Source organism: Leptodactylus fuscus, chromosome 3, assembly GCF_031893055.1.
Source record: "Leptodactylus fuscus isolate aLepFus1 chromosome 3, aLepFus1.hap2, whole genome shotgun sequence".
In the NCBI taxonomy this organism is placed as follows: Eukaryota; Metazoa; Chordata; class Amphibia; order Anura; family Leptodactylidae; genus Leptodactylus; species Leptodactylus fuscus.
The window spans coordinates 146,530,672-146,602,760 of NC_134267.1; the positions used below are offsets into that span (position 1 = coordinate 146,530,672).

A 72,089-nucleotide genomic window follows, 5' to 3' on the forward strand; every position below is an offset into this window, starting at 1 on the left:
TTTTTTATACCACACAACAGTTTAGCCACTGGCTATTTGGGGTGGCTAACCAACTCCAAGTACTGCCTATGTGCCCCCAGCCTTAGCACAATGTCACACAGTAGAATTTCCCAGGGGAAATTCATGTTCCTCTGCAAACTGCCTCTGCAAAAAAACACTTAGAATGCCTAGATTGTAGCCTGTTGTTTCTTTGGTTTTGTATTGCTAGCATGTATTTCAGGAAATGTTTTTTTTAAAAAGCCCCCCACCCCCAAAAAAACAAAACACAGTGAATGTTAGGATATTTATTGTTTCAACAAAGCATGTATTTTCAAAATTATTGGGTAGCATCCATGATCCAGTAGTACAATACCATAAGCAAAGGACCGTTAATGAATAAAACTTAACTTTTAATATAAATTATACTAAAGTAGACAGTTATGGTAAGACAGCATCAAACATAGTGCACATGGTCTTACTGGAACCTAAGGAGTGGTCATGGGGACCCAACCAGACTTGAAAGTGGAGATTTATGTCTTACACCCTAACTTTCACCTATTATCCCATTGACTTCTATTCTGACAAAGACAGTCCCCAAAGCTCTCTCTGAAATTTCCCTATCAAATCAAATCAATTAATTTTTTTCCCGACGAATTTCATGATGCACATAAGTAGAGAGGAAATCCTCAGGGCATTAGTAGCATGTGCCCAGTGGAGGTTAATGCCCAGTCAGCTGCTTAATATTCCTCTTTAGTAGGAATATTACTAGCACAGGCTTCGGGCCTATATGGTACTGCTAGCACAGACTTTGGGCCTATATGGTAATATCCCAGACCACGTGATATCTGGGCATTACCACATAGGTCCAAAGCCTTCTAGGAGTAACATCGGATCCCGAAGAGGTAAGTAACACTGTTTATTATGTTCCCTCACCTCCCCTGGAGCTCTGAAAAGACACCCAAGTATAATAATAGTGGGAGTGGTATCGCGGCTGAGCCCGGGCCTGTTCACAGTTGCTCCCATGGCCTAAAGTACAAGGAGAAGCCGGGGCGGCAGTGAACAGGTCTGAGGAGGTTGGTAAATAGGCCGCTACCTGCTGGGAATACTTCAGAAGGTATTGGCCTATTATAAAAAAAAAAAAGTAGTTCTACTTACCAACATGAGCGCTGCTCCCGCTGCCATCGCATCCTCTTCTCCCGGTCGTCTGTCATCTGCGTATCAGCGTAGGGACACATGATGCCGCCCCCCTCCAGAGCACCTCACCTCGCCTCAGTAGAGGTGCGTCGCTGAGAAAAAACTGCAAAATTTGTAACCAAAAAAGCTGCGTTTCCACAAAGTGGGGCCTCAAACTTAATTTGCTACTATTTATAACTATTGCGACAAGGTGACAGGCAGAGTGCTGGAATCTCGCTATATCTCCTCCAGGTTTTTAACTTATGTGTGGTCTTGAGTAGGCCTCAGCTCCAGGTGTGAGCCCTTAGCCAGAAAAAGGCTGCAGATCCTGCACTCCAGTGCAGATCCAGGGAGAGAGAGGAAGCGTCTGGGTCTGTCCTGTAATCCTGAGTCCAGTTAGACAATATTGCTCCTGTTTTGTTCATGTAGCTGATAGTAAGTCACATGTATAATTAGGTTATCATTTCTGTTTATTTAGTCGCTCAGACAAGCAGGATTTTGTGTGGTTTTTGCCTGAAGTTAAGGCTGTATTTTATTTTGCTCATTTTGTGCCTGAAGTCAAGGTTTATTTATTTTCCTGTTTTTTCTAAATAAACTGGTTTGCTGCATATTTTTTGTGTCCCTGTCTTTGACTGTTTGGGTCTGCACCTGTGCTGTTACTAAGTTACCTCTCCACACTATTTATAGATGTCTTGGAAAATACTAGTTGCATATACTCTAAATGAATGATCATGGAGTTCAACTGTTAAAACCCACCTCAATTACTAGAAAGAAGAGGCCATGGATGCAGAAATGTGTGCTGTTTCGCACCATAAGCTACTTGCTGTTTGGTTACTACAGTTTCAAGCAAATGATCTGCCTGTTTTAGTGCTTGCTCCAGGTGAGTCTATCGGGATGGACTTCTATAGGTGACTTCTATAACAATCCTGGCCCCTCCTGAATAATAGTACATAGGTTGATGGACTTTTGTGCTGCTTATTAACAGCTATTTTTTGATTGATGTGAGCAGCTGTCAGATATAATTGTGTTATATTTATCTCAGGAGTTACATTGTGCTAACATCGCCTTTCATACATTGCCAGAGAGTATTTTGCCCTTTTACCCAGCCTGCCTATGTTCCTGTCCTTATTTGTTATCCACCCTACATTTTTAGCTATCTGTTTTTATTTTTTGTTTCAGAAGCTCCAGCTTGTGGACCAAAGAGATCTGAACCGACATCATTTCACTGGAAAGGATGAAAGCGTGAAAATGATCAAGAGAAGCGGCTCTCTTCTGATCAGTAGGACACAGCTTTGATAGAGCCGCCCGCTCTGCTCCCGACTACAATGCTCCCATTCAGACAACGCTGGCACTCATGACCCCCTTCCCGAATTTCCTTCAGTCTCTTCCTCTTTCCTTTCACTAGCTCAGCTAGTTGCGGCCAGGTCTTCTCTAGGAGCATCCTATTTGTCTTTTCTGATGTCACGTAATTAACCTTGTTTTTCCAATAATTAATACGGGCTTGCAAGGGCAGAAAGATGTTCTAAAATGTACAGATTGTAGACCTTTATATCATTTTGCCACATTGTCTCCTAAAGGATTCTTAAGGATGCATCTCATAGCCTTATTAGTATATTAGAATTAGTTTTTACTAAGAAGAGAATGACATCTGTTTCAGCAATATTCCTGTATCCCTAAAGAAGCTGTGAGGTTATCTGACATCAATTATTCATCTGTATGTATAGGTAGGTCCAGCTCCTGTACTGTGAACAGAATGTTACATTGCTTAGGTTCCAATCTTATTACTGAATTGGACTGTAGCATAGAGGGTCTCACAATGTGTCTTCCTGGTTTCTCTTAAGATATAAAGCTTTACAGTAGATCAGGTTTACATTGGGTGAAATAATACATGGTCGAGTGCATTTACAGTACTACCCAACCAAATGTTCATAATAGATGATGATGTAGCGAAGCTTAAGAACAACCCCGGTGCTAATGAACACAAACCCCTCTTTTCTCACCCCATCCACCCTTCACGCCCCCTCCCACCGCCTCCTCCTGTCCTGGCATCTGTGTCAAAGCATTAATGAATTGAGCAGTTTATCAGAACGCTTGGGAACTGTCCTTTCTGCCCCACAACCCCCTCCTGTGGTCCTGGACATATACAGCTCCACCAACCATGCTGTGTATTGTTTAACTGTCATCTTCAGAAGAGGCTGCAATGAGACAAAAGCAGCGGGGAGAGTGACAACACACAAACAGAACATTGCCTGCAGAGTGACAGAGAGGTAAAAAGAGAGAGTGAGTCAATGATGCAAGCAGTATATAAGGGAGGGACCAAAGAGCACACTGCAAGACGTGTACGGTAGAGTAATGCTGAGGAACACACAGAAGACTAGGAGAACCATCTGAAGGAAGACTTTGAGAAATAATAACTAGGCAGAGAGAATTATTTCATTTGTTCTCCTTCAAAGTGAGTTATGTAAAATGCAGCTCCTAAACTGGATAGTGCTCTGTGTTTCATGCCTGGCATCCCAGCTGATTTACTGTGCTCCAGTCAGTAAGGAGCAATACAGACTACCAGCCAGTGTCTTACAAGGTGAGTACTGTGCAACAGGTGGATCACATCAAAGGATGTAATCTCTGGATTCTTCATAATTCATGCATCTATTCTGTAGTCAGCATTTCCTAGAAAGAGCATCTACCAATCAGTAAAAGTGTAGAACAAGGCCAAGGAGGATCTACCACTTTGAAGACTATGTCACTGCTTACAGCGGTGTGACATCAACTCAGTACTGTTTCCTTGTATAAATGACTGATATCTGATACACTGATGCTTATGCACACCCTTCAACCATCAAAGAGCTGTTATACATTCATGTATCTTCGGAAATATTTTCTATTATTCTAAACCATAGTACTATACCATTAGCTACATTTCCTACTTTATAGTATGGTGACTTGCTTTTTATACCTATTATATTATGTCCATATGTTGATGTGTTCTTGACAGCTCTCTCTAACAGGGGGACATTAATTCTAGAAGCTGCACTTAAGACAGCACTACAGGCTTTAGAAGGAGCTGTTAAAGAACAAAGCCTCCGCCAACAGGAATGTGCAAGGTGCACCGCCTGCCTCTTCCCCGAATGTAGAAGCCTAACTACACAATGCAGAGGTCAGTAACATTTACCGTACTGTATGTAGTGTAAAGATGTATAGGATTCCAGCCAATACAAAAGCATTCATCCAGTAACAGTACTTATAATATGCCGACATCTTCATGCAACAGAAACAAATATTCCTGTGAATGCTACGTTTGTGGAAATATCGAGCCAGATTTACTAATACACAGTCCAGTCACATTAATGTGACCACCTGTCAAAATCCAGAATAACCACCTTTTGCAGAGCAGACCGCTGCGAGACATGCAGGAAGAGAGGGGATGTTGTGGTGATGTTCACTGGGATGTTGCGCCATGCTGACTCCAGTGAATGGAAGCAGCCGGCACGTGGGGGGTTAAGCGGCCGGCCGCCGGCAAAGTCTGCGTGCCAGGTGCTTCCATTCATTTCTATGGGAGCGTGCTGTTTGGATCAGCTGATCGGAACAGTGTTCGCTCATCTCTAGTTATATCATGTCATGCTTACTGTGGGAAACATGTATAAAATGTGTCCTTTTTGACAGTGTTGCCTGCAAAAGTAGCATAAAATTTAACAGTTGTGCTCAGGATTCATCAGATGAACATACTAATGTACTGTATATAAATTTGGTGTTACTAGTACTATACTTTGCAGACTGCTCAGGGACACCTAAAATCACCACAATATTGCATAACAAAACCAATGTGGTACCTGAGTACATATATGGAATATTAATCCATTAACGAGGATTTGAGCATTTGTTACTTACCTCTCCCTGGCACTCCCCACTACTTTCGGCCATCTACAATGTTGAACCAGATGTCACGTGAGCCAGTCCGGCGTCATAACGCATAATGACGCTGGCCTGGCCCACATGATGCCTGGGATGTCACCAAACAGGCCCACAGACTGCCGGAGCAAAGGAGAGGTGAGTAACAGTGTTTTTATGTTCCCTCACCTCCCCTGGCCCTTCAATCATTATACTTCGGCCTCTGAAAAGACCTCAGGGCATAGTGATAGTAGTGTTTGTGGGGTTTGCAGGCCTGTGGCCTTACTTACCAATCCCCGCAGGCAGCCATGAGCAGGAGCAAGGATCAGTAAGTAAATAGGTCCCATTATCAGCTACTGAAGTAAAATTAATATGGAATTGGTTGGTTGACGCACAATTTTACCTACTAAACTATGCGGAAATCAATAATTTTTTTCAAAATTGATGGCACAAGGACATGGTTTTTAACCACATTGCAGCCGCCTAATGTGTCTACTGTCAAGTTGTCCCTGAGAGCTGATTTGGTCCAACAAAATAAAGATTCAATGCAAATGAACAGTAACTGTATATGTTAAAAAGCTAATGATTTGCACTGGCAGAACCCAATATATCTATCTTAAACCCACAATGTTCTACTAGTGAATATTAGATCAATTTCAGTTTGGCAGATCAGTTAATAGTATTCAGTCTTTACCTAATATCAAAATATTGCTGTGGTATAGCCAGCTTTATAGGGTTGTGTAAAGCACTGGCATCGAGATAAATTGGCTACTCTGAGGATAATGGTAGAATGCATCATTTTCTGCCATATAGTTTGGTTAAATTGCATTTGTTACATATCGCACAGTGATATAGATTGTTTGAAGAGGACTATTTTCTGAGAAAGTTTATTTCAAGGACAACTGGCATTAAACAAAATTCAGGTTTTTATTGTCATGTGTCAGATAAAGAAGAAATATTTCTCAGTAACACTAAAGACAGCTACACTACAGGTTGCTGGATTAATGTTATAGTGCAGGAATAACAGAGAATAATTTCTAAGATAAATCATATTTCCTTTTTTAGCTATTTTTACAATTTTTTTTTTGTTGTTACAAAATAATTGGTATTTACAACATCAGGGTTATATAGACCCATAATATTCTTCTATCACAAGGCTATGGTTCTATAGGAAAATATCTTCATACAACATCACTTTATGAAGACTCCATTCAGCGGCACATGGAAACCTACATCTAGTTTCCATCTTGCATGCCTTTCCTTTGCTCCAGTGGTAGGTGGCCGGGAACCAAGAGGATACTCTAACTTAGCTATGGTACTAAGATACATTTCTGGGAAGCCATGTCCCATTTCCACAAGGAGCATAAAGTGTCAGAAACACATTGAGGTCAATACATCATCCATTTTCTGGCATACCAGGCATTTTGGCACATGGGATTGCTGCACATAAAAAATGTGACTACTTGCTGTTTTCCCCCATGCTTGCCAGGGTGAGACCAAACATATTTATTAAAACTTATAGCACTTATAACTATGACAGCCCCTGACTGGTATAGATTTAAGTTCTGGCACACTGGACATCCCCAGATACTCCACAATTATTAAAGGGACTCTATCAGCAAAATTTTGCTGTATGAGCCCCACATATGTGTGAATAGCCTTTAAAAAGGCTATTCAGGCATTGGTAATCTTATTTTAAACCCCCCGCCCGTTTTCAAATAAAACTATAAAAACAGATATGTAAATCATACCTTTGCATGCACAGGGGGCGGTCGTGCATGATCCGACGTCATCTTCGGTCCCACCTTCCTCTTCTTTCTTCTTCCAGCGAAGTCCTCCTGTCCTGGCTCTTCTCCACCTTCGTCTTCTGTTCTTCTGGTGGTTTGCGTTCAAATCCCACGCGTGCGCAGAAGCGCTCCCTCCAGAGCGCTACTGCGCACGCGCTGGTGCCATTTTTGTTGTAGTTCTAAGTATCCCTTAGAACTACACAAGCATGCGCAATATGCTCGCAAACTTCTTCACTCCGGAAGAAAAGAAGATGAAGGCGGAGAAAAGCCAGGACAGGAGGACTTCGCTGGAAGAAGAAAGAAGAGGAAGGCGGGACCGAAGATGACGCCGGATCGTGCACGACCGCCCAGGGTGCATGCAAAGGTATGATTTACATATACGTTTTTATAGTTTTATTTTAAAACGGGCGGGGGGTTTAAAATAAGACTAGCGGTGCCTGAATAGCCTTTTTAAAGGCTATTCACGCATATGTGGGGCTCATACAGCACAATTTTGCTGATAGAGCCCCTTTAAGAAGACAGAGGCATGGATTAAGGCTAGAGATCAGTGAGCCAAATCGTGCCAAACCAAGTTTGACCCAAATATTTTAAATTTTTGATTTTTTACAAAACCGGACAATTGGGGATTCTTCTCAGGGAATGTGACAAAAATAAAAAAAACATTCTTACTCACCTTTCATTACCTCTTTTTGGCATCCTTGTGGTGTTGGGTACACTCCTGGTGACGTATTGCGTCTGAGGTCATCACTCAGGCCTGTGATTTTGCCACCTGCGGTCACATGGATACGCAGAGCACCACAACATTACCAAGGAGGTGGAGAGAGAGTTCTGGACGCTACAAGGAACCCCAAAAGAGGCAATGGAAGATGAGTATGAATGTTTTTTTTCTTTACACCTCCCTTGTCTTAGAGCCCTAGAACTTAGGTGTCTAGTAGCCCTGAGTGAGTTCTAGACTATTTTTAAGCCATTTTAAGGTGTGGTTAATACTGAAATTGTTTGACTCAAAACGAATCATGGACTTGAACCACCCAAACCCTGAGAAGTTTGCCCATCTCTAATTTTGTATGGTGTATTTTTATTAATATATCTGTTCCACTGTATCTTTAAGATGTCTAGTTCTGAAAATGTAAATCCTCTATAAGAGGAATCTTTCAATAGGAAATTAGTCAGGAAGAGCATAAAATAGCTGCCAAGAGATTTCCTCTCTCTGGAGGACCCAGCACATCCATGCAATACAGGGACAACCAATTCAGCACATTTCCCTTGTAATGCTTAATTTCTCCTGGGGTGGCACTGCATAGGAATTTAACACTTGCTGTTATCTTTTATGTGATTCTTTTGGCCCTCACAACAGAACACACTGTGATATTTTTAGGGGAACACTTAATATATTGTTATATTTTATATTATATTATATAATTGTCAAAAGCGGAAATTTGTTTTATAGGCTAAGGCACAAAATTGCAAGTGTTTCCCTAAATAAATATTTAAAACGGGAAGAAAAAAAATACAGCAAAAACTCAACAGAAAAAAATTAAAATGCAATGCCCAGGTACATAGCTAATATTGCCTATAACTACCAAAGGCTCAGATATACTGTTACCATTGGACACTCTCTATATTAACAGACCACTCAGGTTTGAGTCCACCATTAGGGCTCTTCATTAAAAGTTCAATTGTAAAGCTTTATGTCATTGCATAACATCTCAGTGTCTATACTGATGATGGAGGGGCCTAGGTTTACACTGTCTACTTTATAGGTAGCATTCGTAAATGTGGCCCATTGACTTCGGTATGGAAAGCTAATTTGCACGGATCTATGTCAAGGTAAATGACTAAATCAGTTTTGGATTCATTCACGAGCTAAATCAGATTTTGTAGCCTCTGTGAGTCAGATATATAATTTTCTAGCCTATTGAAGGGGCACAGCTTTACAGATTAATCGCTGAACAGAAAGTTAATATGTTTATGTTGGTCTTTGGATGTATGAGGCTGATCTCAGCTGCATCTTCCTATTAACATTTGTTAGCTACAAATCATTGCCCTCTCTTACACATATTTACCCATCTCTCCTACTCTGTGATCTTCAGTAATATTTCTCATTTGCATTCTGTATAGCAGAAATGAATAGATGGCTGAAGAGTTGTTTGCACAGATGGTCACCTTGACAAGAGTTTATAATGGATGGTGTCCATGTTATTAATAAGAGGATAAATCCTTTTCACCACCCTACAGAATACTAATAAATAATATATTTAATGGGGATTATATATTCCAAAGATAAATAAGGATGTAACAAGTTTTGCACTTTTGTGTCCATCACATCAGGACAAATATTCAAATCCAGAAAGTAAGCAATGAAGGTTACGCTGAATGACATGCATATGTTTTCAAATCCACATCAAAATCTGCATGTAACACATAGATTTAATGCCGGGGCCCCACATGGCGTAAATGCTGTGGTATGGCCATGGTGGAAAATGCCGCAAAAAAACCTGCAGTGTTTTACAGTCACTGCAAATTGGATAGGATTCTAGCAAATCCCATCCACGCCTTGCAAGAAAAAAAACACAACAGACACCTTGCGATTTCCAAAACTGTTGAGGTTTTGGAAATCGCAGGATGTTAATTATACTTACAGGAACATCAGTGGTTTCCCTGTAGGTATAATTGAAGCAGAGAGTCCACCAAGGAAAACCCTATGGACTTTCTGTGAAAAGTGCTGCAGGAAAAAATGCAATGTGCTTGGTAGCTGCAGTTTTTCACGCATGGCTTTTTTGCTGCAGCCAGCTTTTGCATAACAGCAAATTCTCTGTGGTTAAATGTGTCAGAAATGCTGTATACACCACGTGTGAATTACCCTGAAGGAGGACAAGGATGATTTTCTTCATTTCTTCAGATTTTTCATGACTTAGTATGCTCATTCTCAGTATGTTAATGTCAGTATCCTGCCTGAGCTCTAAACTGTTCAGCCTTATTATTGGTTATCAGACCATCGGGGATTATCAGTTAGGGACAGTACATGCAGGAGAAAACAACTAAACCACAATAAGAAAATCATGGCTGGGTTTTTGACAAGTCTCATACAATAGAATGTTCTGGCATTCGTAGTCCTAACTATTTGCAACTTATCAAGACAAAAGACTGTCACCACTCAGGCTGGGCTCACATCTGTGCCAGAGTCTCCATTAGAGACTTATTCTCAGAGTTCACCGAAAATCTGCAGAGAAATAAGTCCTGCATAGAGGACTTTTTTCTCCAACACTTTCCATTTCAAAATGACTGACACCCAACAGATGCCTGATGGATCCCATTATATAATAATTGGCTCTGTGTCTAACTGGAAATCCATGTACACAATGGACAAGGTGACAGTTAATATTAAATGTTCATGACCTACAGGCCCTCAGGTGGCACTGTATTAAAAACAGGTATGAATCAGCAATGCAAATCACTGCATGAGTTCAGGTACCCTTCCCGAAATCACTGTCTGTGAGAACATTTCACCATGCAATCCACAAATGCAAGTTAAACCTGTATCATGTAAAGAAGAAACCATATATCAACACAATCCAGGAACGCCACAAAATGGAAATTTGTTCTGTGGTCATCTGAATCAAAATTTTAAATTCTTTATGGAAACCACAGTTTAAAAGCCTGCATCTCTGATGGTGTAGGGTTACATTAGTGACTATTGCGTCTACGTTTCTCATGGACTCTTGTGTCTCTACGTATAGCATATATAGCATTAATGTGTCCTTTTTGTCTTACAGAGAAAGACGTGAGTGCAGAATCCGAGCCAACTTGTGAAACTATCCTAACAGCAGAAAAAGAAACAGATCCTATAGAAAGAAGCTGGGCCCTGAGTGCAGTGTGTGGTTTCTACCAGAAGTTGTGTACACAAGGAAATTATACATCCGAAAATTGCATAAAAATCATGGCTGGACAATGTCATCTCAAGCTACAAGAATGCAGTAAGACTACAAATAAATAATGGGGATTAATAGCCTTACATTACATTACATTGTCATTACTTTACCAAGACTAAAGTTACATAAAATAACTTAGATTGCTTACTCAGAGCAGATAAGTACAGTACATATGAGTGCTGCAGATTTTCCTTTTAAAAAAAAAAACCATTAATAAGAATAAGTAGGTTCGATATACTTACTGGTCTAATCATAGTGGCAAAAAATGAAGTGTCCACGTGTTACATAAATATGAATGATATTTTTATGAATATGATTTTTTCATGCTGTTCCCCAATCATATACTCCACAGAGGCACTTCTAGAAAGTGTCCTTAGTACTTATCCAGTACTCTTGGCTTTCACTTTTTAAGTGAAATGATTGTAGCACATCACAAAGCAGAGTATAAATGTAGCATAGATTTAGCGGTCACTTGTAGCCTATGGCTATTACTTATTAAGGCTTATTACTCTGTGTGCAGCTGAAATGACTCCACCATAAAAGCCATGCTCATGACACAACCTTTCTTTGGATGAATGTTAAGTGTCTGTGTGCAGAAAAGCTTTACAGATATCTTCTATAGTAGTGGTCATATCTGTCCACTCCATCCTTTATGGACTCCTTCCATTATGTATGCCATCCGTCTGACCATATCCAATTATTCATTTTCTGTCTTTTCTTTTAGAGTTAGAAAGTGACATGGATTATCTAAACACTTCTCCTGACTGGGAAAGTCCATGTGAGTACATTGACTTTGTAATCATTTCTCTCTATAATGTTCAAGGTTGTCATGATAGAGTAGGATTCCCACGGTTAATATGTCTGTTTTATTCTGAACCATTCACGGGACAGCTTGTAGTACCACATTCAGTTCCTCACTAGGTTACTATTACAGAATAAGACACTACATTGCAGAAATGCAGCTTTTTTTGTTGCAGATTATGCTTTGTTTTTTTAGAGGCAAAGCCAAGAATGGCTACAAAAGGAATATGAAATATCTAGGAAGCTTATACTTCTTCCTTATGCTCAATCCTCTCCTAGCTTTGGCTGAACTGAGTTTATGAAAGGACACGGACCCCATAGACTATAAAGGGGTCCATGTGTTTTCTTCATGGACTTGGCACGAGTCATACGGAGAGAAAAGTACTTCAAGAACTACTTTCCTCTCCGCATGACTCGTGCGGGCAGCGCACAAAAAACACTCCATCATAGTCTATAGTGTCCGTATTCTTTCAGTGCTCACTACTTGTCAATGTGTTTGGTATTCCATTTGGGGGGTCCCCATGTGAACTCCCCGAATGAAATACCGAGCGCAGATGTGAACCAGGCCTAATGATTCATACTATGTTTATGACTAAAAGTAACAACAATAACAATAAAAAAATAACAGTTTTTGTCTGCAATTCTGCATCAGTATGACCTTTGTTTTTAATGTCTATTTAGAAGAAAGGTCTAACCCACTAAAAAAGGCACATGACTATGCAAATGCTATTTTCGGAGCATCTCCTGTTACTGGCCCATTAGAAATACATGGATGACATGTTTATAAATGACCCATTGTTATGTTTTGTCCAAAAAATGCTTCCCAAATTTTACTATGGAACCACAGTCCATGAACAGGATGGATATCTGAATAGACATATAGAAAACAATGGTTAAGGTGACAGTACTTGGCAAAAAATCTAGAGATGTGAATTAGCCTTCAGTTAGAAACCAACATTGCAATCCTAGCAAAGAATATTCATTCTGGTTTTGCCCATATAAACAGGACAGTAAATGTCACATTATTTACTGCATTTTATTTTTTACCATGTATGTAGTGCTTTATGGTAAATGTCAGGTCTGTAAAATGTACAGGACTACACTATATCTGGTAACGCTGGGAGAAAAAAAACATAATCTTTTGCATTGATGCCATTATTGTTAGAAAAAAGCAAGAATCCCAGCATTCCTAGCATTATATATTAGAATTCCTTGTATACAGAATATCTACAAAAAATTCATGGATTTCACTCTTATTTCCCCTTCATCAGTGGCGTGTGGACTTGCCATATCATCCACCATCAACAACACTATACCTAAAGGTCGCATAGTTGGAGGAAGCATTACTTCACCTGGGTCTTGGCCATGGCTGGTTAATATTCGATTTAATGGAGAGCTTATGTGTGGAGGAGTCCTTCTCGGAGATGTTTGGGTTCTTACAGCTGCACATTGCTTCAATGGGTATGAGACCAAGTGTCTGGATAACATCACTGGAAAAAATGTTTGTGTAGTCTGTGTTTGTAGTTTACTCGGTTAAAAACAGTCGGGAGCCCCACATTGCAAAAAATCTGTGTATTACAGTACCTGCAAAGTGGATGGGATTCTGGCTAATCCCATCTACACATTGCAGAAAAAAATCTGCTGCGGAAATGCTGCAATTTCAAAAACGCTTGTGTTCTTGTAAATTGCAGTATGTCAACTATACTTACGGAAATGCTAGTGTTTTCTGTATAGGTATAATAGGGGCAGAAGTCTGCATAGGAAAACTCTGTGGACTTTCTGTGAAAAAACACTAAGACCACTAATAGGTGGACAATATTTGTTATTCTTCACTCCCCAGATTATTTGATATGTCCTTTTTATGTTTTTGCAGAAATGTTAATGAGCTGCATTGGACGGTTGTGGTTGGGCAGTATAACCTGAAGAAAGAAGAGAATGGACAAAAAGTCTATCAAGTGAATAGGATTATTATCCACCCTAAGGTATTAAAACCACAGATTTCTGATTAAAGGGAGAGGTATCATCTAGAGTTGAGCGAGTACTGTTCGGATCAGCCGATCCGAACAGCACGCACGCATTGAAATGAATGGAAGCACCTGTTACTTCCGGTTTGACAGCAGCCGGCCGCTTAACCCCCCGCATGCCGGCTGCGTGCATTGATTTCAATGCGTGCGTGCTGTTCGGATCAGCTGATCTGAACAGTACTCGCTCAACTCTAGTATCATCTATAATATTTTTTATTTAGGACAGTACAGAGTAACAAAATCTTGGCTAACAGTCAAGGTAACAAGTTTTATAACATACTTTATATAAGAAAAGTGTCTGTTTCCTCAGTTACTTGCCTCCTTCTACCACTGATCACATCTGTACAGTAGAACTCTATGAAGATAGTAGAAGCAAAACTCTTCCAATTGAGAAATATCTGCAATATAGAAAGATGCTCTTTTTCACAAGACAGCTGGGCCATGAATTGATTCTTGATGTGCTGTGGATCATTTTTGACATTTTTATTTCTGAAATCTGTCCACTTGTTCAAAAGATATGGTCCCTGTAAGGTTATATATGAGCTAGCTCCAGTGGGCAGGAACCTTTTCTTTTTCTAATTAAAAAATAAAGGGTTCTCACCCACTTGGTGAATAAAAGCTCATTTAGATATAAGCTTCTAGGGGCCATGTCTTTTGAACGAGCAGATGGATTTTATTAATAAAAATACCAAATTTATCAGGGGCACAGTAACTTGGTGTTCATATCCATACAGCTTAGTAGCAAAAGTACTGTCTACAGCATGGTAACACTCAAAAGTGGCCTAATCAGGTCAAACAGGTTGTCGTCAAAAGTAGGTTGTCAGATTAATGGGGGTCCGACACTTCCCTACCAATCAGATGACATACACGAATTTTCAAATGTCACTTTGGAACAACAGAAACATGTACTTTTATTGTCCATAAGTGAGGTACCATACTCCCATTGTTACAAAGGTTGTACTATATCCAGCTCCCGACAGGCATACCTCTGCTGACCATAATAATGATGTCCTGGTGCAGACAGAGAACAGATCTGTTTTCCATCTTTGATAGTTCATTTAATGGTAAATAATTGTGATGTAATTCCTTGTATTTCCATACAGTTTAATCAGAAAACATTTAACAATGACCTTGCATTGGTGGAACTAACAAGCTCAGTAGTGGCATCTGCAAGAGCAATTCCAGTGTGTCTCCCTGCAGTACCTGCAGATCCCGCTCCTGGAACAAACTGCTACATTGCTGGTTGGGGTTCTCTTTATGAAGGTTAGTCTACTAATATATTCTCCAGCAATCTTATTTTAAGATGAAATCTTCTAAGAATGAGATTTTGGAAATCCTTGGTGGTCTGTGGCCACAGACTCGACCATGTGATCTTTTCACATGTATCCATGGTGTATTCTATTTGCTTATATTCTTCCGATAATAAAGTAATTTGTGATTTTAAGATCATCACAAATGAAGAAACTTACCATAACATGGCTGCCTGGAATGTGCCTGTCACTTTATATATACGCTGTCAAATCTGCAAGAAATATATCATGAAGCACAAGGAGCTGAGCAGATTGAACAATAGTTTTCTAGGAAAATGTATTGTTTATTGATCTAAATCTCTGCTCCTTCTTGTTAGAATCCTGTAGTCAGCGATTGACAATTCTATGTGTATGTATATAGAAATGCAGTAAGACCACCTACTGGACTCCACATCCCAGAATGAGCGGAGACATTTAGTGAAATACAACTTATACTGAATCTTTATTCACAAAACTATATATTAATCTTCTTAGCTCCTCCTTCTCTATAACTTGCTGCCTAAGAATCAGATAGAATTTTTTATTTAACAGGTTTCCACAGGCCCCTCTTCTTGTATCAATAATAATGACATGGGCTTAAAAGTTGCAAACAAAAATCTGTCAACCTCGGATTGAGTACACTGACCCTCATCTGTCTTCTTCTCATATTGTCGTGGCCTAATATATTAACTATACTTTCCTTCTCTTGTCCTTGATAGCTCACTCATAACACCAAACCCATCTACTCTACTTTATTTCTCTTATTTCTTATTTAATTTTTGCCTTTTTGCCTTTTTTTCTGTAATATTCCAGTTTTATCTATGTTATTTTTGTCCATTTGTTATTTTGTAGAGTTACCAGGCTTGTCATGACCAGTCCATAATGGCAGTCTCCAATATTATTGTCCTTTCACTGCTTTAACACCAGGTTATTGCCCATTTAATGCTGCCTTTCATTTTGTTCTTGGTTCAGATATATTTTTTCTTCCATAACACTTTGGTTTCCCCAGTGACTGTTGCTTTGTTAGCCAGGATGCATTTTGATGTGTCATAGTATAATAATGACACTACTATTTTGTATATTGTATTTTGAAATATTTGCAGCCATCCTATTAAAAGTTTGTGTGTAACTATAACCTTTTGTAGACTGGTTAATTTTCTAGCCTCATTGTTGGGACAACCAGGAATAACTCAGCACCATACCGGGCAATCTCCAGTAGTCAGTGTTTGGTCAGTGATTTTCATCAGTGATTGTGTTCCAAAACTAGGAGGGGATTAAAACCCCCATACAGGTACCAATATTTCTATTATACCTGATCTCTGAATAGTCTCCACTCCTAATTTTGGCTCACAATCAATGAACAAAATCACTGACCAAACACTGTGAAAGCATGCTTATAGTGATGAATAGAGTTGCTCTAACCAGTGACAGATGAAATATCGGCAGACCTTCTCATGATAACATCTAATGTACTGTATATTTGCATTTCACAGAAGACATATTATTTTAAGTCAGGCACAAAAAGACTGGTTTGAATACCAGGTCTCTATACCTCCATTTCTGCAGTGCCCCAGTAATAATAGTAGGTAAATGTCAATGCTACTGTACGCTCATATAATAGTGCAAACCAGTTGCACAGTAAGAGTAAAATCACAGCACACACTGTAGTAACTTGCAAATTCTGTTCATTTTGTTGAACAGTACATGTTTGTCCAAGAGTATTAATATTGCACAAGTATGTGTTTCCCCCGAGAGTAATGACATTTCGTGTTGCCACATGTATAGAGTTATCCACATTTAGTCATGATGGAGATCAGCCAGTGAATAAGACCTTCCTCAGGTCAGACCTGTGTAGGTAACCCATAATTACAACATAAGGAAGTGATATGGTAGCAGAAGATAATACAGGAGTACAATGTACATATATAATGCATAAGTGAGTGGACTGCAGATATTATACTTGGCTACACTTAGTCGGTACCCAGGTTCGAACAAATGTAAAACACACAATTTCCACTGTATGTAGTTTATTTTTTTCAGTGCTATCCTCCGTTTTCCCTCCTTCCCCTCTATATATAACATTTATGCTCTTTGCATTTGTTTGCGCTATAGAACTGTATAACTATTCTCAGTTCACTCAGTTATGTATATTTTTTTTACATTTTACTTACTCATGTATTATCTTGTGTGGCCATATCACATTATGTTATAACTCTATACAAATTGTCTCATGAAAAGATGTGCATTGTAATGCTTGTGGAGAAGCATGTACTTGTTCAATAATACTACTAATGGATAAACACTTACCGCTCAGTACAGTGAAGTTGTAATGATGAGCAATCTATTACAGTGTAATAATAATAGATTTCTTCATTAGCAACCATATTTCATGCAATATAAGACTTGCAAACTTATTCCACTTTTCTTGTTATATTCTGAAAACAGATGGTCCTCCATCGGATGTTATAATGGAAGCCCATGTACCAGTATTGAGTCAAGAGTCATGCAAAGGCACCTTGGGGAAGGACATGTTAACTAACACCATGTTCTGTGCTGGCTATCTAACCGGGGGAATAGACTCTTGCCAGGTAACTTCCTCTCTGGAGATCTATCTAAAGATAGTATATATATATATATATATATATATATATATATATATATATATATATATATATATTATACTGTGCACAGAGTGGTTTAATAAATGTTTGTCCTTGTCTTTCTTCAATCACAGGGAGACTCTGGAGGGCCTCTGACCTGCCAAGATCCTTCCTCCAAACAATATGTCATTTATGGGATTACGTCATGGGGCGATGGTTGTGGAGAGAGGGGAAAACCCGGAGTTTACACCAGAGTTACAGCCTTCATTGATTGGATCAGGAACCAGATGATGAGTAAGGAGATTGCAAAAGCTTCTTATTGAATGGTTATGAATGCTTCGTATCCAGTAAATAATGATCACCTAGAAATTCCATTAGTTATTTATCTCAGCCCTAACAAATGATAACATTAGCACAGCATTGACTCTGATATAAAACTATATAATCTACAGTCTCACATGACCGGAAGCAGGAGACTCTGTAAGGACAATGTGTGCGGGCTAGTATTTGGTATTGGTAGCCAAAATGAAGATATATAGTAATGCATAAAGTAATAAGCAAAAAGCAAGTCCTATACACCTAATAAAAATAGAGGAAATCATTTATTAAAACCAGTACCTATATATTTCTCCAGTGTACACCATGGTGCATATTCTTGTGCCATGTTTATTAAAAAAAAAAAAAAAAATTGTATAGAACCCTCCAGTTTTAGCAGTTGTTTACACCCTAAGGCTGCATTCACACAGAGTAACGTTGGCGTTTTTTGTGCTTATTTTGGCACATAGCGCCGCGTTAACGCCGCGTTAATGCCGCGTATACGCCGTGTTTGCGCCGTTTAACGTGACCGCAAAATAGCGCGGCGATTAAATATAAGCCAAAATAAGCACAAAAAACGCCAACGTTACTCTGTGTGAATGCAGCCTAAGGCTCCGTTCCCACGGAGTAACGTGCCACTCATTCTGACACGTAAACACTTGTCCGAGTGAGCGCTGTAAAACAGAATCCTACTGACTTCAATGGGTGCCGTCATACACACGCTACACATTGAAATCAATGGGAGGCTTTTTAACCCATTGATTTCAATGTGTAGCACGCGTAAGATGGCACCTATTGAAGTCAATGGGATTCTGTTTTACATCGCTCACTCTGACACGTGTTTACGTGTCAGAATGAGTGGCATGTTACTCCGTGGGAACAGAGCATAACTTCACACCTTAGGATGGATTTACATGGTGGTTTTTTACTGACGAACTGCATCTGTTTTTTTATTGCAGTAATGTTACTATGCATTTCACCTTTATGGTAATTGCCATTAAATTGAAAACCTCTGGGTTATACAATACAAGTGACAAGTACTAAGGCGTTACTGCAAATAAAAGCTGCATGTAGTTCTTTAAAAAAAAGAGGTGCAAAAACACAGCCTTAGGCTGAGGCCCCGCATGGTGTAAATGCAGCAGTCTGCCTGTGGCAGAAATGTTACGGAAAGAAACGTAGTGGTTTACAGTCATTGTGTAGTGGATTGGATTGTAGCGACTCCCATCCCCACGGTGCTATAAAATACATGCAGCAATCATGCTGCCATTTCCAAAACCGCAATGGTTTCGCAATAGGTATAATTGAAAGAAGAAGTTCCCAGAGGAAACGTCTGCAAACCTCCTGTGAAAAGCGCTGCGGGAAAAAACGTGATGCATTGCTACCACAGTTTTTCCCCCAGGGTTTTTTGGCTGCGGGACACGGCGTGGGGCCTTAGCCTTACTAGGAATTTATAAACACTATATATATATATATATATATATATATATATATATATATATATATATATACAGACCTATGAAAAAGTTTGGGCACCCCTATTAATCTTAATCATTTTTAGTTCTAAATATTTTGGTGTTTGCAGCAGCCATTTCAGTTTGATATATCTAATAACTGATGGACACAGTAATATTTCAGGATTGAAATGAGGTTTATTGTACTAACAGAAAATGTGCAATATGCATTAAACCAAAATTTGACCGGTGCAAAAGTATGGGCACCTCAACAGAAAAGTGACATTAATATTTAGTAGATCCTCCTTTTGCCTCTAGTCGCTTCCTGTAGCTTTTAATCAGTTCCTGGATCCTGGATGAAGGTATTTTGGACCATTCCTCTTTACAAAACAATTCAAGTTCAGTTCAGTTTGATGGTCGCCGAGCATGGACAGCCCGCTCTCAAATGATCTGAAAACAAAGATTGTTCAACATAGTTGTCCAGGGGAAGGATACAAAACGTTGTCTCAGAGATTTAACCTGTCAGTTTCCACTGTGAGGAACATAGTAAGGAAATGGAAGACCACAGGGACAGTTCTTGTTAAGCCCAGAAGTGGCAGGCCAAGAAAAATATCAGAAAGGCAGAGAAGAAGAATGGTGAGAACAGTCAAGGACAATCCACAGACCACCTCCAAAGAGCTGCAGCATCATCTTGCTGCATATGGTGTCACTGTGCATCGGTCAACAATACAGCGCACTTTGCACAAGGAGAAGCTGTATGGGAGAGTGATGAGAAAGAAGCCGTTTCTCCAAGCACGCCACAAACAGAGTCGCCTGAGGTATGCAAAAGCACATTTGGACAAGCCAGCTTCATTTTGGAAGAAGGTCCTGTGGACTGATTGAGTTGTTTGGTCATACAAAAAGGCATTATGCATGGCGTCCAAAAAAAACTGCATTCCAAGAAAAACACTTGCTACCCACTGTAAAATTTGGTGGAGGTTCCATCATGCTTTGGGGCTGTGTGGTCAATGCCGGCACTGGGAATCTTGTTAAAGTTGAGGGTCGCATGGATTCCACTCAGTATCAGCAGATTCTTGAGAATAATGTTCAAGAATCAGTGACGATGTTGAAGTTACACCGGGGATGGATATTTCAGCAAGACAATGATCCAAAACACCGCTCCAAATCCTCAGGCATTCATGCAGAGGAACAATTACAATGTTCTGGAATGGCCATCTCAGTCCCCAGACCTGAATATCATTGAACATCTGTGGGATGATTGGAAGCGGCTGTCCATGCTCGGCCACCATCAAACTGAACTGAACTTGAATTGTTTTGTAAAGAGGAATGGTCCAAAATCCCTTCATCCAGGATCCAGGAACTGATTAAAAGCTACAGGAAGCGACTAGAGGCTGTTATCTTTGCAAAAGGAGGATCTACTAAATATTAATGTCACTTTTCTGTTGAGGTGCCCATACTTTTGCACTGGTCAAATTTTGGTTTAATGCATATTGCACATTTTGTGTTAGTTCAATAAACCTCATTTCAATCCTGAAATATTACTGTGTCCATCAGTTATTAGATATATCAAACTGAAATGGCTGCTGCAAACACCAAAATATTTAGAACTAAAAATGATTAAGATTAATAGGTGTGCCCAAACTTTTTCATAGGACTGTATATATATATATATATATATATATATAATTTTATTTTTTTATATAAATGTGCCCCAGCCTTTTTTTAAATTTCATAATAGAATATAATAAAATTGAGCCAAATGTTTGCTGTACATTCTCCCATAACAGATATCGCCTCATGGCCTAGGATTAGAAATGTGTTATCTCTTATGAATCATTGTATGTGTTTGTGTCAATGGAGAGGACAGTGCAAGCTAAATGCTTAAAAGTAACTTATTAAATATAGTGACTGATGTAGAGGTCACGCTGTAGTCAATGATAAGTTGAAATCATGTACTACTATAAAAGAAAACAGGCATATAGAAACATGTTACTAAATTACAGTGATATATAGGAATAATATACCGCTGCAGGTAAAAGATATATTGTAGCAACCTGCTAAACTGGAAATGTCTCCATAAATCCAGCCAGCGCCTCATACTTTGAATACCTGCTAGAAAGTGATCAGGAATAATGGCCGAGTGAATCATATTATTTAACTATAACACTCCCTTTCCCCTAAGAATACCCCTAAGTCATACTTACAGTACTTATCTGGATGAAGGCTCTATATAGCAGCTCTTATTTCTGGTCACAATTTTAAAATAAGCGTCCTGTGTTCAAAGTCTGAAAATGTGAAATTCTGACAGAGCAAAGACAGTTTATCCCTCTGCCATGACACTGGGTACTGGCCGCCTGTCGACTCCAATAGGTAATGTTTAATTACCAGCGTAACCAAAGACTTTTAGGCCCCAGTGTAAAGTTTTCCAAAGACCTCCTACCCCATCCCCACAGCATACCCTTCACAGTGGCAATTTTCCTGTGTTCAGGGCAGAACACATTTTTAGTTTTTTTCATACATGCGGGGTTATTCAAATACTTTTTTTTGTCTTTTTTTTTTAGGTCTTTATCATCATTTTATTTTTATTCTTGTATGTTTTTTTATTTATTATAATATCTGTGCAAAACATTTTTCATGTTTATTTGTCACCTGGGATGCTTCTAAACGTGTGATGTAGGTGTTTTACTGACATTATATTTTTTTTACTTTATTTTTTTTTGCCTTTCTATTTTTGTGTTATGCATTGTGCCCCCCCCCCCCCCCATAAGGTCATAATAGATCTTTGGGCAGCTTATTACATTACTTTTTTACTTCCCTCACAACTGGAGATGTTGTAGGAGGTCCAGATGTTGTAACAGCGGGCTTTCCATTCATGCAACTGGAAGATTTTGTGTAGATGCTTTACAGAGGTTATATATATATATATATATATATATATATACACAAATTCTTGCAGGATTAAGAGTGGACCACCCTCCTAACCCACGTTGTATATCTAATATTCCAATGAATAACAGTTACAAATAAGGCTGAGGCCCCACATTGCAGAAAAGTAGTTTTATTGTTGCAGATTTTGCTGTGGGTTTTTTTTTTGAGCCAGTGAGGAGTGGATTGAGCAGAAGGTAGAAGTATAAGAACTTCCTACAGATTTCCTTTTGTAGCCATTCTTCGAATCAAAAAACCTAGCAAAATCTGCAACAAAAAAGCTGCGTTTCCACAACATGGGGCTTTAGACTCAGGCTTATTAGTAAGTGTCTTGCATTCCATATTAGATATACAGTTGGCTGTGTCTGTACAAACATGAAATGGGAACAGGATAAAGAAATATAGCTGTAAAATTAAAGCTCTACATTACATTTACAATAAATTTATCTTGAGATTCTTCAGTATGAAATCTTTTGTTCTTTTGCAGAATCCACTCCAAGTCGAGAGCCTTCATGCTTTGAGCTGGGAGCAATAACAAATACTCAATATAGCCCAAAGTCAGACATGAGTGCCCTGTGTTCCTTTTACAGACAGTCTTGTCCGGCTCCCCTCAGCCCTGAGGCCTGTACACGCTTTGCAGAGGAGAAGTGTCGGCAGAAACAGCGAAGATGTGGTGAGTCCATGTGCAGATTGCATCGAGTTACCGTATCTTACGCTGAGCTGACAATTCTTGCTGATTTGGGGTTCTACCAAGCCACCCATATTTTTCCATTTAATTTATTGATTATTACTTGTTCACGTGTTATAGGTTATGTATTTTTATAGGTAAACAAGATAATAAACAATAGTCAATAAATGTAATTGAAACCAGCACAGCCCCGCATGTAGCCAAAGCTGCATTAGCACCCTTAAGCTAAAGCCCCACTTAGGGAATCGCTGCAAAAAAAAATGCATCACTTTTTTTTCCATTTTCTGTTTTTCCTTGCATTTTTGATGTGTCTTTCTTTGTGTTTTTTATTGCCTTATTAAATCTATAAGGAAATTCTCACGTTTCTGCAGGTAAAATTAATAGAGTTGAGCGAGTACTGTTCGGATCAGCGATCCGAACAGCACACACGCATTGAAATGAATGAAAGCACCTGGTGCTTCCGGTTTGATGGCAGCCGGCCGTTTAACCCGCCGCGTGCCGGCTGCGTGCATTGATTTCAATGCGTGCGTGCTGTTCGGATCGGCTGATCCGAACAGTACTCGCTCAACTCTAAAAATTAACATACTGCACTTTTCAAACATGTTTTTAAAAAACAGCATTTCTGCAGTGTTTTTTTCTCCATATTAAAAAAAAACTGCAGAAAAGACTGCGGCAGAAGAGCACTGTGTTTTATTTGGTTTTTTTTTTTTGTCCACAGAGTTTTCCTCTGCAGACTTTCTATTCCTGTTATACCTATGCATAAAAACACCACAGAAAAAATTGCGGCGCTATACAGTTCTAGCAAATGCCATCCACACATTGCAGGAAAATACGCACATAGAGAAGCTGCGATTTCCAAAACCGTCGTGTTTTTGGAAATCATAGCATGTCAGCAGTGGCGTAACTATCGTCATAGCAGCAGAGGCAGCTTCCATGGGGCCCGGGACATTAGGGGGCCCGGCGACAGCCGCTACCGCTGTGTTTATTTTATTTATTTTTTTTAATAGGCTGTTACCGGCTGGAGTTACTCCAGCCGGTAATGGGCCCTATTTACGTACCGATCCTGGAAGAGCCGGGATCGGTAACTGACGCCGCAGGCCCCACAAAGACTATCATTATACTCGGGGGTCTTTTCAGACCCCCTATGGGACATAATACTGTGTGCATGGGCCACTATGGGACATAATACTGTGTGCAGGGGCCACGATGTGGTATAATACTGTGTGCGGGGACCACTATGGGGCATAATAGAGCGCGCAGGAATGCGTAGGAGGGGGCGGTCGAGGTCTTCGGCGTCTGTGTCGGTGGGGGGGGGGGCCATGTCAAAAGTTCACCACGGGGCCCCGCCATTCCTAGTTACGCCACTGCATGTCAGTTATAGCTACAGAAATGCCAGTGATTTCCTGATAGGTGTAATTGAAGCAGAAAGTGAAAAACCGCAATACGTTTCCACCGTATTTTTTCCTGCAGCTCTTTAACACTGTGGCCAGCTATGTGGGGCCCTAGCCTTAAAAAGGTTTGAGACTTTGTTTCTTAGAAAACTGGCATATGGGCATAATAAAACTGCCCATTGTATACAATACTGTCATAGTTAGGCTAGAGGCTTTGCAGAATAAATGTAGTTTGCTTCGTACAAAGAAATTTTTTTTTACAAGACCCAAGAGCAAAACTAAGAGGAAACTATAAAATGGAAGATAATATATTCCACAGAAATCTAGATGACTGTGACAAGTCCAGGCTAACAGGTTATATATATAGTCAAATATTTTCTGCAATGCTTGCTTGTGCGCCGTATCCTATGGGATACTTATGCTGCATTCATTCTGATGTGTTTGGCCTGTATTATTCCTTGAGGTTAATTGTTCCTTCATAGAACATTTACACCTTTAATATATGTGTGTAAGATCCTGTAGTCAGCAGAGTTACCATGCATGAGAATATCAGCCATTATGAATAATTTAAGACAGCCTAGTTACAAGTCACCAAGTAAAAATATAGCGCTAATATAGGCTATAAATATTCATTTCATGGCCGTATTAAAAGGACTAAATTCCTACTTAGGACAGCTGTTGCAGCTGACAGTATCCCTCGGCTGAAATAAAACCAATCATTGGGAGAGTTAGTACCTAAAATTGTTAGAAGTGCATAAATGTGTAGGCTTTTAGTCTGATATTGGGCAATTGGCTTGTACCACATGAATATTAACTGGAATTATTATTACAGAGCTGCGATCCTATCTACAGATTCTCCTGAATTTGCTTCGTAAGGCAGAGGAATTCTTGCGTAACAACATGGATTTATCCTTCTTCACTCAGACAATCCCACAGTTCATGGAAAATATGTACAGTGATATATTTACCCACAGAACCCGCAGAGATCTTACAGGTACCTCGATTAGTAGACAATATATAATAATAATATCTGTTCAATAGAATAAATGTAGTCATACAAATGCAAATATTGATGGCATTTCTTCAGAAACATTAATTTGCTTATTGGGATTATCCAGCTATTTGACATTGATGACCTTTCCACTTATCAGCAATGCCTCGATGAATGGGAATGTCAGGTGAGTTGCAATGGGTGTGCAGAACACTCAAGGATCAGCTATGAAATAATATTCAAGAATAGGTCATCAATATCTGTGTAGTTTAAAAGATATTGCAGCATTTAATATCTGTGTTTCAGCTGCAATAACCACAATCCCTATTCACCGTTCTGGATAATCAGAATTACATGACCATAGTACAATCTGGATGTGCAAGTTCTGTGATACCTGCTCTGGGCCCGGGTGTTGTAGCCATAATTCAGAAGCTAAAAGAAAAGACCAGCATGGCAGAGTTGGTGCAAGTTTCAGTCTTTAGAACTTCAAACCATGTTTTGTGCTTGAAAAATAAAAATAGCCCTCACAGACACCATTGTAATTCTTTGGAGTTCATTGGGCCAGTGGTATCCATCTTATCTGACACCGCTTTTTGACTCCTGTATAAATGAACATGTTTCATAACAATAATAAACCAGATCAGTATCAATATACAGTAAAATTCATTTATAGTAAAATAATCCAGAAAATGTTATGATTTGGGACTTTATTTTCTAGCAGTATTTTGTGGAACTTCACAAAATCAGGAAATTGTTGTTAACATAATATAATTACTATATCACTATATTATAATTACTGCTATAATTCTTAGCAATATTTTATCTCCTTTGTGATTTATTATTGGTCTGAAATAAGCTCCTAATATTAAGTGTATTAACACCTCTTCATATTTCTGAAGTAGACAATATAAATTAGTATATATTATATTATTTATTTGAAAAAGTGCAGAATCCAGTAATGGATGCAATTGATAAAGAACATATGGAAATCATCTCAGATGCAAGAAACAGAACAGGCACCAACACTGGAAATGATATTCACAGGTAATCTGAATATACTCTACTTGACAACACAGAAACTTAATTGTAAATAGAATTTTGCAATGAATTTTTTCTCAAAAGAGATCTATTCTTTATCGGCCCAATCAACTATATTCTACACTACACACCCATAGATAGGTAGTTAGAGATAATGGGGTTGACTCATTACAGACCCATAGGCTTGGACCATCTCTGTGTTTCAGCCATTTGTCTAAATGATCACTGTATAATTTCCCCTGGATAGTCTGTGGCATTGTCTGGCAGTCTCGGCTGTATGCCAGGGGTGCTGTGAATGGTACCAGGGTAATCAATTGCCTGCCCAATCCCTTTAACAATTAGACTCAAAACCATATGTGTTCATTTAATATACTGCTATAACAAATCACTTTCCACTTAGAGAGCTGCAAAACACATCATTTGAAGCATTGTTTGCAGACCTTGGGCCCAGGCTAGAGGATTGGATTTCACTTCTGTATCACAACGAAAGCTCATACCCTACAGACTTACTCCAGAAAAAAACTGCGGAGACTGAGAGTGTGGAAGAGCAGCTTTTCTTGGAGGTATCAGAATAATAATAATACTTGTAACATTTTATGCCTTTAAGTTAATATACCGTATTTTTCGGACTATAAGACGCACTTTTTTTCCTCCCAATATGGGAGGAAAATGTGTGTGCGTCTTATAGTCCGAATGCAGCGTGTGCAGCGTCTGTGTCCTGTCTATGAGGAGCAGCACGGAGAGCAGCACGGTGCCTGCCTGCTCTGCCCCTCCTTCCCTGTCTGTGTCGCATGTTTGCAGGAGCGAGATATGAGAGGCAGGGAAGTAAGGGCGGGCCAGACAGGTGAATGAAGTGTGGTTTCAAGCTTGCCGAGAAAACCACGCCTCCTTCTCCTGTCTGGCCCGCCCCTCCTTCACTGCCTCTCAGATCTGGCTCTGGCAATGAAGCCACACAGACAGGGAAGGAGGGGCGGGCCAAACGGGAGGAGGAGGCGTGGTTTTCTCGGCAAGCTTGAAACCACGCCTCCTTCACCCGTCTGGCCCGCCCCTACTTCCCTGCCTGTGTGGCTTCATTGCCGGAGCAAGATGTGAGAGGCAGTGAAGGAGGGACGAGCCAGACAGGTGAAAGAGGTGTGTTTTCAAGTTTGCTTAGAAAACCACACCTCCTTCACCCGTCTGGCCCGCCCCTTTTCCTCTTCTTGCATAGCTTCACTGCAGGGTGTCTCTTTCCATCCATGGATGAGATAGATTAGATATAGATAGATAGACAGAAAGACAGACAGACACAGACAGACAGACAGATAGACGGATAGATAGATAGATAGATAGATAGATAGATAGATAGATAGATAGATAGATATGTATGTTCAAATCACCCCCATATCCCTAGAATACATATAAAACAAAAACATTACTGTGAAACACATACACATTTGGTATCCCTGTGTTCGAAAGCCCCCGGTTCTATTTACATTGGTGAAATATTATATTATTAGGTTATTAAATATTTCACCAATTTTTTTTCCTTAAAATTTTTTTTTTTTTCCCTATTTTCCTCCTCTAAAACCTTAGTGCGTCTTATGGTCCGGTGCGTCTTATAGTCCGAAAAATACGGTACTGACTGTATCTCTCCCAATTCGGTATTTCCCACATTATCGTCCAGGGCAGTTTAAATAATGATAATGGTATACATTTCAATAAAACACCATTTCAGAGAGTTTAAGATTTTTTTAAATTTATTTATGAACCATAAATTTACCATAGGAAGAGGTTGTCAATGGAATAGGCATCAGGAAGCAGCTAGCTGGAAAATGTAAGGGAATTGTAATCTTAAACCCGAAGTCTATACCAATAGTGGAATTAGAGGAATCGGGCATAGGGATAAATATCCCAGAAATATGTACCTTGTCTTCAGGCAAAGTGCAAAAGCTAAGCCCCCTTTAACCCCTTCCCGCCAATGGCATTTTTTGATTTTCGTTTTTCGTTTTTGACTCCCCTCCTTCTAAACCCCATAACTTTTTTATTTCTCCGCTCCCAGAGTCATATGAGGTCTTAATTTTTGCGGGACAATTTTTTCTTCATGTTGCCACCATTAATTATTCTATATAATGTACTGGGAAGCAGGAAAAAAATTCAGAATAGGGTGGATTTGAAGAAAAAATGCATTTCTGCGACTTTCTTACGGGCTTTGGTTTCACGGCGTTCACTGTGCAACCAAAATGACATGTCCCCTATATTCTGTGTTTCGGTACGGTTCCAGGGATACCAAATTTATATGGTTTTATTTACATTTTGACCCCTAAAAAAAATTCCAAAACGGTGTTAAAAAATTTTTTTTCTAAAAGTCGCCATATTCCGACGGCCGTAACTTTTTTATACATAGGTGTACGGGGATGCATAGGACGTCTTTTTTTGCGGGGCCGGGTGTACTTTTTAGTTCTACCATTTTCGGGAAATGTTATTGCTTTGATCACTTTTTATTCAAATTTTTATCAGAATTAAAACAGTGAAAAAACGGCGGTTTGGCACTTTTGACTATTTTTCCCGCTACGGCGTTTACCGAACAGGAAAAATATTTTTATAGATTTGTAGAGCGGGCGATTTCGGACGCGGGGATACCTAACATGTATATGTTTCACAGTTTTTAACTACTTTTATATTTGTTCTAGGGAAAGGGGGGTGATTTGAACTTTTAATACTTTTTATATTTTTTTATATTTTTTTTTACTTTTTTTTTTTTTTTTTTTTTTTTTTTGCATTTATTAGACCCCCTAGGGGTGTTGAACCCCAGGGGGTCTGATCACTAATGCAATGCATTACAATGCTAATGCATTGCAATGCATTGCAAAAAATCATCATCTCTTTTGCAGGCTGTATACACCAGCCTGCAAAAGAGAGAATTTGCAGACCGGCTGGGAGCCTTTGACAAGGCTCCCAGCTGTCATGGCAACGTGACGTCGGCCCTGGAGCATGCTCCAGGAGCCGGCAATCCCTGCCAAAATGGCGGCACCCATGCGCCGCCGGGAAAATGGCGCCTCCGGCGCCTTTGACAGCAGCGCCGGAGGGGTTAATGCCTCCGATCGGTCCGGGGACCGATCGGAGGGATTAGAGCCGGTTGTCTACTGCTTAAAGCAGTAGACACCCGGCGGCTATGACGGCCGCCCGGCTCCCGGGCGGTCGCCATAGTTACAGACCCGACACGCGCCGTACTATTACGGCGCATGTCGGGAAGGGGTTAAATAGGCCACCTGGGCTTCATATCATGTGTGGGGGCTGGTTGCTTTAGTAATTTCACATTGCCAGTTAAGTAGCAATGAAGACTCACAGCCCAATTCAGCAGGACTGCAGTGGAAGACCAAGGTCATCTGTGACGTGCCAGAAGCATTCAGTTGCTTTTCTATCAGGCGTAGTCTGTTGCAGAAGCCGTTGCACCGTGATTTGCTGTTAAATAGGCCTCCAGAGACTGATATAATCATTTGCCTCAGTTGAAATGGCAACCCAACACTACTAGTCAACTGGTATAGGAGAGGTGAAGGGCAATTCATATGAGCTGTGTTGGAGAGCCCAAGACCCACCACTGAAATGGAGGAGATAGCCAGTTGCTTTACTGCCATACAGTGACTAAATAATGCTGCTATATAGTGACTAAAATTACCACCTACAGTGACTCTAAAGTACCAAGAGTCAGTTTTTGGGATTTTATTAATATTATACCTCTATGGCTATCCCTCAACTTGCTTCAATTCCTGGACAAGCCTTTAAGACATAAGATTCTCTGATACTAGTCTGTTCATGTAATGTAGTGAAACAAATCATATTCAATAGCAATTAGAGCACATTTATACATTCACTTCCATCTATTGATCATCAATGACGTTAAAGTATGGAAACATATCCTTCACTTCTACTGACCATGAAAAGTTGCTGCAAAAGTTAACTCTAGGGTCAAAGACTGTCTTGTTAAATGTACAGTTCTCCCCAGTACTTTAAAACATTTTATTCTTCCCTAGTGTACAATATCGGACACAAATCACTTAGCAATTCTAGTCTTTCATAAAATAGCACATAAAGTCTAATCTTCACTGATGCTTTCTTGACATTCCAGAAGAATGATGATACAGTGGAAGGTCTCAAAGATGAAGGACGGCAGGTCATTCACAACCTAAAGTCACAGCTCAGAAGTTACAGAATCCTCACAGATGACCCTTTGCTTCTGGACCAAGGTATGACTGCTATATACTGCACAATATAGCATGGGCAGAGACGGGATTGCTTACACAATGCAAAAGCAATCTCCTATTAGTGATATTGTCACTTCATTTACCATATCATTACTTCATTAAGATCTGTAAACTACTCTATTTAACAGAAGGAATACCTGTTCATTCTCAACTACACAAGAGAGACATCAAAAGTGGCAGTGGAGACACCAAAGAATATGTCCAAGGTACTGTACTCAAAAGTCTTGTGTGGATTTTGTTAATATACCATAAATATATAGTAACTTTTGTCTTTCTTTACACTCACATGGTGAAAAGTAGTTCCCTGTCGTCCGTACCAGCGGCACAATGTGGGGTATTTCTGCCCCTGTGTGCTGGTAGGACAGGCGGATTTTTAATTAGCCAATCAAAAAGCGTGGCTGGCCCTATAAGAGGGCACAAGAACCTCCCCTCTGCGTGTGTTTTTTTCTGTCCTGTGTGGTCAAGGACAGGTGGGGAGGACTTGTGTCCTCTTATTTTGGGCTCTATAGGTTACTTACCTTTGGAGCATAATTCTTCTTTCTTTCAGTTTCAGACCTTCTTGATTGAAGGTTCCCTTCCCCTGTCTGGGGAAAAAAGTTTGTTAGCCTGCGTGGCTCCTTTCCTTCCCTCCTACCTCCCTCCCTCCTCCCTCCCCTCCTCTTTCTCCCTCTGGCTCACCTGTCAGCGCGTCGCAGACCGAGCTGGTGAGTTGGCCCGGCACTCTGCTTATCGCGGGGCTCCGCTCGCTGTGCGCTCACGGACGTGCTCTGCCGGAGCTAAGTTCCCGGCGGAGAGTCGCAGCGTCCGCATTTGCCGGGCGCACACTTCCGGTTGTGTCCGGAAGTATAGCGGCGCCATTGAAAGTCCTGGCGCCGGCGGGATGTGTTTACTCCGGCATTCTGCTTATTGCAGAATCTATGCAGCACGCAGGTTCGGGCCAGGAATTGAAGGGGTAGGCGCCCCTGCTGGGGCTGTTTGGAGGATGGGGGGGGGTAACCTTTTTTCTTTCCTGGAGGGTGCATGTGATTATGGCCCCTCCCATTTCCGGCCGGCCGGTTTAAAGGTCAGGCCGGCCGGTTATTAGTTACCTTCTCCTTTTCTAAGGCGGAAGGCTGTGCATCAGAGGTTGTTGCCTAGCTTCAAGTCTCCTTTTGCCTCCAGACTAAACCTTCAGTTTCTTGTCACCTTGCTGTCCGGTCTAGGACACGGTAAGATCTACCCCTTCTTTTGATACTTGGTAGGATATGTTGGTGACAATTTTGCATGGTCTATGGTCTCTCTGTAGGATATGTCTTCCTCTACTACCCCCCCTGGGGATTATAGGAGGAAATCTACTGCCAAAAGGAAGCACCTTTCCTGTTTTGACTGTGACACTCCGCTCCCTGATGGTAGGTAGCGGCTTAAGGAGTTATCCCCTCCGGGGTACTACCGGTCCTATAACCCGCCTATTATTTTTAGGCTATGAATGGGCCCGTTGTCGCGGTTGCAGAGGCCCCCCACCTGAGGAGCCTTCTCCTAGAGATATGATGGCCTGGGTCAAGGAGATGGTGAGTTGGGCATCGCTTGGGTAAAGATAATTCCCTTGCTTGTACTCTCTCTTTATTTTGCAGGATGATTCCCTTAAAGGCATACAGTCTACCTTGTCTCAGCTCGCCAAGAGACCATGCACAGAGCATCGTTCCTCGTCCCTCCCTCCCCTGGAACATCTACGGGTGGCAGAGGATGTTTCCTCCGAGGACGACTCTGTAGTTTCCAGCAGACCTGTGTTCCACTATGAACAAACAGGCAGGCTGCTGAAGTCCATCCGGTCTACAGTGGGCCGAGATGTTGACGGGGAAGCCTCCACGTCTGCCTCTGGGGGACATATTGCCTTCCATGCGGACGCCACGCTGACCGACCTCATGGTGCAGCAGTGGAAGCAGCCAGAGAAAGGACATTCATTATCCAGGATCTTTAAGCACCTGTTCCCTATGGATTCGGCTCAGTGGGATTCCTGGGGGCCTCCCCCGAAGGTGGATCTAGCCGTGGCGAAGTTGTCTCGTAGAACCCTGGTGCCCCTTGAAGATGGATCAAATCTTCAGGATCCTTTGGATCGCAGGGCTGACGCCACTTTAAAGAAGGTTTATTCTGCTTCCTCTGCCCAAGCTTCAGTAGCCATAGCCTCTACCACTGTGGGCGATTTTCTTCGTAACCGCCTAGCCACCTTGGAGCGGGATATTGATTCCGGTGTGGACAGGGATGACATCTTGGCTTCCATGAAGAATATTCATAGGGCTGCAGATTTTTTGGCAGAGTCTTCTCGCCATCAGTTGAGAATTTCAGCCAAGTCGATGGCGTTGTCCACTGCGGCCCGCAGACCCCTGTGGCTAAAGCCTTGGCGTGCAGACTTTGCATCCAAGGCTGCTCTTTGCGCGCTCCCTTTTGAGCCAGGAAGAGTATTTGGGCAAGGCTTGGATACTATCATAGAGGGATTAGCTGAAGGTAAGGGGAAGTCCTTACCTCAAGCTGCCAGGGGCAGACGTGCCCCCTCTAGAGGCAGAGGTTCTGCCTCTAATTATAGACGCCCAGCCCAGCAAAGGCGTCCCAGATATCGTCCTAGAGGATCCGGACGAGGTGCTTCTAGGGAGGACACCAAGAGGAAGCCGGAATTTTGACGCGGGGCAGCTCCCTGTGGCCCCCCTTCCTGTGGGAGGACGTCTTTCGGTTTTCTTCAGAACTTGGGTCACCCATATTCAAGATCCATGGGTGTTAAGAATTATACAGCACGGTTATCTTATCAAATTCCACCTTCCACCTCCAGATCGGTTTGTTGTCACCAGAACCCTTCCACCTTCTCAACAGGCCAGTCTAGAGGCCTTGGTCGCCGAGTATGTTATCAAAGGCGCCCTGGAGAAGGTCCCAGCCTCAGATCTCGGTCTGGGAGTTTACTCCCCCGTCTTTCTGGTCCCCAAAGTCACCGGGGGCTGGAGAATGATAATAGACCTGAGGTACCTCAATCGCTTTATCAGGAAGAGGTCATTCCGTATGGAAACCGTGGATTCCGTGTCTGCTTTTCTCCAGCCAGGAGACGTGATGGTTACCCTCGACCTGAAGGACGCCTACCTTCATGTCCCTATTGCTCACTCCCACAGGAAATTCCTCAGGATTGCCGTTTCTATGGCCGGCCACAGGGAGCACTTTCAATTTACAGCTCTGCCGTTTGGCATCACATCCGCCCCCCTGGTATTTACCAAGGTGATCGCTCCGGTCGCTGCGGCCCTCAGACTGCAGGGCCTCTTCATCGTTCCTTACCTAGACGACTGGCTTCTGAAAGCTCAGTCTCCTGCTGCTCTCCTCCAGCAGCTCAACCTTGCCATCAGTTTCCTACAAGAGTTAGGATGGATCATCAACTGGGAGAAGTCCGAAATCGTTCCTTCCACACGGAGGAAGTTCCTCGGGTTCATAGTGGATTCAGAAACGATGCAGATCTTCCTCTCCAGCCCAAGGAAGGAAAGGATCCAGGCCGGTGCACGGTTTCTATTACACACCCGGCGGGTAACTATCCGCACCGCCATGAGGGTCCTCGGCCTAATGTCATCCTCGGCCAGAGCAGTCCCTTGGGCTTTATGGCATTTGCGTCCCCTGCAGATGGAAGTGTTGACAACCTGGAACAGGTCTCCACGGGGACTGCACAAGAAGATCTGCCTTTCTCCCGCTACCCGTCTTTCCCTCAGATGGTGGATACACCTGAAAGACGGAAGGTCCACGGTCCCGACATTGTGGACCCTGTTGACAACAGATGCATCCCAGTGGGGATGGGGAGCCCATTGCCAGGACAGGACTGTACAAGGACGATGGAGACGTCCGGAGCTGGGATCTTCCAATCTCAAGGAACTCAGAGCTGTGTACTTGGCCCTAGTGCACTTTGCCCCGGAGTTGAAAGGCAAGTCTGTCAAGATCAGGTCAGACAACATGACGGTGGTAGTCTACATAAACAAACAAGGGGGCACCAGGTCACCAACCTTACTGAGAGAGACGAATCTTATATTCGCCTGGGCAGAGAAGAACCTAGCCCAGTTATCCGCTGTTCACATAAAGGGCTCCCTGAACATAGTAGCGGATCATCTGAGTCGGGGTATTACCGTATCAGGAGAATGGTCTCTCAATCCAGACGTATTTCAACAGATCGTCCAGAGATGGGGTCTCCCGGAGGTCGATCTAATGGCTACCCGACTCAATGCCAAGGTAGGGACCTTTTGCTCCCTATACCAGGAGGACAATCCCTTGGCAGTGGATGCCCTGTCCATCCCATGGAGGTTCAGGCTGTTTTACATATTCCCTCCAATTCCAATCATACCGAAGGTATTGATCAAAATAAGACAGGACCAAGCCTCGGGAATAGCCATAATCCCGTTCTGGCCAAAAAGGGCTTGGTTTGCTCAGCTCATACAAATGAGTCAGGGCATATATTGGAGGCTTCCCCCTCTCCCAGATCTGGTAACCCAAGGAGAGCTGAGATGCCAGGATCTGAGGAGACTCAACCTGACAGCCTGGAGGTTGACCAGTCCCTATTGAGGAATAGAGGACTGTCACAAGCCGTCTTGAAGACCCTATCCAGCGCCAGAGCGGATTCGACTAACAGGAATTACCGTCGAATTAGTAACATCTTTAATGCCTGGTGTCTGCAGCATCAAGTGGACTCCACTGGTCCCCCGACTGAGGCGATCCTGGACTTCCTTCAAGACGGACTAGACAGAGGTCTTGCTGCGGCCACACTCAAAGTACACGTAGCGGCCCTGTCCGCCTATCTGGGGAGGCGTTTGTCTCAGGATCCTTTAGTGAGCACCTTTATTAAAGGAGCAACTAGGCTGAGACCGGTGGTGAACACCCCTGTCCACCAATGGGACCTTATTCCGGTCCTGAACGCTCTTTGTGACCAACCATTCGAACCCCTGGAAGAAGTCTCACTTAAGTTACTGACCGGCAAAATGGCACTGCTATTGGCAGTTACAACTGCCAAAAGAGTTAGTGAGCTACAAGCCTTATCTGCCGAGGAGCCATATACTATATTTTTTTTGGACCATGTGCAGCTTAGGTTCCTCCCAGGATTTCGTCCCAAGATTCCATCCGCTGCAAATAGGAACCAAACTATTTCTCTTCCAGCATTTTTTCCCTTCCCCTCTTCACCTGAAGAGGAAAGATGGCACAGGCTGGATGTAGGCAGATGTCTGCAAATTTATCTGCAGCGCACTCGCCCTTTTAGGCAGGCCGAAAACCTGTTAATCAGTTATACGGGGAAGAATAAGGGCGCCAAGGCCGCCAAGGCCACGATATCCCGCTGGGTCTCCGAAACCATAAAGGTCGCCTACACCGCCCAAGGGCGTCCGGTCCCATCTTTTCTTCATGCCCACTCGACCAGGGCAGTGTCCACCTCTCGGGCTGAGAGGAGTGCGTTGTCCTTGGATCAGATTTGTGCAGCTGCCTCCTGGGCATCTGAGTCCACGTTCATTCGGCATTACCGCCTGAGGGACCGGGTGACCGATTCCTCCGCCTTTGCCCAAACCATTTTGAGCTCTGTCATGGAATAATCCCGCCCATCTTTGGGCCTACTTGCTATATCCCCACATTGTGCCGCTGGTACGGACCACAGGGAACAAGTGATTATGAAGATAATCTTGTTTCCCTTAGTCCTAACAGCGGCACAAGATTTCCCACCCTGGGAATCATATCTTATGTATAAAACTGTGTATAAATATGGAGGTACTTTTGTATTAACACGCAGAGGGGAGGTTCTTGTGCCCTCTTATAGGGCCAGCCACGCTTTTTGATTGGCTAATTAAAAATCCGCCTGTCCTACCAGCACACAGGGGCAGAAATACCCCACATTGTGCCGCTGTTAGGACTAAGGGAAACAAGATTATCTTCATAATCACTTGTTATACAATGGAAGGAGCTGACTACAATAAGATCATTCTGAATCACACAATAGAGTAATGATTTTTATGTTGGGGTTTATGCCTCTGCAAGGAGTGCATGGATAGATTTCACACAGTCTATATAAATATCCATTATCATCGATATTGTCATATTTCACTAATTCAACAAAAGGACATTGGTGCCTCGACTGTGTTTTCAACCAGTGATAGGTATCGAGCTTGGGATATTTATGTCATATATTATGATACCTCTGGATATAATATAGATTGCAACCTCAGTGTCCTGTGAAAGAACGGAATCTCTTCCTTTATATGACACCAAAAACAAGTTTGTACGTTTCATAATGTACAAGATATAATGGTTCAAAACCTGGACTCCGTCCATAGTAACATTCAGTGAGAGGCAGAAACAGCTCTCAATACAGAAGCAATAGAAAGAGTGAAAAAATGCAGGATTTCACAGAAAGGAGCCAAAATGTGTTAATAAAGTATATTACAAAAATGTATTAATGTCACAAATACTGACAGAAAATCAAAAGTTTAGTTATGCTTTAAAGTGTAAGTGAGGGCTCGTTCACATCTGCGCCCGGGGTCTCCGTCCTGCAGGTTTCCGTTTCCTGCACAAAACAGGGCAGGAGACGGAATCCTGTCGGCATCTTTCAAACCCATTCATTTGAATGGGTTTGAAAAGTGTCTGGCCGTGAGCGCTGGTGAGCGTTTTATGCTCTCCGCGGCAAACCGTTTTTTTTTTCGGACATGCAGTCCTCTGTGTCCGGTTTAAAAAAAAACTGTTTCGCCACGGAGAGCATAAAACGCTCACCGGCACTCACGGCCAGACTCGGCATGACAGGTTTCCGTCTTCTGCATGCAGAAGGCGGAAACCTGATAACGGAGTCCAGACGCTGGTGTGAACCCAATGTAAACTGATTATGTTTCTATGAATTCATGAAAAATAGATAGTGGCACTATTTTTTTCTGAAAACCAGAGGCTTGAATCAGAGCTTCCACTTTTTATAAATTAAGGTAGGGCTCAGCAGTAAAAAAAAAAAAAAATTATCTCAAATGCCAAAAGTAGAAACCAGCACTGCGGCAGTCACCAATCTGAATAGAATCAGTCCTTTATTCCGATATTTAAAAATCCTCAAGAAAAGAGAAAACTTATGGTACAAGTATATGTTTCCTCATAACCACAGACACAATACCAGTTTATACTGCACATTCATCCTTTAAAGCCACTTACCAGCATCTCTTCATCACACAGAGATTACCCAACACTGTATAACTCTGCAACATCATCGCGGCAAATACCGGGAAATCCAAACGTGCGCTTAATTTAGAGCATTGTCAGCTTTCTAGCGGTATATATAACAGCACAATCATAAGGACATGAAGGCTAAGGCCCCACGTTGTGGAAAGGCAGCTTTTTTTGTTGCAGAATTTGTTGCGTTCTTTTGAGCCAAAGCCAAGAATGGCTACAAAAGGAATTGTGTATATATATAGGAAGTTCTTATTACTTCTCTTTTCTGCTCAATCCACTTCTGCTTTGGCTCAAAAAAATGCAATAAAATCTGCAACAAAAAAAGCTGCTTTTCCGCACCGTGGAGCCTTAGTCTAAAAGACAATTAAGCATGTGGTTATTTTTTGGATTCTAAACAGGTAAGGATAAAGCAAATGCTCCCAAAAGGAAATTACTGTTGTAGAAAATGTAGTTTTTGTAGTTTCAATCTTAAAACAAAATATTTGTGGTTTGGAGGTATCACACATGTAGTAAGACAATTTCTATTTTGTAAAGACACAGTTTGTGGTTTATATTATTATGTGCCCTTTTATATCGGCAAAACAATCACAAAAGTACAAAACAAGAGAACCTTTCAAATCTGTTCCCTCTGGGGAGGGTGTACTCAGATTTATTGAGCACATTAGACAGAAACAGGAAGGTTTTGAGGTTTGCTGGTCTTGAACAAGTTACTGTATCTTTAGAGGTGGGGATTGAAAGGATTATTATTAAAGGGGTTGTCCAGGCAACAATGGCCAGTCAGTGCTGCAGTGCTGGTTTCTATTTTTGGCATTTTCGTTACTTAAATGTGCAGCTAAAGGGAACAAACTGTGCAATATACTTCATTAAAGAAAGGTGCCTGTGACTTTCTGTATTACTCCTATCTTTTTTTTTCATCTGAGTGATTTTGGTGCATTCTTCATATGCAAGCAGATTAGTTTACTAGGCAGTCAAGGCAGAGGGTGGAGTAGAAAAGGAGAGAGACAGGAAAAAGATATATGAGGCCATCTACAGTGTCATATCTGATAGAAGAATAGTGGATAGTAATTCCTGATAATCCAGCTGTGTTGTGAAAGAAAACTATCTCTTTACAGTATAAATGTGTCCCTGCTTTGAGGAGCTCTCCCTCCTTTTCTTTCCCTTACCCTCTCCATAGAAGTCTACTGTACAGATTTGATCATTTACAGGAGGAAAATAAGTGAAGACAGACACTTTTCCTTAGTATAATTACTAAATTTGTCCCTTTTCCCTGCTCTATTGGTTTATGAAAAAATATATGTATATAGATAATATAGGATTATATTTTCATATTGGGAATTTTATCACCAAAATAACCAGAAATGTAAGGCAATATTCACACTTGTATTGGGGCCTCATCACAAATATCTTTAGATTTGAAAAAAAGTGATGCCTGCCACTGTATTAATCTTGTCAAAATGACGTCTGCCACTGTCAAATACAATTCTAAATCAATAGGGTCCGTTAGGTTCGGTAATATCTGTTGTATGACGGATCCAGCTCTGTATTAACCACAATGAATATAGGAATTGAGCCTAAAGGTGAGAGGGATTCACAGTTGTTGGTATATTAGCTACTCAACAGGGAGAACTAGCACAAATTAGAAATACAGCATTGAAGGGGAAATATTCACGAGATAGTTTGTTACAATAGGTTTGAGTGCCCATAAATAAAAGCACTAGTGTCTTCATATACAGAGTCACCTGCACTAATAACCGACCACTGAGGGCTGGAATAAATCATGTTAAATGTTAGCGGATGGGGTTCATATACAAGGACTATTTTTAGTTTTGGCAGAGTAGGAGATGTCTGTTACAGTCTGTTGTCTTAACCCAGAGGTCCTCAAACCGCGGCCCGCCAAGCACTTCGGTCCGGCCCACCGACAACGCCGGCAGGCGTGCATTTATAATAAAGCTCCTGGGGAGATCAGGCCAGGCCATGAAGCGCACTTCACTTTACCTATTGGAGGGCACCGCTCGTGATGTTTGTGCAACCTGTGCTGCTTCCACTGTCCGCCTGTGTCCTCCTGCCACAACGCTTGTATGCGATATAAGGAGGATACAAGAGGCACCGCTCCTTATGTCTGCATGGCCTGATCTGCCTCCCATATCCTACTTACATTGCATACATGCGATGTGACAGGCGGACATTGGAGGCAGAGTAGGTCACACAGACATCGGGAGCGGTGCCCTCCAATAGGTAAAGTGAAGCGCGCTGTCTCCATGGCCTGGCCCAATATAGTCAACTGTGCCCCTCCTTCACTTCGTCAGTCAGGTTACCCTAGCAACGTGACCTGACCTGACGCAGCCCAAATTACAGTAAGCAAAGCCACTACCGTACTACAGTTTGCTGTGCCACTCAGCAGTAGTCTCACTGGTCAGGTTTAGTGCCTGCTGCCTTCCTGGACGGACCCTACCTGTGCCCCCTGAAGTAAGCAGTTGTCTGACTTTGTGTCCGGCTAAAAAAAATGGTTTCCCCGTGGACAGACCACAGGCGGACACTGGTGGTCACCTTTACAAACCCATTCAATTGAATGGGTTTGTAAAGGTGACTACCGGGTTTCCGTCCCCTGTCCAGTTTCGCTGGGACTGAAGATGGAAACCGACAGAATGCAGACACCAGACACCGAGCACAGGTGTGAACGCCCCCTGAGATTGAAAATTGAGTGTCCCCCTCCACCCCACGGTTGCATTCATCTCCATTTTTTCTCAATAACACATAGGAATAGCCTTAAGAAAGACATCTAAAGGTAGGAGAAGAATAGCCTTTCTTAAGGCTTTTCCTACGTATTATCGAGAAAAAATGTGATTTTAATGGTAGAATCCCTTTAAACTATATTTCGGCCCTCCAATGGTCCGAGGGACAGTGAACTGGCCCACTGTTTAAAAAGTTTGAGGACCCCTGTCTTAACCTGATCCTTATTGGTTTACTGTGCTCAGGTTGCCACCGTTTGTCAGAAGCCGTTAATGAAGTTCAAGCCATTAAAGAGACGTACAAATGGATCCTACAGATTCCTGAAAGAGATTTGTCAATGAAATTCCTAGAGGTGAGAACTGTAGTAAGTCACAAAACAATACATCAAGCAGTTAGTGATTGCATTATAATGGTGGAGAGCACAGAGTATAAAGCCCCTCAGTGGGGGAACCTTACATATATATAAAAATATACAGTTCAGGGCTCGTTCACATCTGCGCCGGTCTCCGTTCTGCAGGTTTCCGTTTCCTGCACAAAACAGAGCAGGAGACGGAAACCTGCAGGACTCTTTCTCACCCATTCATTTGAATGGGTGAGAAAGCTGTCCGGCCGTGAGCGTTTTATGCTCTCCGCCGTGAAACTGGGTTTTTTAATCCGGACACAGAGTCGGACATGCAGTACTCTGTGTCCGGATTTTAAAAAAACGGTTTCGCGGCTGAGAGCATACAACATGCAGAAGACGGAAACCACAGAACGGAGTGCCGAGGTGTGAACCTAGCATTAGGCTTACCTGAGTCAATGCAGGTGAGATTTTGTGTGGTGGGTTCAGGATACATTTACATTGTGGCACTTAATTGCTGGAAAGGAACATGATGAAGAGATGAGTGACTCAAAGACTCATATGCTGAAAAGTTAGAAAACTTTCAAAAATAGACATGTTAATAGTTTATTTTTGTCAATTAACAAAATGCAAAGTGAATGAACAAAAGAGAAATCTAACTCAAATCAATATTTGGTGTGACCACCCTTTGCCCTCAAAACATCAATTCTTCTAGGTACACATGTACACAATTATTTTTAAGAAATTTGACAATGATGTTGTTCTAAACATCTTGGAGATCTAACCATAGATCTTCAGGAGATGTAGGGTTGCTCAAATCCTTTCATCTCATCATGTAATTCCAGACTGACTGGATGATGTTAAGATCAGCGATTTTTGGGAGTCATATCTTCACTTCAAGGACTCTTCTTCCGAAGGGTGGTCACACTAAATATTGATTCAATTTAGATTTATCTTTTGTTCACTCACTTTGCATTTTCTTAATTGACAAGAATAAATTATTAAATCGCAACCTATATATATATATATATATATATATATATATATATATCTGTCTCTGAGTGTGTCACAAAGATGCAGCTGGTTCTTCCCATCCGGTTGTGGGATACTCCCATCAGACTTGCAGACATTTGCAGACTTGTCCTTAAAGAGGACCTTTTATGTCCTCATGAATATGCAGTTTTATACACCACTAGAAAGCTGGCTTTCCTGGTATGTGCCCGGGCTATGGAGATATTACTGCCGTAAACTTTGGCACCCATACCTCTCCACCATCAGAAGAACATCATTATACTGTGTGTGGGGGCACTACATAACATTATACTGTGTAGAGGGCACTTACATAGTATTATACTGTGTAGGGGACTCTAACATGACATACTGTCGGAGGATCACCAATGCGGAATTATACTGTGTGGGGATACTAAGGAGAATTGCATTGTGTTTGGGGGTATCAAGGAGAATTATATTGTGTTTGGGGGCATTAAAGAGCATTATAATGTGTGGAGAGCACTACCGTGACATTATACCATGTTAGGTGCATTAAGGAACATTATACTGTGTGAGGGGCACTAACATGGCATTATACTGTGTGAGGGTTGCTAAAATAGCATTATTCTGAGTGGGGGCACTAGGGTGGCATTATACTGTGGGGGGCACTAATGAGAAATTAGCACCCCTCAAGTAGTATAATGCTCCATTAGTGGCCCTCACCAGTACTACCAGATCCCACCCTTTCCCCATACAGTATAATTCCTCATTAGTGTCCCCCACACATTATAATGGTCATGTGTATCCCACACAGAGTAATCCCCCTTAGTGCCCTCAGAAACAATTGGCACTAATAGTGACCTAGAGTAACATTGATCTTGCGAGCATGGTCCCCTTACAAGTAATGAATTGCCAATCCCTGCTGGCACTATTTAAGGTATAAGGCTTTAGGGGAGTGTGGTCAGCATATGAATGTTGCTGTCATAATGACTCCTCATGTATTTTCACTTACAAATTTCCCTTCAATACACATTTTAAACCCTCAGCATGTCACTTCATGTTGCAGATTTTCACCTAATATGCCTCATTTTCTCACAGATACTGGTGGACCTGGGATCAAAGAATAGTAAAGGTTTGTACAGGGCTCGTGTTCATGTTTGTGTAGCTGGAAAGTCTTCATCGTTTATCAGCCTGGTTGGTCTGGACAACAGTTCCCTCTATCGTAGTATGCCAGGACTCATTGCACTTTCAATGGACAAATTGAAAACTTAAGAAGGTGACAACATCATAAAAGGACAAGGATATAAGAGATCGACATGATCAATACTGATGTGGCTGCCAAAAAAACTCTCTTTCATTCAAAGAACTTAAAGAGAAGACACAAGTGGCCTAAAAGGTTATCGGCATAAGATGTGATCAAATGCATCAACTGCCCCACAAGACAATGGGGGTCCTAATGACTTTTGGGAGTTGCACTTATATGAATTTTGGGGTTTCTTATTTAATTAACCAAACAATATCAAGTTATTACAGCGATGACAAGTCTATGTACATCTGAATATTATAAAGACTTCAAGAGAGTCTATGATATGCATTGATGAAGGAGAAAACTAGACACCAAATTGACATTGTATAATATATGCAATGTACTTCACTGACCGATTTTATTTTTATATCTCTTGGCACTACTATGTGGATGTGAATTTTGTGTTTCCATTCTTTGTGAAATGTAAAAATAGTAAAGTCCTCGGCTGCCAGTTATAGTACATTGTTTGTACAGGTTGTAAAAAAAGGTGCTTTTCTATATAAACCATAAAGTCTCTTTTTCACTATCTTTTGACACGTAATTGTGTGTGCTTTTAATGGTGGGGTCTGGTTTTGTCTTTTTATACTTTGATGTGTGGAATTCATAAATTATATAAAAATACAGAATATTTCAATGATCTTAATGCTCACATACTGTACAACATGTATGTCTGTGGTACCAGAAATGCTGCATATTGGGCAGAGGAGGCATAGGGTACCACATGGTTGCATTTACAAGATTGCTACATAATTTGTATGGAAGTCCTGCCCCTAAGTAAGGGATTCCTTTACATTAGGAAACTTGTGAAACTTGCTGCTTGGCTCTATCAAGGATATGAAAATGTCATGGGCAACGGATCGTGGATTCCAGTGAGAACCAGAGGGTCAGGCGATGGACTGTCCACAGGTCAGTGTCAGGCAGTTCCTTACCTTCCAGTGATGACACTAAGCTGTGAAGAATGCCCACCAGTCTTGCTGGGAGGTAAGGAAAGCCCCCCTCTGACAGTACAGGGCTATGGATGAGTACTGTTGGGGGGGCGTTTCTCACAGTCCAGCTAGACTGTCATGAATGCCTTTCTGACAGTGGACAGACATCGGTGCCATTATAATGGCACTGATACCTCGAACCCTGGGGCACATAATGGGAAAGCCAACAGTGCGTTGAATTCAGCGCACTGTCGTCTTTCCAGCAGTATATAAAACTGCATGTGGCCGAAGACATGAAAGGAAGTTCTCAATCTAAATACACATACTCAGAAGATCTGATCCTACATGTTTACAGGTAAGTCGGAAATATAAATCAACCAAAGTAACATTCAGTCATCAGCATCTTATGTGTATGGCCAATTTCACTTCGAGACTTTTAGACAAGATTGGGCTGTTTGATTGATTGACTGAATTCATATCGGCAGTAGGGTTGAGCCTATCTTGAGATTTCAGGATCATTTTTAAAATCTGATTTCCAATCATTTTCCATCCGAACCCGATCCCAATCCCAATCCTAATGCAAGTCAATGGTATTTTTAAATGATCGAAAATCGAATTTTAAAAACGATCCTATTCACTACACAGCGTGTAGTCCAAGAATTAAAGGCTTCAATTTTTGGACTCCACGCTGTGTAGTGATTACTTAGTCCCCCCTTGCTGTCTGCTTACCTGCACAGAACCGCTGCCGCCTCCCCTTCCAATGTGTACGCCGCTCCCCGGAGCTCTGGCCTCTTGTTCTCTGTCCATTTCTCTCTTCTCTCATTCAGACGCTGGCAGAGCGCCGTACCTGCCCCCGCCTCCCTAGTGAATCACTCACGTCTCCCCGCCTTGTACCAGCCCACACTCTCCTAAGCCACAACAAGCCCTGCCTACTCCCAGCATCGGTAACACTAGCCTAGGGAGGCGGGGGCACGCACAACACTCTGCCAGCGTGTGAATGAGAGAGGACAGGACAGAGAACAGCTGCCTGGAGCTCCGGGGAGTGGCAGCAGTTTTGTGCAGATTAGTTACAGTTAAATTAAGTTAAGTTGCAGGTAAGGGTTGAGCGATCAGGATCGGAATTCCGTTCCCAATCTTTTTTAGGTGGGATTGGAACCTGATTGTGAAATTTACTTGATCGCCGATCGGGATCCAATCTTTTCCGATCCCAATCACTCAACCCTAATCGGCAGTGGAAAAACATGAAAGCAGGTTAGCTGCCATCAGACTGTGCCATGCACCATCTTAGAGGGTGGAATTGATTAAATGTTTCTAAAAGTGAAATCAAAGAGTTTATTTGCAATATACAGATGTAGCAGAGTTAACCCGAACTTCTGCAATTGGCTATCTTGTCACAAAAGACAACAAAAACCAATGAAGAACAATGGTTTTTCAATGACGTTTGTTAGTTTTTTTTTTTGGGGGGGGGGGTTTGTCTTCTGTGGTAAGAAATCAATTGCAGAAGTTCAGGTTAACTTTGCTGCATCAGTTAAAAATCTCTCCATATATTTGCAGGTGTTTGTATTGTTGTATACAGGTCTGTATTCTCGGCACCGCTCACCTGTGGTTTGTTAATCACCATAATCATCCCAATGTTTGGCATAATTGTAGATGGTGTGAGATAGAAATAGAGAAGAAACGTGTAATAAGGGAGTGGGGAAATGTAATTGGCCATAAAGAGATGAATAAAAGCTGTTCGTCTACCACATTGAAGGTTTAATGATGAATGCCGATTACATAGGACAAGTGAACACTCTTTACTCTGTTATATGTCCTTATATACCAAGTACAAATTGGATCAAAGTATGAAAAGTAAACTGACGTGATTAAAGATCTACTGGTGTATGTATAAACTGACTGTATATGCTACAAGCTGAGCAAACACAAATGAGAGGCGCTTGTAAGTTATATCTTTCTACCATTTTGTTGTATCTTTCCACCGCTTCAAAAAAAAAAAAGAATGCTCACCTATTAAATGGCCAGCAGATCTGATAATGAAAAGAAAAAAAAAAGCTATGATGTTCAAAGAATCCAATACAACTATCAATGAGGATAGCAACAAATTGAATGGTAGTGACTAGAGATGAGCGAACAGTGTTCTATCGAACACATGTTCGATCGGATATCAGGGTGTTCGCCATGTTCGAATCGAATCGAACACCACGTGGTAAAGTGCGCCAAAATTCGATTCCCCTCCCACCTTCCCTGGCGCCTTTTTTGCACCAATAACAGCGCAGGGGAGGTGGGACAGGAACTACGACACTGGGGGCATTGAAAAAAATTGGAAAAAGTCATTGGCTGCCGAAATCAGGTGACCTCCATTTTAGACGAATAGTGGATTTCAAATCCGGGTCATATGAGAATGTGAACTTTGTGACTATGAGACAGGGATAGCTGTACAGGCAGGGATAGCTAGGGATAACCTTTATTTAGGGGGGAATGTTATTAAAAATAACTTTTTGGGGCTCTATCGGGTGTGTAATTGTGATTTTTGTGAGATAAACTTTTTCCCATAGGGATGCATTGGCCAGCGCTGATTGGCCGAATTCCGTACTCTGGCCAATCAGCGCTGGCCAATGCATTCTATTAGCTTGATGAAGCAGAGTGTGCACAAGGGTTCAAGCGCACCCTCGGCTCTGATGTAGCAGAGCCGAGGCTGCACAAGGGTTCAAGCGCACCCTCGGCTCTGATGTAGGAGAGCCGAGGGTGCACTTGAACCCTTGTGCACCCTCAGCTCTGCTACATCAGAGCCGAGGGTGCGCTTGAACCCTTGTGCACACTCTGCTTCATCAAGCTAATAGAATGCATTGGCCAGCGCTGATTGGCCAATGTATTCTATTAGCCTGATGAAGTAGAGCTGAATGTGTGTGCTAAGCACACACATTCAGCTCTACTTCATCGGGCTAATAGAATGCATTGGCCAGCGCTGATTGGCCAGAGTACGGAACTCGACCAATCAGCGCTGGCTCTGCTGGAGGAGGCGGAGTCTAAGATCGCTCCACACCAGTCTCCATTCAGGTCCGACCTTAGACTCCGCCTCCTCCGGCAGAGCCAGCGCTGATTGGCCGAAGGCTGGCCAATGCATTCCTATGCGAATGCAGAGACTTAGCAGTGCTGAGTCAGTTTTGCTCAACTACACATCTGATGCACACTCGGCACTGCTACATCAGATGTAGCAATCTGATGTAGCAGAGCCGAGGGTGCACTAGAACCCCTGTGCAAACTCAGTTCACACTAATAGAATGCATTGGCCAGCGCTGATTGGCCAATGCATTCTATTAGCCCGATGAAGTAGAGCTGAATGTGTGTGCTAAGCACACACATTCAGCACTGCTTCATCAAGCCAATACAATGCATTAGCCAGTGCTGATTGGCCAGAGTACGGAATTCGGCCAATCAGCGCTGGCTCTGCTGGAGGAGGCGGAGTCTAAGGTCGGACCTGAATGGAGACTGGTGTGGAGCGATCTTAGACTCCGCCTCCTCCAGCAGAGCCAGCGCTGATTGGTCGAGTTCCGTACTCTGGCCAATCAGCGCTGGCCAATGCATTCTATTAGCCCGATGAAGTAGAGCTGAATGTGTGTGCTTAGCACACACATTCAGCTCTACTTCATCAGGCTAATAGAATACATTGGCCAATCAGCGCTGGCCAATGCATTCTATTAGCTTGATGAAGCAGAGTGTGCACAAGGGTTCAAGCGCACCCTCGGCTCTGATGTAGCAGAGCCGAGGCTGCACAAGGGTTCAAGTGCACCCTCGGCTCTCCTACATCAGAGCCGAGGGTGCGCTTGAACCCTTGTGCAGCCTCGGCTCTGCTACATCAGAGCCGAGGGTGCGCTTGAACCCTTGTGCACACTCTGCTTCATCAAGCTAATAGAATGCATTGGCCAGCACTGATTGGCCAGAGTACGGAATTCGGCCAATCAGCGCTGGCCAATGCATTCTATTAGCCCGATGAAGTAGAGCTGAATGTGTGTGCTAAGCACACACATTCAGCACTGCTTCATCACGCCAATACAATGCATTAGCCAGTGCTGATTGGCCAGAGTACGGAATTCGGCCAATCAGCGCTGGCTCTGCTGGAGGAGGCGGAGTCTAAGATCGCTCCACACCAGTCTCCATTCAGGTCCGACCTTAGACTCCGCCTCCTCCAGCAGAGCCAGCGCTGATTGGCCGAATTCCGTACTCTGGCCAATCAGCACTGGCTAATGCATTGTATTGGCTTGATGAAGCAGTGCTGAATGTGTGTGCTTAGCACACACATTCAGCTCTACTTCATCGGGCTAATAGAATGCATTGGCCAATCAGCGCTGGCCAATGCATTCTATTAGCGTGAACTGAGTTTGCACAGGGGTTCTAGTGCACCCTCGGCTCTGCTACATCAGATTGCTACATCTGATGTAGCAGTGCCGAGTGTGCATCAGATGTGTAGTTGAGCAAAACTGACTCAGCACTGCTAAGTCTGCATTCGCATAGGAATGCATTGGCCAGCCTTCGGCCAATCAGCGCTGGCTCTGCCGGAGGAGGCGGAGTCTAAGGTCGGACCTGAATGGAGACTGGTGTGGAGCTATCTTAGACTCCGCCTCCTCCAGCAGAGCCAGCGCTGATTGGCCGAATTCCGTACTCTGGCCAATCAGCACTGGCTAATGCATTGTATTGGCTTGATGAAGCAGTGCTGAATGTGTGTGCTTAGCACACACATTCAGCTCTACTTCATCGGGCTAATAGAATGCATTGGCCAGCGCTGATTGGCCGAATTCCGTACTCTGGCCAATCAGCACTGGCTAATGCATTGTATTGGCTTGATGAAGCAGTGCTGAATGTGTGTGCTTAGCACACACATTCAGCTCTACTTCATCGGGCTAATAGAATGCATTGGCCAATCAGCGCTGGCCAATGCATTCTATTAGCGTGAACTGAGTTTGCACAGGGGTTCTAGTGCACCCTCGGCTCTGCTACATCAGATTGCTACATCTGATGTAGCAGTGCCGAGTGTGCATCAGATGTGTAGTTGAGCAAAACTGACTCAGCACTGCTAAGTCTGCATTCGCATAGGAATGCATTGGCCAGCCTTCGGCCAATCAGCGCTGGCTCTGCCGGAGGAGGCGGAGTCTAAGGTCGGACCTGAATGGAGACTGGTGTGGAGCGACCTTAGACTCCGCCTCCTCCAGCAGAGCCAGCGCTGATTGGCCGAATTCCGTACTCTGGCCAATCAGCACTGGCTAATGCATTGTATTGGCTTGATGAAGCAGTGCTGAATGTGTGTGCTTAGCACACACATTCAGCTCTACTTCATCGGGCTAATAGAATGCATTGGCCAGCGCTGATTGGCCGAATTCCGTACTCTGGCCAATCAGCACTGGCTAATGCATTGTATTGGCTTGATGAAGCAGTGTTGAATGTGTGTGCTTAGCACACACATTCAGCTCTACTTCATCGGGCTAATAGAATGCATTGGCCAATCAGCGCTGGCCAATGCATTCTATTAGCGTGAACTGAGTTTGCACAGGGGTTCTAGTGCACCCTCGGCTCTGCTACATCAGATTGCTACATCTGATGTAGCAGTGCCGAGTGTGCATCAGATGTGTAGTTGAGCAAAACTGACTCAGCACTGCTAAGTCTGCATTCGCATAGGAATGCATTGGCCAGCCTTCGGCCAATCAGCGCTGGCTCTGCCGGAGGAGGCGGAGTCTAAGGTCGGACCTGAATGGAGACTGGTGTGGAGCTATCTTAGACTCCGCCTCCTCCAGCAGAGCCAGCGCTGATTGGTCGAGTTCCGTACTCTGGCCAATCAGCACTGGCCAATGCATTTCTATGGGGAAAAGTTAGCTTGCGAAAATCGCAAACTGACAGGGATTTCCATGAAATAAAGTGACTTTTATGCCCCCAGACATGCTTCCCCTGCTGTCCCAGTGTCATTCCAGGGTGTTGGTATCATTTCCTGGGGTGTCATAGTGGACTTGGTGACCCTCCAGACACGAATTTGGGTTTCCCCCTTAACGAGTTTATGTTCCCCATAGACTATAATGGGGTTCGAAACCCATTCGAACACTCGAACAGTGAGCGGCTGTTCGAATCGAATTTCGAACCTCGAACATTTTAGTGTTCGCTCATCTCTAGTAGTGACATCTCATTCACAGGGGATTTAAAGGATTCCCTTTATATCACACCCTCTGTACCAGATACAAAAAGCACTAGAAGTATCAACACAATCTGCTATTGGCTAGTGGCTTCTGTAGGCAGAGGTGACAACACCATTGTTGTAATAATAATAATCATAATACATAATAATAATTTAGGCATTTATTAATTTAATTTTAGAGCACCAATAATTCCTTGGTGCTGTATATTTGATGAAAAATACACAAAATAAGTACAATACTTACTGAGTGACCAACTGGTACAGATGAATGGAGGAAAGGGGGATAGAGACAGTAGGTGAGGGTAAATGAAGTTGTGGGCTTTCCTGTAGAAGTTAGATGTGATTGTGGGGGTCAGTCTTATGTGCTGTGGTAGTGAGTTCCAGAATATAGGGGAGCACTGGAGAAGTCTTAGCGGTAGTTGTGTGAAAAGCGGATAAGAGCAGAGTGAAGTGGGAAGTCTTGAGAGGATTGGAGATTATATGTGGGAAGGTGGCGGAAGATTAGGTCAGAGATGTAGCGAAGGGACAGGTTGTGGTTGTGGCCTGAATAGGGAGGATGGTAAACTTACTTTTTCTTCATACTTCAGGATGAGACAGCGGAGGCTATGGCTGCCAGATACCATGGAACTCTGGATAACAGAGGAGTAATGTCTGGGCCAGAGAAATATGTCTGGATGACATCAGTAGTATTGAAAACCATTCAGTGAGTGGTAGATGGAAAACAGAAGGGTTCCCGGGACAGAACCTTGAGGGACACCAAGAGAAAGAGGGTATGATGAGGAGGAGGTGGTGTGTGAGTGGGAGATGCGGAATGTAAGGTATAAAAAATCCAGAAGATGGCCAAGTCTGCCAAAGGATAAGAGAGTTTGTAGCAAGAGGGAGCGTCTAAGGCATGAAAAGTTCAGGAGGAGGAGAACAGAGTGGTGCTGTTTGGCTTTGACAGTTAGTAGGTCCTTGTGACTTTGGTTAGGACTGTTTCTGTGGAGTGACAGGGCTAGAAGCCTGACTGTGGTCTGTCAGAAAGTGAGCTAGATGAGAGATGAGAGTTCATGGTAGACATGTTTTCAAGAAGTTTTGAGGCAAACCGAAGCAGTGAGATTGGGCAATAGTTAGATGCAAAGGATGGGTCGAGAGATGGCTTCTTTAGGATAGGTCTGTCAGTGTGTTTAAAGGCAGAACGTAAGGTACCACTGGTTGGTGAAAGATTGAAGAGGTGGGTTAGAGCAACAGTAAAGACTTCAGTGAGGTTGGAGATGAGTGATGATATTAGTTATCAGAACTTCTTCCTGTCAAGCAATATTATAACGTGTATAATATGTAAATTTGATAGGGATAAAGTGTTTCTGGACCATATAACTCTAAATGAAATGATCTGAAGAGTAGGTGAGTCTATACCATCCAGAGAGTAATGTGTCCTTGTGCAGGCCGTACTGGCTCTTTGATTCTTTTTTCAGTGTATTCCTGGTATGTTATTTATTTTCTAGTGCCCTGCACCTGCCACTGTCCGTCCACATTGCTGGGTCACATTTCCTTTTCATAGTATCTTCCTTACTGTGAGCCCGGATGTGGAGGAAGGGCAGCAAAAGGGATCAGAGATACTGGCCAAAGAACGGCAGTGGGATTGTGAACTATGGCATGGTTATGGGTTATTGTCACGCTGAGTTTAGCTGTTTATATTCCAGGTAAGGCTTTCATGTTTTTTGTTGAATCTTTATACCTTAGTGCGACATATTATATGAAGTTATTATATTATGTCTTTACTCAGATGTCACCTTTATATCTACTACTGCATTTTGTATATTACTTGTAGAAGCATCCATTTTTTATCTTACTGTTAAAATGTAGATTCACTGTTCACATAGATTTACATATGTGTTAGAAATCTGAGTTATTCTTTATGGAAATGTATTAATGCTGAATGATCTGGAAATAAATGAGTTAAAAGAAGACTCTAATGAGTTCTACAGAAGAGCTTTGGTTTCTTAGTACAACCACATACAATGAAGATATTAGTCATTCCAATGTGTATTGATGTGTATTGATCACGTTTATCAGATATTAGCAGGAGGTATATTTAATTTTTTGTTTGTGTAGTGACCCCATAAGAATTGTCCAGTTTTGCACTGGTGTATTTTGTATATCGTTTGCATGTGTGTGTGTGTCCATAAGCGTCATGTGATCATGTGTATCTCAGTTTGGATATCAGTGAAAAACCTGTGATCGGTTGTTATGGATACCTGGAGTAAAGCTGTGTGACTGTCAGCTTCTGTAACAGTGTCATCCACAGCGTCCTACCCCTTTAAAGTTGAAATAAAACAGTGAAGAAAAATGGCTGGGTTGCTATGGAAAGCTGAAGTACAGCTCTAATGTGTCATACTCTGTGCAGAGCAGCGTATCTAATCCTTCGGCCTATGGTACTGTGTGCTGAGGTGCATGTATCCAATCCTCTGGCATCTGGAACTGTGTGAAGATGCACGTATCTAATCCTCCGGAGTGTGGTACTGTGTGTAGAGGAGCGTATCTAATCCTCCCCCGTATGGTACTGTGTGCATTGGCATGTATCTAATCCTCTAATATGTGGTATTGTGTGGAGAGGCACGTATGTAATCCTCCAGCATGTGGTACTGTGTGCTGAGGCATGTATCTAATCTTGCGGCATGTGGAACTGTGTGCAGATGCATGTATTTAATCCTCTGGTGTGTGTTACTGTGTGCAGACGTGTGTATCTAATGCTTCGGTGTGTGTAACTGTGTGTAGACAAACGTCTAATCCTCCAGAGTGTGGAACTGTGTGTAAACGTGCATATCTAAGCCTCCAGCATGTGGTATTGTGTGTAGACGCACGTATCTAATCCTCCAGTGTGTGGTATTGTGTAAAAACGTACGTATCTAATCCTCCGGCATGTGCAACTGTGTGCAGACGTGTGTATCTTTTTTTTTTTTTTTTTTTTAAATGTAGATTGTGAGTCCCACATAGAACTCACAATGTACATTTTTCCCTATCAGTATGTCTTTGGAATATGGGATGGAAATCCATGCAAACACGGGGAGAACATACAAACTCCTTGCAGATGGTTTTTTGCCCTTGGCGAGATTTGAACACCAGGACTCCAGCGCTGCAAGGCTGCAATGCTAACCACTGAGCCACCGTGTGGCCCCTCAGACATGTGTATCTAAACCTCCATCGTGTGGAACTGTGTGTAGATGTACGTATCTAATCCTCCGGCGTGTGGAACTGTGTACAGTCATGTGTATCTAACCGTCCGATATGTGTAACTGTGTAGACACGTGTATCTAATCCTGCGGCGTGTGTAACTGTGTGCAGTGGCACATATCCAATCCTCTGGCGTGTAGTATTGTGTGCAGTGGCGCGTATATAATCCTCCGGCGTGTGGTACTGTGTGCAGTGACGCGTATCTAAACATCCGGCATGTCGTACTGTGTGCAGTGGCATGTATCTAATTCTCCGGCGAGTGGTACTGTGTGCAGTGGTGTGTATCTAATGTTCCGGCGTGTGGTACAGTGTGCAGACGCGCATATCTAATCCTCCCCCGTATGGTACTGTGTGCATACGGGTGTACTTAATCCTCCAGCGTGTGGTACTGTGTGAAGACATGTGTATCTAATCCTCTGGTGTGTGATATTGTGTGCTGACTTGTGTATCTAATCCTCCGGTGTGTGGTACTTTGTGCAAACATGCGTATCTAATCCTCTGGCGTGTGGAGCTGTGTGTAGATACGTATATCTAATCTTTCAGCATGTGGAACTGTATGCAGATCTTATCCTCTGGCGTGTGATACTGTGTGCTGACCTGTGTATCTAATCCTCCAACGTGTGGTATTGTGTGTAGACGTGCATATCTAATCCTCCGGCATATGGAACTGTGTGCAGACGCACGTATCTAATCCTTCAGTTTGTGGAACTGTGTGCAGACACACGTATCTAATTCTCTGGCATGTGATACTGTGTACTAACTTGTGTATCTAATCCTCCAGCGTGTGGTACTTTGTGCAGCTGCACGTATCTAATCCTATGGCGCGTGGAACTGTGTGCAGACGTGCGTATCTAATCTTTTGGCGTGTGGAACTGTGTGCAGATGTGCATATTTAGTCCTTTGTCATGTATAACTGTGTGCAGACATGCGTATCTAATCCTCTGGCGTATGATACTATGTGGTGACCTGAGTATCTAATCCTCCGGCATGTGGTACTGTGTGCAGACGTGCGTATCTAATCCTTTGGCTTGTGGTACTGTGTGCAGACGTGTGTATATAATCTTTCGGCTTGTGGGACTATGTGCAGACGTGCATATTTAATCCTCTGGTGTGTGGAACTGTGTGCAGACGTGCATATTTAATCCTCTGGCGTGTGATACTGTGTGCTGACCTGTGTATCTAATCCTCTAATGCGTGTATCTCAGTTTGGATATCAGTTTTGGATTGTACATGTGGAGTGACCGTGTGTATTGCAGTTGGAATATGAGTGAAAGACTTGCAGGTTTATATTGGCTAATGGTGGGGGGTCAAGGTTTTGGGAAAGTTGTATCTCCGGAATTGTATGTCCTAGAGAGTTGAATCTTCATCTTAAACCTTCCCGAACACTTGAAGTATCTGTGTGCCAAATTTGGTGAAGATCGGTCCAGTCGTTTGGTCACGCATAAAGAACAGACAGACAGACAGACAGACAAGAATTCATTTTTATAATATAGAGAGATTAGATAAAAGGGACAAACTCATAAAGAGTATTGGTATGTGATAAAGGGAGAGATAGGGAGATAGATAGATAGATAGATAGATAGATACAAAAAAATATAACAGCACTCTGACACAGCACAAAGGCTATAAGGAACAAAGAAAAAACTGCATTACAGCTATAAAAATACTATAAATTAAATATATAAATAAATTTGAGGTTCTTGGTTGTACATATTTGATCAAACAGTAGGAAGCCCACCTGCCCCGACAAGGCGACCTCATTAAGGTAGGACTCTACACTAATACCTCTCCTGGACCCAAGTATGGGTCTGCAGTGTGAACACAGGGCAATGACATACCTCTCCCAGAACAGAATAGGTCTACAGTGTGAACACAAGGGAAGTAAGATCCAGAGAATACTCAACTTAAATGGCCTTGGGGAGATGGGTTCTCTGTTCCAAATAAATAGGCCTGTGCAATCGAATTGGAGTAAAAGTCTCTTTAGTTGGACTTTGTGCTGTGTCAGAGTGCTGCTATATTTTTTGGTTTTTATGTATTTTGCCACGGTAGCTTGTACCTGTTCACATTGGGAGGTGCTGTCTGAATTTTCTTCTATGTAGATAGATAGTGAGATTATATAGGGATTGCAGCATAGAGATACAGAGATGCAGTAATTCTAAAGCTCTTCTCCATCTTCTTCAGATAATTTCTGGATTGAAAACAGACAACTTTATTGCCATTTATTGTGATACATTTGTGACTGTAAATTCCTTTTATTAATGGCTGCGTAATAGCAAATTTTGGGGCATATCAAATTTGCTCAACATTTGTGACTTTTCCCTTATCATTGAAAGTGTCAAGAAAAGTGAGTGAATTTAAGAAGTGGATGTGGTTAGAAACATCTCACAAATTTATAAATTCTATAAACAGGAAGTGTGCAAATTTAAGGGGGTTTTCATTAGTTCTCTGTGCGGAGTGATCTTTGCTTGGTCTGATTATACAGCCTGGTCCCGGTTTGAAGGATGGACCTGCGATAGCGCTCCTTCTCACACTTGGGGTGAAGCAGACCGTCACTTACAGTGCTGCCAAGTCCCATCAGGGTCCCATACATGGGGTGGGATTTGTTCTCCCGCATGAGGTTACCACAGACAGTATCCTTCTTTTTTTTTTCAAATCTTATTTTATTAACATTTTTCATATTTTACAGCAAATATAGCGGGAAGAAAAAAAAGGAGCAGTTTGGGAATGTACAAACATGTCGAGCATAGAGGATACAAACAATGAGCAGAGGGAGAAGCCCTCTGCTAAGTATGGGTTGAACAAAGCAAGTCCAAGTGATAATATAAAGCTTACAACATGACCTGTATGGAGGAAAGAGTTACAACGTAAAGGAGATAGGTAGGAGCAAGGGAAGAGGGGATGGGAGGAAATGAGGGGGAGAGGGAGAGAGATAGTCCGTGGTAGTCGGGCTACGGGAGGGGACGGTATGGGGGAGCAAATTGGAGTACTGAACATTTTCTGGGAGAGATTACTGGTGGTCTATAGAGATGTCAATTCGGCAGTAGCGGGCCCATGGGGACCAGGTTCTCAGGAAGCGTCCGTGCGAGCCAGTGGACCAGCTGAGCATTTCTTCGAATTTGAAAATTTGTGTGACTTTCTCTTTCCATTCTACAACTGACGGAACGGTGGTTTGGAGCCAATAGTTGGGAACAAGGCTTTTAGCTGCTTCGAAAAGGTGAGTTACAAGGTTGGATTTGTTTGGTGTGTAGAACGACGTAGGGCACGAGAGAAGAATTGAGGCAGGGGGATACACTAGGGTGGACTTGGTAATGCATTGGATTTGTTGTGTGATTTGAGACCAGTAGTTCTTTATTTTTGGGCATGTCCACCAAATATGGAAAGTGGTACCTTTATCGGAGTGGCATCTCCAGCACAAGTCATCTTTTGCCAGCTTTTGAGCATGTAACCAAACTGGGGTGCGGTGCCATCTCGCCAAGAGCTTGAAATGAGACTCTTGGAGCCGTACACAGTTGGAGAAACCATGTGAGGTTTGCAAGATGGAGGTGATTTCGTCCGCATTGAATTCCATGTCAAGATCAGCTTCCCACGCTGAAATGTATTTTGGTTTGGACTCAGGAAGTACTTCTATCAAAGCTGCTTTACAGTTGGCCAGTCTCCTGTTCTTCGGCGATGTGAGGACCAGCATCCTTTCAAACCTGGTCAGTGCATCTCCTATTGCGGTCGAGTTGGGCAAGGAGGATATGCTGTGTTTAAAATGCTGGTAGTGTAAGAAGGAGAGCGGTTTGCCTCCAATCAGTGTCTGAAGGGAATCTTGATCTAAGGGCACTCCGTTGTTAAGGAGGTCTTCTAACTGTTTGTCTTTCAATAGTATCCAAAAGTCCTCATAACCGCCTGCAGGTACTTTCAGGAGACAGTATCCTTCTGTCACCCACCACCTGTACTGGGTCCAAGGGGCTCCCCAGGACAGAGCTGGCCCTTCTGATCAGCCTGTCAAGTCTATTTCTGTCCCTGGTTGTCATACTGCTCCCCCTGCAGTCCACACCGAAAAAGATGGCTGAAGCAACCACAGAGTTGATAAATAATGGGTTTATAAATTACACCATATACCTTTAGCAGTGTATTGAGTGATTTCTGGGGCTCTCAGTGAGCTCATAGCATCCTCTGCATTTGTTTTTCATCCATAACTTCCTCTTCTGTGTTTCCTTGTCATGACCTGATTGTTTGTTGGTGTACTGTTCTGTCGGGGATTTGATCCGGGCTTCTGTGATCGGCTGCTGGGTTCCCTGCCATGGAGCCATCAGTGTGCACATAGTGTTCTGGACTTCTGAACACACTTGAGGTTATACGAGTCTAACCTCAGGTGTTATGGGTCGCCATCATCCTATGGGAGGATCTGGGGGCCTTTATTAGGAAGAGGGCTGGCTCCACCAGTTGCTGGTTTTTGTGGTCCCAACCTAGAATTCTTGGCTTTAGGAGGAAGAGGAGTGATTTGCTTGTGCTTACTGACTAAAGGAGTTTGAGTGTTGTTTGTGTGTGAGTTGGTTTTTCCCTCCACACTTCTATTCTGCCCTTCCCTTCACGTCTGTTTGCTTGGCACTATCCGGTTGTTTGAGGTGGGTTCCAGTTTATTTTACCCCAGTCTCGTGTTTGCCCTTTCCTCACCTCTCCACTGTCCCTCTCCTCATTCCTCTTGTTTTGTACTCTGTTGTGCTGCGTGTCAGTTGTCCAGCACCTCCCGTCCGGTTTGTTTGTCTGCAGCTGCACCTTTATTTCTGTAGGGGTCACCACCCTAGAATCCCCAGTCCCTAGCTTTCTTGCAGCTCTTGCCCTGTCTGTCTGTCTGTCTGTCAGGTCTTCGTGCTAGAGAGCCAGGAGTCGTCGGGGCCAAGGTTAGCTTGGAGACAGCTGACCACCACCCGTAGGCAGGGCCTAGCTAGCCACCGTAGTGCCAGGGATAGTCTCCTTCCCCTGTCTCCTTAGTGGTGCTATCTGCAGCCTGGAATCTGTGTCTGGACTCTGACACGAACGTGACATTCCTACAAGTTCCAGGATGCCTCACTTCTCTTCCCTCTCTCACTGACTGACCCCCTCCTTGTTAACTTAGCTAGCTCACCCAGTAACCCTCAGCAGCCATCATTAGAATACTAGATAGCCATCACCACACCTCCCTCTCACACTCACTGTCCCCCTCCCTTTTTTCCTAGGTAGCCTGCCCACTTCACCGCCAGAAGCCATCTTTGTGATGGTGCAAAGCGGCTCACACATGTGCAATAGCTCACTATCACTCGCTGCGTGCGCATCATTGATGACACAACCTGACAAGAAACGGTAGGAAGGAAAGGTGGGTGTACTGAGTCTGGTGTAGTGAGGAGAAGGGGCGGGAAGTGAGGTGACAGGAGTGGAGGGCTGGGGACGGAATGAGAGTAGTGAGGGGAGGTGACGGGAGGAGAGGGGAGAAGAGAGAGGGGAATATAGTATGTGACCCCCGTCTCCGGAAGCGACGAGACAGAGACGCACAGGATACTATGAAGGTGTGCCTGGGGCAGTCATGTGACTGCCCAGCAATAATGGCAAATATTCACTTTTACTAATAAAAGTAATTTGTAAAGTAGATGGGGGTGTTTAGTTTAATGTAAAAATGCTTTTTTTTTTTATCCTGGACAACCCCTTTGGGCCCCTTCACACGGCGTAAGCGCTCGCCTCATTCCGAGCCGTACATGCGAGCGCTTCTAAACACTTCCCATTCACTTCAATGGGAGCGCGCGTAAAGCCGGGTTTACGAGCACTCCCATTGAAGTGAATGGGAAGTGTTTAGAAGCGCTCACGTGTACGGCTCGGAATGAGCCGAGCGCTTACGCCGTGTGAAGGGGCCCTTTAAATGCAAACCTATGCCTTCTTCTGGCAACCCAAAGACACACAAAATTTACTTTGCCAAATTGTTCTCCAATGAACGTTCCCAACTCATCACACTTTCACGCTGGCTAAAATTTCACCAAGCCAGTGAAAAAAGGCAAGGGAGGATGGGAGTTGCAGTCAGTCACAAATGGGCTCACAGTGGCAGTAGTTACCTCTACTAACCCTCCAGTACTACTCATGGGCTGGTGCAATAATTGGGTACTCCCTGTTGTAAGCCTCCCTGAGTCTGATGCTGGTTGGGATGCCCTTGATGATTGAAGATTGCAGGATTAAAGACTCAGGAGATGAGGATGAGCTATGCAAACTGGAGTCAGTCAGTGTGTATCTCCGGTTTTAGGCAGTCTTCTCATAAAGTGTTCTCTTAAGGTGACTTCACAGAGAATTTTTTGCAGGAAGATTTTAAGACACAATCTGCCTCAAAAAATTTAATTGAATGGGAGTCAGTAGCAGGTTTTTTTTCCTCTAGTTGATTTTTTTTAGCTGAAGTAAAAAAAAGTTACTTGACTTATCTTCAGGTGGATTCCTCCTTGAAAAAAATCCATTGAGATCAATGGGAGGGAGAAAAAAACGTGACTCTTTTTTCCCCCTGTCATTTATGTGCTTTTTCAATGCAGTTTTTTTGCTTTTTTTTTTAAAAAAAAACACATCATAAACCACTAGTGAAATTTCCAAGTCTATACAGTGTGCTGAAGTAAAAGAAAGTGTAAAAAAAATCAACAAAAAAATGCCTCAAAAACGGCATCATGTATAAAAACACATCTCAAAGTTTCCTGAGTCCCAAAGCAGATCTTTTCAGCCTGCAAAAATCTCTGTGTGAACATACCCTTAAGTTCTTCAGATCCATAGGGGACCCGAAAAAACGGAAACCCTACCTGCTTACAAAGTGGGTTTCTGCCCAAAATTGGTGGAGAGAAAAGTCCTACTTGTAGAGTCCCTGAACGGTCACACAACACTAGTGTGACCGCAGCCTAAGCTAATTTATATTGACAAGCTAGGTCAATCTAAGTACTCTAGCGTCTACCTCCTGAGGAAAGTACTAACTCAGTCACTCCCTCACTAGAATGATTTAAGTCAAGGGATGTTCCATCTACCTATCTCCCACATCACTCTCATTGGTGTAAAGTTACATTAAAGGGGTTGTCCAGGCTAAACTTATAAAGTTTGAATCTGCTGAGTTCAATGAAAAAATGCATACTCACCTGTCCCAGTTGCTCCATTGTCATCTCGCCCCTCCCGATTTCTTTGCTCTCCCGGGTCTCTTTCGGGGTTGTGTTGAAGCTACTGGTTGTCTTCAATGGTCATGTGAGCCAATCAGTGGCCTAGGCAGGCCTCAGGAAGAGGACCCCTGATGTTGCAGGTAGTGTCATTCAGGTCCTTCGCTGATTGGCTTCAACAGTCACATGACCCCTGAGGCCAATCACTCGCTTCAGCACAACACCAAAAGATGCTGCAGGAGTAAATGAACTGGGAGGTGTGAGGGGACCCTGGAGCAACGGGGACAGAGGAGTATGCATTTTTTTTATTTTTCACTCCCCCCAGCAGATTTAAACTTTAAAAGGGTTGTCCATTTTTACCTGGACAGCCCTTTTAAGTCATACTAAACCAAACATCATCAAAGCACACAAAAAATTGCAAATAAATTCACTGATAAATGTGAACCTTTATGTCTCTGTAACAACTGGAGCAACTAGTGTAATGCTCTAAGACATGGACAAATATGAATATCAATGGCATGCAGACGCTCACAAAATGAGATAAAGCTTGATTTTCTCTTGATTCTCTCTTGATTTTTTACTTAAGATACAGTAAAAGTAAGTAAAATTTTATGTTTTTTTCATAACTCAATAGTGCAGACGAAGGGAAAAACTTTGCAATTTATTTTACTAAGGAAAAGTGCTGTTTCTTTAAGTATTTCCCCAGTCCCTACTACTACATAACCAGCCTCTGTTTACAAAGGGCTCTATGGGAGGATGAATGACAAGGCGACAAAGATATGAGCCAGCCTACAGCATTAAATGAGTTATTCCTACCAGTCTCTATTCTATTGTACAGATTTCATCGTATATAAAGTATATTACAAAGTTTTCAATTTTCACCTGTACTATGGATTCTGCAAAAAAAAAGTTTAGTCCTGCTTTAAAACCACACTTTGAAGAACCCATCCATATCTGTGTTCTGCTGTTGGTGAATGTATTGTAATGTCTTTCTTTGGTCCATGTAGGTTCTAAGTCAGAAAGTGAAGAAGGTCATTTAATGAGATATCTGTTTGAGGAGAAAGGCTACAGGAAGGATCTCCGGCCGGTGGACAATCCTGATGACATTGTGGACATATATATATCTTTGACTCTCTCCAATCTTATCTCACTTGTAAGTCTGTATGATGTATTGGGAGAGCGCACCATTTGTGACTGACACCTTGTACAGTATATCATTGTTCTGGAACAGGGGTGCCCAATACGTCGATCGCGATCTACCGGTCGATCGCAATGGACGTATGGGTCGATCGCGGGATGCAGCCAGGGATCCCCGGTGTCTGCTTGTTCACAGTGTAGGCTGAGAGTTATCTCTGGACACTGGCAGGCTGGGGCTGCGGCAGCCCCGCCTGCCAGTGTCCGTAGATGACTCTCAGCCTGCGCTGTGAACAAGCACTCCGGACACTTGCAGGCCGCTCTTAGGGATGGAGGGGGCTGGGGTGCTGCTTGTTCACAGCGCAGGCTGAGAGTCATCTACGGACACTGGCAGGCGTGGCTGCTGCAGCCCCAGCCTGCCAGTGTCCAGAGATAACTCTCAGCCTGCACTGTGAACAAGCAGATAGCGGGGATCCCTGGGTGGCCACAGAACACCGCTGTCTCCTGCTCTCACGCTCCGCCCGCCCCGCCCACAGGCCCGCCCCGGTCCCGCCCACAAGAAGTGGGTAGATCTTTCGACTTGGTCATATAATAATAGCTCACATGCTGACAAAGTGTGAGCACCCCTGCTCTAGAAGAATCACAGTATTGCTAACATAAACTTATAAAGGAGCACTCTACAAGTAAATGCTATTGTTTATATAGTGAATAGTCAATGTTCAGATATACAGTTTTCCATCACATGGCCAGGACAGATTTATATCCACTGGAAGAAAACAGTGATTTATATCTATTTCCATCTACATTTCTAGATTATTAACAGCTTGTATACCTATTGCAGAATGAAGCTGATGAAACACTTACTACAAATGTTTGGGTCGAGCATGTAAGTTACTAAAAGGTTTTCTGTCTTTTACATGGTGCCGTCATTATTGTGTCAATGTCGTGATTTCTTGTACAATTGAGATACATTGTAAAGAAAATCTACCCACTTCCACACACCCACTCCCCAAACAAGATCATATGGATATGTACTTGTCAGATAAGGATCCATAGAACTGTAAAGTCCATTATTTTTATGTTTAAAATCTTACTTTAGGTTCCAGTGCATTGGACGGTATGTCCATAGTACAGGAGCTGCTGATTTGTGGGGGTCCCATATATCAGACCCTGGTGGATCTAAAACTGATGGCCTATCCTAAGGACAGGCTGTCAATATTAGAAAGTGGATAACCCTTTTAAGCAAATTTTTTAGACTTATGTCATTTAATTTTTCATGGGAAAAGGACAAAAAAACTAAAAGGACAAATGATTTAAGGAGTGCTGATCAAAGATTAATAAGATGAAAGGCAATTGTACTGACCTATTACACAGGCCACTGCAGAGTACATGGGAGAGGAACTATTGATATTGTGATGACACAGAAAATAAATGTACCGAGCAACTCTCTGTTGTCCCTTTCTGTAGTAGTAGGGATTTTTTGGCAGTCAGGCGACTTATGTTACTGGAGACTTCAGCAGCAGTAAGGACATCCAGCACCCCCTCGGGGAGAAAACAACCAGAAGAAATTGACCAATGGATGGAATTGACACTGCGCTACTCCAAAACTGTAGAATCAACATGCACTGTATTTGAATTTCTTACACACAACGCATTCGGACAGCGTTTCGGGAATTACCCCTTTTTCAAGTGTATAACCAGTACACACATGTATCTGTATCTAACCTCAGAGCTTCTACACAGAACTTTCTACATCAGTCGGACACTTGAGGCAGAGCTGAGAGCAGGTCAGACTTATTTCTTCTGTATATGTCCAACTTGGTTTCTTTGTTTCTCACATAACATCAGGATTATTCCATGCGGATCTCGATGCTGAAAGCGCTCCAAATCCTCACAGAAATAAACTCAGCGTGAACACAGTTGTCACCCAGCTTTTCCGGACAAAGATATCTTGTATGTGTGTGTACTGGTTATACACTTGAAAAAGGGGTAATCCCCGAAACACTGTCCGAATGCGTCGTATGTAAGAAATTCAAATAAAGTGCATGTTGATTCTACGGTTTTGGAGTAGCGCAGTGTCATTTCCATCTATTGATATTGTGATGTCCCCCTCTCCCCCAATCCATTGATTATAGGCAGTACATGTATGTTTACACATGACAATGGCATGCACATAATCTTGGATCTTTTTTGTTGCATAAAAGATACAGTCTGCTGGGTAAAGAGCACTTGTCAGGGACAACTGTTCCCATAACTGGCCTGATAATTGGGCTGTGTGAGGATAGGTTCCCACAACTGTTATTTAATGTCCATTTCTTGCATCCATAACAGGATAAGGACTATAGAGGCAGATGACGCCCCCTCCACCTGCATTTACCTCCATGTTAAAATCATGACAGAAGCTTTTTTCCCTCATGTTTCCTTTTCTGATGGAAGAAAAGGACCTACTTGTTGGATTTTTTAATCCATTACAAAAGTAAAAAACATGATGGAAGAAAGTGTTTGTCAGGTTTTTTACAATATCATCAATAGGAATGGATGCAGATGGAGTGGGCTCTCATCGGGTGACAGATGACAGTGATGGACCCCAATAATGGATGTGTGAAAATACTATTTAATATGTAAAATAAACGAGTCCTATGTTTGTATGCCATTGTCTATTCAATTGTCTGGAACAGGGAGAGACCACTTTCTCAGGTGTGTGGAGACTTATACAGCCATAGTTGCTCCACTGCAAGGGAACATGGGAAGAATATGCAAATCTGTCTCCCAAGATGTAAACAGGGAGACAGTGCCTTTGTTATGCTGCCCTCTATAGCAAGCACCCTGAACAACATGCCCGACTTCCCAGAAGCCTTCACTGCATGATGCAAGGTTATAACCAAATCAATTTCTCAGCTATGGACGGCACCGTTTCTGTCTCTTTGGACTTCATCAGCGCAGCCTAGAGAGAATTGATTTGGTTTAAGTGAGAGGCTGAGAGACCAGATTATAGGGATAATGTCTATCCTTAGGGAGAGACCACCTTCTCAGGTGTGTGGAGACTTATAGCCATAGTTGCTCCACTGCAAAGGAACATGGGAAGAATATGCAAATCTGTCTCCCAAGATGTAAATAGGGAGACAGTGCCTCTGTTATGCTGCCCTCTATAGCAAGCACCCTGAACAACATGCCCAACTTCCCAGAAGCCTTCACTGCATGATGGCCATGAAGGTAGTCTCTCCCTAAGGCTGTGCTGATGAAGTCCAAAGAGACAGAAACGGTGCCGTCCGTAGCTGAGAAACTGATTTGGTTATAACCTCGTATTATGCAGTGAAGACTTCTGGGAAGTCGGGCATGGTGTTCAGGGTGCTTGCTATAGCGGGCAGCATAACAGAGGCACTGTCTCCCTGTTTACATCTTGGGAGACAGATTTGCATATTCTTCCCATATTCAATTGTCTGTGAACCTGCCCTTGCACTGAGCAGTAACCAGATGAAAGAGGGTCTTACTGACCACACAACCACCAGTACTGCCCAGGTTGGTCAATGTACAATGCAGGTCTGATATTGGATGGAATCAAGTATTTCCTTTACATTATGGAAGACGCAAAGATATGTTCTTCTAATACTATAATTTGTACATTGTTATTACAGGGATGGTATGACACACGACTGTCATGGAATATGTCAGAGTTCTATGACATTGATATACTCAGAGTTACTCCGGACATGGTGTGGCAACCCAAACTAATCCTGGAGAACACGTGAGAATGCTTACCAACAAAACAGAAGTGCTACGTAGCCTACTAATACCCAAATCAGTTTCCTGTTAGATTTAGGTGTTTTACAATCTAATATTCAGAATAAGGCTTATGTAAACCTTCAATGGTATTATGAGGATGATGATGATGATGATGATGATGATTATTATTATTATTTAATATCGATATTATTATTGCATTATTTTTATTATGGTCTAAAACACGTTTCTAAAGTTTTCATTAGAAATTCTAAACTGTTATTACTGAATTGTGACCATAGCCATAAGAATTTGCCTTAAATGAGTGTATATGACCCAAGGAGAACAGAGATCAGAGCTACAGAGCAAACCCTTTAACTCATTGAAAGGACACAACAATTTGCCTTGTACAAGTATAGACTGTACAATGTGTACACTGTATGTGCATGCTGCAGAGCAAAATCAGCTAAGATTTTTATTAAATAAAAACCTATTAGAAAAAATGTTTTAACCAAATGGAAAAAAGCTCAAAAGTTGAAAGAAGCTTTAAACGAAGAGATTTGTATACATTAGAATATTCCCTATATAATTTTAGCAGTTGACAGCATATAGTAACCATTTCTGCGCAGTATTTCTCTTTATAATTATATATTATTATTTTTTTTATATATTTTTCTGCTTTTAGCAATGACGGAAACTTTGAGGTGGCCTATTACAGCAATGTACTTATTTATTCAAACGGATTCATTTACTGGCTACCCCCAGCAATATTCCAAACTCCTTGCTCCATTAATGTCAACTACTTCCCATTTGACTGGCAAAACTGTTCACTGAAATTTAGGTAACTGACACGTAGATATAAGATATTGATATTAGATGTGTTATTCTAGGGCAACATGACTCTAAAATGCAAAAAAACATTCAGAAACAATTGATTGGTGACTCAAAGATTCAGATGAGAAGACTTGGGGGTCAATATGTGACACCGTTTACTTGCATTAGTGCAGGTGTCACAGCAATCTTTGGTCATGCAATAGGAGTAGCAGCCAAAATTGCTGTATAGTCCAAGTCTTCTGTGACTGCAACATGACAGTCACAAAAAAAAACCCAAACTGCTGGAGTTCTGGATGCATGTTGTAAGTTGCATGTGACTGCCAGCATAGACTTGAATGTAAGTAGCATGCAACTGTAACTCAGACGGGATATGTTTGCAATTTTGTTTTGTTTTTTCCACTGCAAGTGGAAAATGTTGGAAGTTGCAGACAGATTGCACAATTTTTTTGGTCACACAATGAGTGATGAAATATGTATATATTATACTGTCGTATGCTATTTGTCTATGTACAAATATTTTTCTAGTTATATACATAGTTACAAAGTAGATGAGGTTGGATGAAGACAACAGTCCATTAAGTACAACCTATAACCCTATAGCCCCCTACAGTGTTGATCCAGGGGAAGGCAAAAAACATGAGGCTTATGCCAATAGCCACATTTCAGGGGAAAAAATTCCTTCTTGACTCCAATGGGTAAAAAGCCTCCCATTGATTTCAATGTGTACTGTGCATAAAATGGAACCCATTGAACTCAATGGGATTATGTTTTGCAGTGCTGATTCTTTACACGAGTTATTGTGGCAAAAAAAACCCAGGTCCACAAAACTACGTGTGAATGCACCCTTAAGGGGTTTTTTTTCCACATTCCCGGGTGTAATTAAGAGACGTGTCCTTTGTATATTGTGGTGATAGAGTTCTTGTGTAATTAAAAGGTGCAATCTAGGACACCTTATGTAATTATTATCATAAGGGATATGCTCAAGATGATAATAATTCAATTGAGGCTCATGTAATTAGCAAGCCAGGATTCTTGACCATTGCAGGCGTTGCGACAGGTAACCTGGCTGATAAAAAAAAGTCTATTTGACGATCAAAGAAATAAATGACATCACAGGTGGGAGGTTGCAAGAAGTAGCTTGGGGGTCAGGGGACCCATAAATGTGATAACGTTCATGATTTCAGGGGTCACATTCTTTGAAGACCGGTCTTAATAAATTTGTACATACCATACCATAGAGATAAACTTGTTATGGTGTCTTTAGTACTGCCAAAGCCTAACAAAAAATGTGTTGGGGGGGCAGATCTGATCTTTACTAGGAATACCTTCTCTTGCATGCACACCAAGTTCTTCAATATCTGTCACCAGCACTAATGAAGACATACATACTTTAATATAAACTATATATTACAACGTAATGTTAACAATATATAGCTCATATACTTCTAAGACATATGTTGTGTGTATATGTTTGCAGTTCTTTGACTTATAGCGCTAAGGAGATCAACCTGCGACTAAAAGAAGTAGAAGATGAGGAAACTCATCGAATGTACCCAGTGGAATGGATAGTCATTGATCGGGAAGCTTTCACAGGTACATTGGCTGTGTGATTTTACAGAACAGTGTTTGGTCAGTACCCATATTTACTATGAAATTATAACTTGTTGGCCTTACATAGAAGACAGCTGTCAGCCAGTGGCATCAGCACTTCCATAGTAGCCGTAGTGTCGTCCACCAGGCCCGCGTGCATATAATCTTTGTAATGCCTTTTTTTTAATAGGCCGTTACCTGCTGGAGTAACCCTAGCAGGTAACAGACACTGTTTATTTACTGATCCTTGTTCCTGCTCACTTCCATCTTAGCTTCCCCTTCTTCCCTCCAGGGGGTCCCATGTATATCATATCACATCACTGGGGCCCCCTGGAGTGAAGAAAGGGAAGTGGAGGGAGCAGGAACGGGATAGGTAAGTAAGGCCGTGGGTCTATGAAAAGAGTATTTGTTGAGCGAACACCAACAAATCCTGCTATTATACTCAGGCGTCTATTCGGATCTCATAGTATAATGATTGGAGGGCCAGGTGAGGTGAGCAAACATATGACTATTTGTCTGTTAATGGATATAATACAGTAACACTGCCTTGTTATTTATATGTCAGCTGACACTTTATATACAGTACACTTCATTAGTTATTATTGTTACCACCAGCTTTACCATTGAAGCATTATAATAATAAATGTTATTTATATAGCGCCAACATATTCCGCAGCACTGTACAATTAGTAGCATTAAACCCCCTACCTTACATGTCTATATGTTTATATGTGTAATGTATTTTATATGTACACTAGCAATACCCACGACTTCGTCCGCGACCCCCTCCCTCCTTGTGCGACCCACCTGCAGCACGGCTCTGGTCCTCCCCTGTTGGCTTGCGGCTGCCACTACCCCGGCCTCCCTTTTCTCCCCCTGCTGCGAAACCCTGGCTCCCCCTTCCCCCCCTGACACCCCGGCCTCCCCTCCCACTTCCCCTGCCCCGCTTCTACCCGCGACCCCGTGCTCATCACCCCGCCACCCCAGTCTCCCCCTCCTCCCCCTGACTCATACTGAGACTGCGGCCTCCACCTCCCCATGCCTCCCAGCCACGACTCCGGTGGCCCCCCCAAACCCCACTCCCTTGCCTCGCTTCCCCACATCCCCAACACCCCACTGCTGTAACCACGGCTTCACACCCCCCTTCCGCTGCTGCAACCCCAACTTCACACCCTCCTACCCCTGCCGCGACCCCGGCTTACCCCCAGATTGTTTGTGCATAGGATGTGCTGACTATGCTGCGCAGCAGCTAAGGTCATGCATGGGGCGCCACGGGTAGACGGTACTTTGGGGAGGTATGTGGCAGTTCCTGGGGCCCCGGCCGGACTTACCAATGGTCGCGGGCCTCCTCTGATGCCGGCATGTTCGGGAGCCTGCATATGCGACGCCATTTTGCTCGTGTCACATGGCGCCCCGGGTGAGCAGCTATAGCTCCGCCCCCTGTATAAATCCCAGATTGGCGTGAAGGGTCGGCGGCCGGCCTGTGCCTCCACAGCACCGCCCCCTCCGTCGCATGGTCCAATGGAGTAACAGCGCGCATGGCTGCGATGACATCATCGCAGGTCCTTCAGCCTCCGCCGGCCGTGCTTTTGGGGCTTGCGGTTGGGAAACCCGGCATCCGACGGTGATGTTAATGCGCCTATCTTTCTTTCCGGGCGCCATTGGAGGTATGTGTCAAACTTCACTGTAGCCCGTTGGGGCACTTTGGCGTGATTTGGGAACAAACATCCAAACATCCAAACACACAAACTTTCACAATTATAATATTAGTAGGATTGAATAAAGATTTCATTATTTTTTATGGTGCTTTTGTCGTTTTGACACTGTGATTTGTAGTTTTGAAGCAACCATTCTTTGACTTTATTTGCACTTCTGTGTTTTTCCTATAATAATAGTTTGTGAATGGTTTAGCCCAAACATTTTGGGTTTTTGGTGGTAAATTAGACCATAAAGGCTATAGAGACCTTTGCATTAATTGTGCGCAAAATATCTTTTTAATCAGAAATGAGATTGCTTAGGCTTCTGAGGTTGGTATTTCCATACACCATATAGCAAGGTGTTATACGCTAGATCCATCAGATGAGCTGTCTGCAGCCCCTTTCTCACCTCTGTCTCTGATCAAATCTCATTTGATATACATTTTTTATTGAATTATTTTACATTTCAGCTTAAGTAGCTTCAGGAGAAGTCAGAGTGAGACCATTACCATGAGAGAGCTAGTCTGATGGATCTAATGCTTCGATTATACAGTTTGTATTGTGAATATATGTGCAATTTATTCAATGCAAATGTGTTTATAGTCTTTAATATCTTGTATAGTGTTATTTAATGTGATTTTTTTTTGTTTTGCAGATAATGGAGAATGGGAGATTGTCCATATTCCAGCCAAAAAGAACATCGACAGGACTCTTTCTCCAGAAAGCACCAAGTACCAGGACGTCACCTTTTCCCTCATTATTAAAAGGAAACCCCTCTTTTACATTATAAACATCTTGGCTCCTTGTGTACTGATAGCTTTAATGGCCAACCTTGTCTTCTATCTGCCAGCTGACAGTAAGTGCCTCTTAAACTGTAGATAGCAAGTATAACAAGAAGAATGTACTAAACACCAGTGGGGTCATGCAAGGAAGGTAGTGACTAAGCTAAACCCAACTTTTTGGCAGGAGTGGGTAGACTGGTGCTATTGCTTCATGTACCTAGGCATTTGTTAATGAAATTGGAGCAGTCTGTATGTAACTCCATATTTCCGGCAGGTGGGGAGAAGATGACCCTGGCTATTTCAGTGCTGCTCGCTCAGTCTGTCTTCTTGCTTCTGATCTCACAGCGCCTCCCAGAGACTTCCTTAGCTATTCCTCTCATTAGCAAGTGAGTGTCTTTATGCAACATTATTGAGTTATACACCATAGTAAATATTGCAAAAAAAAGTTAGAAAATAGCTTCCTTCTGTGTAGTGTACAATGCACAATGTCATAAACCTACATAACACGGTAGCTATAAATATCAAATCCATACAGTATAGTAATCCTGACTCCAAATCTTCATATAGACATGTTGCGCAGTAGTTTTCATCTTTTTAGCACATTATTCTACACAATTTATATTAAAGGGGTTGTCCCGTCACAAGGATCCTATCTATAATGCTTGTTAATGTGAATGTAAGACTTTTCCTAAATACATTGCTTCAGCAAAATTGCTTTGTTTGGCCACTATCTTACTTTATTCATTTTTTTGTGGCCACAGCCCTGACCTAGCTGCTCCTGAGTCAAGTGATGTGTCTGCTGCTCTCAGGGGGAGGGAGGAGGGGCTAAGTGCACGGGAGCGAGCCTGGTTTGGAGGGGTGGGGGATAGTTTACCCTTTGGGGGAAGGGGCCGCCAATGCAGGGTTAGACGCCGGCACAAGTGAAGTCAGCAACATCTCTATGCTTCTTCCCTGCATGAAGCAAGCAGCGGCAGAAGCGATGCTGCTATTCCGGGGCGGGGGGGCGGAGGAGCGGAATAACAGCATCGCTTCTGCCGCTGCTTGCTTCATGCAGGGAAGAAGCATAGAGATGTTGCTGGCTTCACCTGTGCCGGCGTCTAACACTCCCCAGCATCCGCTGTAATAGAGAGGCGGATGCCGGGGACAGCCAGTAGAAGCGATGCTGTTATTCCGCTCCGGGGTCACATATGCAAAGCCAAGCGGCAAGATGCCGCCGGCCCTGCGTGCACGCTCATACACCAGTCTAGCCTTCACAATGCGAATACAGTCCCGACACCTTGTCGGGTCTGTATTCACATTGTGAAGGCTAGACTGGTCTATGAGCGTGCACGCAGGGCCGGCGGCATCTCGCCGCTTGGCTTTGCATATGTGACCCCGCCCACCAATGACGAGACAAAGCTGGAAGACAGAAGATTTCAAAGAAACGAAGACTGGTAAGTATGCGACGTGGGACAACCCCTTTAAATAATTTATTTCTGTATGAGTGCAACATGTTAAAAATGATTATGTTGTGAATTTAAATGGCTGCTTTCTTTCAGAAAGAGTTCCGCTTCCTCTGAACTCAGGCAGTGACATCTTGTCTGTTGGTTACGTGATCATCCTGCAGTTCAGTCCCATTCCTTTGAATAGGACCTAGGTGGAGCATGACAATGTGACCAATGAATGTGATTTCTCTTTTCAAGAAGATTAATCTTTTAGACATAAACATACAGCATCATACGTCCCAACTTTCAAAGGACAGAACGAGGGACAAAATGTGTGGCGAATTAGTGCACCACTGCAAATTTAGCTCTGCTCACTTCCACGATGACTACACCCATTCTCACCCATTTTTCTTTG

General features: G+C 42.7%; 2 protein-coding genes across 2 annotated transcripts in view; both read left to right on the plus strand.

Moving 5' to 3' along the window:
• The first annotated feature begins 3,362 nt into the window (after positions 1 to 3,362).
• PRSS56 (serine protease 56) lies at positions 3,363 to 43,501 on the plus strand. The gene is made up of 17 exons (XM_075268512.1): positions 3,363 to 3,730; positions 4,145 to 4,306; positions 10,598 to 10,798; positions 11,478 to 11,531; positions 12,826 to 13,015; positions 13,428 to 13,536; positions 14,682 to 14,841; positions 17,313 to 17,455; positions 17,602 to 17,761; positions 22,646 to 22,831; positions 25,070 to 25,231; positions 26,173 to 26,272; positions 26,667 to 26,829; positions 30,372 to 30,489; positions 30,636 to 30,713; positions 40,656 to 40,762; positions 42,839 to 43,501. The coding sequence occupies exons 1-17, from the start codon at positions 3,619 to 3,621 to the stop codon at positions 43,010 to 43,012; spliced, it is 2,379 nt and encodes a 792-aa protein (XP_075124613.1). The 5' UTR covers positions 3,363 to 3,618; the 3' UTR covers positions 43,013 to 43,501.
• Positions 43,502 to 51,707: 8,206 nt separating this feature from the next.
• CHRND (cholinergic receptor nicotinic delta subunit) overlaps positions 51,708 to 72,089 on the plus strand; it is a 33,732-nt gene continuing 13,350 nt past the window's right edge. The window contains exons 1-8 of the mRNA XM_075268517.1: positions 51,708 to 51,832; positions 61,501 to 61,646; positions 62,469 to 62,513; positions 65,263 to 65,372; positions 66,033 to 66,188; positions 67,659 to 67,774; positions 70,124 to 70,324; positions 70,525 to 70,636. Of these exons, the coding sequence (XP_075124618.1) occupies positions 51,781 to 51,832; positions 61,501 to 61,646; positions 62,469 to 62,513; positions 65,263 to 65,372; positions 66,033 to 66,188; positions 67,659 to 67,774; positions 70,124 to 70,324; positions 70,525 to 70,636 (938 nt within the window). The 5' untranslated portion in view covers positions 51,708 to 51,780. The remainder of the gene's footprint in view (positions 51,833 to 61,500; positions 61,647 to 62,468; positions 62,514 to 65,262; positions 65,373 to 66,032; positions 66,189 to 67,658; positions 67,775 to 70,123; positions 70,325 to 70,524; positions 70,637 to 72,089) is intronic.

Bases quoted from the DNA above. Each gene is read 5' to 3' on its own strand.
- PRSS56 (XM_075268512.1), top strand. From the start codon at position 3,619: ATGCAGCTCCTAAACTGGATAGTGCTCTGTGTTTCATGCCTGGCATCC. The intron at 11,532-12,825 runs GTGAGTACATTG...CCCCTTCATCAG, and splicing joins TCCTGACTGGGAAAGTCCAT to TGGCGTGTGGACTTGCCATA. The intron at 22,832-25,069 runs GTGAGTCCATGT...TTATTATTACAG, and splicing joins GCAGAAACAGCGAAGATGTG to AGCTGCGATCCTATCTACAG.